This window comes from Balaenoptera musculus, chromosome 6, assembly GCF_009873245.2.
Source record: "Balaenoptera musculus isolate JJ_BM4_2016_0621 chromosome 6, mBalMus1.pri.v3, whole genome shotgun sequence".
NCBI classification, from domain to species: Eukaryota; Metazoa; Chordata; class Mammalia; order Artiodactyla; family Balaenopteridae; genus Balaenoptera; species Balaenoptera musculus.
The window spans coordinates 34,610,232-34,670,562 of record NC_045790.1 but is presented as its reverse complement, the minus strand read 5'-3'; the positions used below and the strand labels follow the sequence as shown (position 1 = coordinate 34,670,562).

Below are 60,331 nucleotides of genomic sequence, written 5' to 3'. Positions count from 1 at the left end.
GACCTCTGGAACTCCATGGTTGGCTGACTTAATGGATGGATGAGTTGGTGGGGGGGTGGGTGGATGGATGTGTGGAGGTCTAATGGATGCAGAGACAGCTAGATGGATGGCTGTATGCATGCATGAATGGATAGGTAATTTCCCCCAGGTAGCGGAGCCAAATTTCCTGGCTATACCAGTTGTTCTTGCAAACTATCCCCATTCCACCCACTCCTGTGACTCCAAGACCTGATTTATCTGAGGTTTTGGACACCTCCTCCTAGGAGCAGAGGTGAGGAAGAAGCTGCCGTGCTCTCAGCTCAGTGAGGAGGGGCTGGCACAACCCCTCACTGCTGCTTCCCTTCCAAGTTTGCCCAAGCCTGCCCAGGCCTGCTTTTGTTACCAGATAAGGTATGTGGTGTAGTGGTGGCCCCTGTTCCCAGGTGGGGATGCTCAGTCTGGTGTACTAGCTGTCACCCCAACCCCAGGGGCACAGACTTGCTGCTCCCAGCTGGACAGGCCCTTAGGGGCCATAGTTGGGCAACCAGACAGCTTTCCCAGAGGACTTCCCGAGCACGAGGAGTTCATTCCTCCCACAGCAGTCTTGTGAGATGTCTCAAGAGTCGAGGGCTTTTGTCTCCCAGAGCTGAGACTCCTTCCCTGTGACTCCTCTGGTCTCAGTGTTGCCTTGGCCCTGGAGCCCATGTGGCTACGAGGTGGTGGGGGTCCCCCCATGCTGAATCTCCCCAGCTCCCTGGCTGTTCCTTTTTCCTTCCTCTCCCACTCTGACCTCTGGCTCCCAGGTCTGTCTGTCAGTATCCCTGAGAAGCATGGCCCCAGGATTGCCACGTGGACCCAGATGGGGCTGGACCTGGTCCAGAGTGACTGGGCGAGAGAAGAGGGCTGGCCTGGAGGTCAGATTCTATATGGACAGATGAGCCCTCACCTCTGGCTGCTGACCCTTTTCTTACATATTTATCTGCTCTCAAGACAAATATTTATTGAGTGACTACCTTGTGCCAAGCAGTGTACTTCATACCAGGGAGACAGTGGAAACCAAAATAGACAAGATCCCTGTTCGGGAAGGCTGACAAACTAGCAATTATAACTCAGCATCTTGAGTGCTGCAAGAGGAGAGGAGCAGAGGGCCCTGGGAGCTTGGGAGGGAGGGAGGCTGCCTAACCCAGCGTGGAGTCAGGGAAGGCTTCCTGGAGGAGGAGTCATCCAGACCCAGATGGGAAGCCAGGCAGGCAGAAGAGAGAGAAGAGTGTTCCAGACAGAGGGAATGGCTTGGGTGGATGGGTTCTTTCCCCCCAGGCAACAGAGTTGGGCCTCCTGGCCCTCCCCCAGCCATAAGAGCTGGTTCCCAAGAACTCCCTTCCCCGCCCCCAGTGACACCAGATCCCTGAGACACCTGGATGCTTGAACACCTGTCCTGGATGGCAAAAACTCAGAGGCCTGAGAGAGTTCGGGTCATTCAGGGGACGGGCACAGGTTTAGTGTTGCTGAGCCGTGGAGTGTGATAGGGCTGTGAGGAGGCATGAGGTGGGGCCCTGATCATGGGAGCTGATCCTGAGAACACAGCGTATTAGGTGGAGGTCGATGAGGACGTTGCTCGGGCTGCAGGGTGGAAACTAACCCGGCCATTCCACCTCCCCCTTCCTGTCCCAGTCCTCCTGGACAGACAGCAGACAGACAGCAGACAGACAGATTCGTGGGTACCAGCTGGGCTTTATTGGAAACATTGCAGTCTGGGCATGGAGAAGTTGTGCTTCCACCACACTCATCCACACTCACATTCACACTCACACAGTCACACTCCTACCCCGCCCCAGCTGGGTCAGGTCTGGTGCAGGGGAGCAGGAGGCCTGGTCCTCCCTTCTGGTCCTTGGTTCCCCAGGGCTTCAGTGATTCACATTCTTTCCCTCAGACACAGGGCTCCCTCTGGGGCTATCATGGGCTACCTGCTGTAGCGCTTTCCCTGGGGGAAGAAGGAGAGGCAAGGTCATGGGCTGGGGTCTTGGGCAGGGGCTTGGAGGGAGGAGGCGGGGCTGGGGAGGGCCAGGCTTGCCTTGGCTGAGTTCTTCTGCAGTCTCCGGATGATGCGGCCCACCCAGGGCTGGTCTGGGGGTGCACAGAGCTGGTGACCTCTCAGCGTGGTGAACCTGGAGACAGAGGTCAGAGGTCAGAGAAAATAGAGCCCTGGAACTCAGCTTCCTGGCAGGCCCTGGTGTGAGGGGCAGCGGCTGGGGACCACACCTGGGAACCTGTTTCAGGGGCTTCCTTGCAGAGGTTGGGCTTGGCAAGGAGAAGAGAGATAAGAAGGTGGGGTGGGTTTCCCCAGGGGCTGATGGGGGAGGTGAGGTTAGTCAGGCTCGTCCCGCAACTCACACAACGGCAGGCACCCTGCAGCCATTGCTGATGAGCAGGTAGCGATAGGCTCGCACCAGGAATCCAGGGATGGGGCGCTGGGCCACAGACAGGCAGCAGTCTTCAGCGTCGTTGGCATCTCCCAGAGCTGGGGTGGGATTAGTGTCAGGACACAGGGACACTGAGGAGCGGAGGCCACAGCCCTCACTGGTATTAAGGATACCTGTCTGTGTGTGGCAGCAGCTAGACCTGATTGATATTCGCTAAATATATTGAAGCACTTCTAAGCAGTTCGGCAAACGACCGCTGTCCTGAGCCCCACAAATGCCTTCCTGCTGCCCTGATCACCCCAACTTCTCTCCCAAGTCCTTTCAACTTCCCCACAAATGAAGAGTTCACACTGGTTACACTGTCAGTGGGGGGAAGGATGTGGGGTAGGGAACTGGATGGGGTGGGTAACAGGAGGATGGCATTAGTAGAACTTAGGAGTTGTTAAATTTTTTGACCCTTCTTAGACCAGTGTCTCCCATTCTCTCCACCTTATGAAAGTATATACTGTTCTCTCCTGCCTGGGAAACTGAGGCAGCAGGAAATAGAGCCTGAAGAGAGGTGGGTAGTCATAGGCCCTGGATACACCAAGAGACAGATACACATTGGAATTCAGGGGCCCAGGTACACCGCCACTCCCAGGCACACACACGGGGCGCAACCCAGGTTCACTGACACATGCAATCCTAACTCACAGAGTCCCTCACGTCCAGCGTCAAGCAGTCTGAGCCCTAGACACCCCTGCTACTTGCCCCCCACCCGAAGCCTCCCCTCAGCCTTACCAGGGGAGGTCCAGAGAATCAGCAGGCTGAGGGCTAGTAGTGCAGCTGCATGGGATGCCATGGAGGATGAGCGGAGACTGACTGCCAGCAAGCTGTGAGCGTGAGTGAATCTGGGCAGAGTCTGTGTGAAGCCGAGGGCTGGCTGGGAGCGGGTGAGAGTGCTGGAAAGTGCGGGGTGTGAAGGGGTCTGGGAACGTGAGAGTGGATGAAGCTGGAGGAAGCTGCCACTGCCACCCATTTATGGCCCGGAACTTTCACTTTCTCTGCTCAGAAATTCCCCTCCAAGTCCGTTCTGTGGATTCCCCTCTGCCCCCCTCTTTCTGACGGAAACTGACCCTGCCCTCCCTCTTTTCTTCTCTTCTGCTTTCCTTGGCTTCAGCTCTAAGAACCTAAGCAGCCTGCAGTCTGGCCACGAGAAGGGGACCTTGTGCTGTCAGCTCCAGAGAGAGAGTCTACACTGTCACCTCCCTGGTGGCATTTGTGTCATCAGCCACAGGGCTGGCCCCTAGAGGTGATGGTTAGGATGGAGGGGCCAGAGTGAGGAGCTGCGTGCCCTTCCCTAGGTTTATCCCTTATCCTCACTCTCTTCTCTGTGGTTCTTCTCTCTGGTGCTGGTGGTGATGAAGAAGGCTCCCTGGTGCCCTCAGAACAACCGTGGAGCCTGGGGTAGCCTCCCCAGGTCATTACGGTGCCTGCCCATCCATTGTCTGGGAACCAGTCTCTCCCTTGGGACATGCAGAGTTGAGAAGGAATGTTCCTTGGAAGGAGGCCCACCACCTCTTCCCACATCTCAGGCCTCTGGGATTCAACCTCCTGACTCAGCAGCACTGTCCCTTTCTCGAGTTACCATTTTCATCTGCCCAACACCTGGGTCAACAGAACAGCTGGAGGGAGCCTGGCCTGGCGTAACTCCCTTCATCTTTCCCTTCCTCTGGATCCTGGGAACCAAGAGGGGATTTCTAAGGAGAGGGGGCTGGCCAGCCCCCCTCACACAAATCCCACAAATTTCAAGGAATAGACAGATGGGGGAGGGAACAAGTGATTTCCCATCCCTATGAGAAAAACCAGAGATAGATCAGAAGAGAAGTCCTCAGAAGAGAAATTAATATGTGGGACACCCATTCACCCATCCCTACCCAAGCCCTGAACCCTCTTTTGGATGGGAGAGTGTTTCACTCATAAGTTTCTGACTTATTTTTCTTTCCATCCATTAATAATAATAGTAGTAATAGTATTTCTGATTGTTTACTAGGTGCTAGACTTCATACCAAGGACTTGACCACTGTTACCTTGCTTAACTTTCCCCAGAAAACTAGGAGGTAGTTTTTTTAAAATAAATTTATTTATTTATTTATTTTTGGCTGTGTTGGGTCTTTGTTGCTGCGTGCGGGCTTCTCATTGCGGTGCCTTCTCTTGTTGCGGAGCATAGGTGCACGGGCTTCAGTACTTGTGGCTCGCGGGCTCTAGAGTGCAGGTTCAGTAGTTGTGGCGCACGGGCTTAGTTGCTCCGCGGCATGTGGGATCTTCCCAGACCAGGGCTCAAACCCACGTCCCCTGCACTGGCAGGCAGATTCTTAACCACTGCGGCACCAGGGAAGCCCTAGGAAGTAGTTTTTATTATCATATTATTATCTCTTTTAACACATAAGGAATGAGGCTCAGAGCACAAGGTCACAAAGCAAATAAGTGTCTTGAACCCAGGCATCTTTAAGATTTACACTCTTTCCTACCATCCCACACTGCCTGTCTGCCATTGATCACAGAACAGCACAGGGGAGTGAGGCTCTACACACAGCATGCCTAGGTTGGGATTTAGATTACATTACTTGCTAGCTGTGTGACCATGTGCAAAGTATCTAGTTTCTGTGTCTTAGTGTCCTTATCTGTAAAACAAGAATGGTAATAGCTTTTAATTCTTAGGATTAAATGAGGTAATTTGAGCAAAACCCTTAGTTTAGAGGCTGGTACACAATAAACACTCAATATTAACCATTATTATTATTCTATCATTTTATTCAGATGTCTGTCAATGCATCTATCTCTCCACCTTTCCATGGATCCTTCTCTTTATGGTGGTTCTGATTTTTCTCTGTTGCCCCACCCGCCTCCATTCTCCACTCTTCTCTGCCCTGCTCTGTTCTCTAGAAGGGTGACCTCTACAGACAGTATTACTCAGGATCCCTTATCCTTTAGCTTCTGTTTGGGCTTGGCCCATGGGAGGCAGCAGCAGGAGATCAGTGGTAGGAGAGAGAGGTTGGAGTATTAATTCTCCAAATCCTTCATCTTGCTATAGTTCTGATAGTTAATAATTTACTCTGTGGCAGTTGTTCTTAAAGGATGGTCTTCGGGGGCTTCCCTGGTGATGCAGTGGTTAAGAATCCGCCTGCCAATGAAGGGGACACGGGTTCGAGCCCTGGTCCGGCAAGATCCCACATGCTGTGGAGCAACTAAGGCTGTGCGCCACAACTACTGAGCCTGTGCTCTAGAGCCCACGAGCCACAACTACTGAGCCCACGTGCCACAACTACTGAAGCCCACTCACCTAGAGCCCATGCTCCGCAACAAAGAAAAGCCACCTCAATGAGAAGCCCACGCGCTGCAACGAAGAGTAGCTCCTGCACACTGCAACTAGAGAAAAGCCCGTGCGCAGTAACGAAGACCCAACACAGCCAAAAAATAAAAAATAAAAATAAATAAATTAATTTAAAAAAAAGAGTGGTCTTTGGACAGCAGCATCAGCATCACCTGGGAGCTTGTGAGAAATGCAAATTCTCAGGTCCTACTCCAGACCTACTGGAGCAATCCATATTTTAACACACCCTTGATGACTCTGATACATGCTGAAGTTTGAGAACCACTGATCTACAGTTAGATTCTTTTGGGCTGCCTCCTCTCCATGGGTTTATCTCTGAGGCTCCCGAAACACTGTTCCTTCCTCTGGCCCCTTCAGGCCTTGGTATGGTAATGGTTTCCTGCTATTGCTGAACCCTGACTGCCCCACTCTTCCGTGTTGGTTCCTTAATCTTGACCCCCACCTCTTAAATAGCCCCTTTATTAAAATCTTTCTGGTTAGACTTTTTTTGAGTGTGCCATCTGTTTCCTGCCAGGATCCTAACTGATACAGTAAGTGGTACCAGAAGACATCCCAGGAAATAGATTTCCAAAATGGGATCCTGGGATTGGGTTGCTCATATGTTTGCTGAGTGCACAAACCTCCTTGCATGGGGAAAGAGGACACGAGTGATCCAGAACATGAAGAAGCAACACCATCACTTAAGACTATCACTAAGTGAGGTGCAGTGTGGGATGCTGATGGAGGGAAAGACATTAGGAGATAAAATGCCTCAGGTACTTAATTGCTATGGCCGCAAATGGTGATTTCACATGGTCATTACATACATTGTTGGGTGGGCTGCCTGTTTCTGATTGTGCTGGCACAATTACATAAGAACAAGAAAAGTTTAAGAACATGAAATTCTAATTCAAGTTATGGGTAGAGATTCAGACAACTTCTATGGAATTTTTTTTTAATTGAAGTACAGTTGATTTACAATGTTGTGTTAGTTTCTGGTGTACAGCAAAGTGATTCAGTTACATATATATCTATATATCTATTCTTTTTCAGATTCTTTTCCATTATAGGTTATTACAAGGTATTGAATATAGTTCCCTGTGCTCTACAGTAGGTTCTTGTTGTTTATTTATTCTATACATAGTAGTGTGTTTCTGTTAATCCCAAGCTCCTAATTTATCCCTCTCCTCCTAATTTATCCCCCTTCACTATGGAATTCTTAAGTCATCTTTAATTCATGTGATCCATAGCCATATGGCAGATATGGCTGTGGATCAAGCCCCAAAACTGATTGTATGTGTGGTAGAGTTGCAACACCAGGTAAATGCACAACCCCACCATATTCCTAATACTAGAATAAGCGCACTCTTGGGAAAGAGAAGGACTCTGAGACTTGGAATGGGGACGTTTAGGCAGAGATGAACAAAGCTGAGAATTTTGGACCTTTAAATTCCCTTAAACCTTCCTTGCTGGCAGAAGAACACTCCTCCCCCTGCAAACCATGAATGATCCAGCCTTCCCATCCATTAAAAAATGTTTTTAATAACTCCCTGGCAAAAGGCATGCAGGGGTCCTCTTCAGGACCCACCCTCACCACCCTTCATAGCCTCCAGGCCCATAATGAGAGTTTGATTCTAACATAGCCTGGATGGGAATGTACAAGATATGCTCCAAGAACAATAGCATGTACACTGAAGGAGTTGCAAGAACTTGTCAACTGTATTGGGAGAATCTCAGGGACCAGTGAGGACAAATTTATTGATATGTATGCCCTTATCCAGGATTTGGGTATTACTGTATTAGCTGAGCACCTGGGAATGGTGTTAATAATCTGTTGACTTGGTTACTGGAAGCCTGGACTCAACAGTGGCCTATGATCAATGAGGTTGAGGTGCTAGAACCTCACTGGCGTATTGTAGAACAGTCTTCCTCAGAATTTGAGGTGCATATGATTCACTGGGGGGATCTTATTAAACTGCAGATTCTGATTAAGTAAGTCTGGGTGAAGTCCAAGATGTTGTGTTTCTAACAAACTTCTAAGCGATGCTGATGCTGCTGGCCCTCAGAATATACCTTGAGTAGCAAAACGAGGACGGAGTGCAAAGGTTACAGAGATGGGAATGTTGGAGGCCCCTCTTATGTGTAACCACTAACTCTGAAGGGCCCAGGAAGATAATTCCTTCTCCAAGCCCATAAGAAAAGCACTGGTGATGGGAACACTAACTATGAAAAGCACTGTAGTGGTTTCTTTTTTTTTTTTTTAATAAATTTATTTATTTTTAAAAATTTATTTTTGGCTGTGTTGGGTCTTCATTGCTGCATGCGGGCTCTCTCTAGTTGCGGCGAGCGGGGGCTGCTCTTCGTTGCAGTGTGGGAGCTTCTCGTTGAGGTGGCTTCTCTTGCTGTGGAGCATGGGCTCTAGGCATGCGGGCTTCAGTAGTTGTGGCGCACGGACTTAGTTGCTCCGCGGCATGTGGGATCTTCCCGGACCAGGGCTCAAACCCGTGTCCCCTGCATTGGCAGGCGGATTCTTAACCACTGCGTCACCAGGGAAGCCCTGTAGTGGTTTCTTTAGTAGGCAGGAGGTGAGGATGGGAGATGTTCTCTTGGGACTGGGCAATCTCATTTCAAGGAGAATAATGGAATCTTTGAGTGATAGAGTCTAGATGCTCACCTTCTGAGCAATAAGATGAATGAAATTACTAAATAAGCTGCAGGGACAAGTGGTAATCATTGTGCTTTGCCCGTAAGGATCTGTGGTGGTAGCTAATTGATCATGGTGTTCCTAGGAATGAAATAGGTGGACACATATATATATATATTTTTTTTTCTATGTCATAATATTGACATTCAGTCCAGTAATCCTCCACTGTAACAGCTCCTTTACTTTGCAGACCTTCACTGTTTTACCTCAGGGATATTAACAGCTTTCCTGCTCTGATTATCATAAGATAATCTGGATATCTCACAGAGTATCAAAGTAGTCCTTTAAACTGATGACATTATGTTTACTGGTGCACAAGAAATAGCAGTTGCCCTAAATGCCTCAGTAAGACCTATGTATGTCAGAGGCAGAGAAAGAAATCTTCCAAAAATTCAGGATCCTGCAACATAGGTAAAATTTCTAGGCTATTAGAGGTAGGGAGAAGCTGAAAAACAGTGATCTGGGGAATGTTGCACATTTACCATGAAGAGGCACAATGCTTAAAGAGCTGTTTGGATTTTGGAGGCAACATACATCATAGTTAGGTGTAGTACAGCAAAATATTTATTGGATATGGCATACAGCTGACAGATTTGAATGAGGCCCAGAGCAAGGAAGGAGTCTGCAGCAGGTCTAGGCTCTGGGGAAAGTTGCCTGGCTACTTGGGCCTTATGACTCGTAAATCCAGGGAATTTCAGATTGTCTGTGGCAGAGAAGGGTGAGACAGGAGCCCCAGAAGGAGCATTACAGGAAAGACCCTTAGGGTGTTGGAGTAAGGACATACCTCTTCTGCTAACAATTACTTACTCTTTGAAAATCAGTCCTGATTTGCCACTGGGCCCTGGTTTAAAACTCAGACTATAGATCACCCAGTGACAACGCAACCTAGGGTGTTACCTATAGCAAGTCATATAGTTGGATGTGCATGGCCAGAGTTCCACTGTCAAAGGAACATTGTACATTTGAGACCAGGCCTTAGGAATTTCAGAAGGCATGAGTAAAAGCGTGGGCAGGTGACTCAGATTCCTACTTTTATTGTTTTCTGCTGCTTCTTCTGATCGTACTTTTGCCTTCATGGAGAAGTTTTCTATAAACAGTTAACAGAGAGAGGAAGTGTATGGTCTTGATTTTCAGATGGGTCTCTGGGGTATGCTGGCATCAGTCAAAAGTAGACAGTTGCTTACATTCAGGTGTGGCCCTGAAAGACAGTGGTGAAGGGAAGTCCTCTCAGTGGGCAGAATTTCAGGCAGTACATTGAATGTCCACTTTGTCCAGAAGGAGAGATGGCCTGAAGTTTGGAGCTATACAAATTCATGTGCAGTGGCCACCCACAACAACCCTGCCCTCACCTCTGTAAATTGACCCTTCACTAAATTCTTTTCTATTAAGACTTTTGGGTCATGCCATTTGTTTCCCTCCAAGATCTTATAGGATACAAGGGTATAGTGCAGAGCTGGCATAAAGGTTTCAAATCAATTTCAATACTGTCTTCCTGGAATGCCTGTTGGGAAAGATCCTGAGAATCAGCAGCAAAGGGTGAAATAATGAAATAATAATAAACAAGGGATTTACACCACATTCATTCAATAAATATTTATTGAGGGCGTCCTATGTTCCAGACACTGTTCTTGGCACTGGGACACAGCAGTAAACGAAACAGAAAGACATTCCTGCTCTTGCGGAGTTTTTATTCCTTTTTTTTTTTTTTAAATATTTATTCATTTAGGCTGCTCTGGGTCTTAGTTGTGGCTCGCGGGATCTTCGTTGCTGCATGCGGGATCTTTTAGTTGTGGCATGCGGGCTTCTTAGTTGCGGCATTTGGACTTCTTAGTTGAGGCATGCACGCGGGATCTAGTTCCCGGACCAGGGATCGAACCCGGGCCCCCTGCTTTGGGAGTGTGGAGTCTTACCCACTGGACCACCAGGGAAGTCCCTGGAGTTTTTATTCTTATGAAGGAGACAGGCAGTAAGCAAACAAGAAAAAAAAATAGTATGTCAGATGGCAGTAGGTGCTATGAAGAAAAATAAAGAAGGCTAGAGGGATAGGGAGTATTGGGGAGGGTGGTCATGGAAGTCTTGTCTGATTACATTTGAGCAGAGAGCTGATCTGAAGAACGTGAGGGAGAGAGCCATGTGGAGATCTGGGGAAGATGCTTTAGACGAGAAAATAGCAAATATGAAGGTCTTGAGGCAAAAGTGTATTTGAGGAATAGAAAGGAGGCCAATGTTATGGGAGGGAAGTAGCAAAGAGTAGAGTGGTAGGAGATACAGTCAGATAACAACATGGGCCACATAGTGTAGGGCTTTGTAGGCCATTGCAGGGTTTATGTTCTACTCTGAATGAGTTGGGGAACCTTTGGAGGGTTTTGAACAGTGACATGATCTGGTATGTGTTAAAGGCTCCCTGTAGCTGTCGAATGGAAGATAGACCAAAGTGGTGCAAAAATGGAAGCCTGGAGACCAGCTTGGAGGCAATTGCAATAATTCAGGGAGGACATGAGGTTGCTGAGAGTTGGTGAGAAGTGGTCAGATTCTGGAAATATTTTGAATGTAGAACCAGTGGGCTCTGCTGAGGGGTTCAGCATAAGATATGAGAGAAAGAAGAGAAAGAGAGACAGAGAAAATACTTCAATGTTTTTGGCTTGAGCAACGTGATTGTTAGAGTTATATTTACCAAGATGTGGACGACTGTAGAGGAGTGGGTTTGTGAGAAGGTCGGGAGCCTTGTTTTTTAAAAATTTTTATTGAAATATAGTTGATTTAGAATGCTGTGTTAGTCTCAGGTATACAGCAAAGTGATTCAGTTGTATATATACAGGGGACCGCTGGTCCCGCTGGTCTTTTTAAGATTCTTTTCCATTATAGGTTATTACAAGATATTGAGTATAGTTCCCTGTGCTATACAGGTCCTTGTTAGTTATCTATTTTGTATATAGTAGCATGTATATTTTAATCCCAAACTCCTAATTTATCTCTCCCTCCAGGAGCCTTGTTTTGACTTTTTAAGATGAAGCTGCATTCTGGACATATAAGTGGAGATGTTAAGTAGGTAGTTGGTAGTATGAGTCTAGAGTTCAGGGGAGAGATTCTAGCTGAAGATAAAAATTTGGGAGCATATGGATGGTATTTAAAACCATAAGACAATGAGGTCATCAAGGGAGTGAGTGTAGATAGAAGGGGTCAAGTTCCAAGGCCTGGAGCTCCCTAACACTGACAGATCAGGGAGAAGAAGAGGAATCAGGGAAGGTGACAGCCGTCAGGTGTTCTGATGGTAGCTTCTATCATGGCAAAAAGGGGGAGGGCATAGGGCCTATGGGTGGAAGGTTTAAGGCACCAACTCCCCAGCCATTGGTTTAAATGATCCAGTGGTGGGGTGGTGGAGACCAGGGAGGTGGGTTTGAAACAGTTTCTGACCACACCCATAGAGCCCTCAGTGTGCTACCTGCTTTACATAGTTCACCCTCTTCTCAGCCACGTGGCCTTCGTGGGGTTCCTGGTTCAGTGTGAGCTTTGGACAAATCTCCCAGCTCAGGGCAGTTCAGCTCATCTTGGCACCACACTCTCCCAAGGAGCCCGCTCAGCCTTCATGCTCCCTGGTCTGACCAAATCCATGCCCCAGGGGTCGGAGATCTTGGGTGGAGGGCACTTTAGCCATTGAGGCAGGTAAGGCAGCAGCGAAGCCAGGGAAGTCAACCAAGGCCATGGTAGGAGTGGGAGTACCGGGGAGTAAACGATTGTGGAGAGCATCTCGATTAGATGCTTAATAAATGTTTGTTGAATGGATGAATGTGCGTATCAGGAGCTGTGTCTGTGGGGCTGAGCGTGACTGGTGTGCCCGTCATCCACGTGTGTGTGTGTGTGTGTGTGTGAGAGAGAGAGCTGTGGCTCTGTGTCCGCGTCTGTGCCTGATGTGTCTCCCCTCCCAGGCCTGCAGAGGGCGCACCAGTCTGGGAAGGGAGGCTCTGGAGTGGGCGCCGCTCTGGCTGAGGGGTGGGTGGGCGCTGGCGGGTGGGGGGTGCTCTAGCAAGGGCGGGGTGCGGCCCCGACCCGGCGGGCTGCTCAGAGAGACTGAGAAGGGCGTTGGGCCCAAAGTCCGTGGGCCTGGCAAGGCCTCTGGTGCTGTCCCCGCTCCAGGCCCCCGCTGGTCCCGAGGCCGAGGGTCCGGCCCCGGGTCCCAGCGCGCGGGTCCCGGCACACGGGCGGAACGTGCAGAGGGGAGACTCGGGCTGCGGGTGGGACCCGCAGCCCCAGGACCTGGGGTCGGCGTGGGACCGGGAAGCCCCAGGGCGGCGATTACCCCGGGCCGAGCACAGCGGCTGTCCCGCCAAATCTCTGCCACTCGGGCCCCTGAATCCGCGGGTACTCGGCTGGGCAGGCTGGGACGCATGGGCGGCCGGAGGCCGGTGTTTTTCCGTGAGTATTTGTCTTCCCCACCCCAAGTATTCCCAACTTATCCTGAGTCCAGGGCGCCCAACGTGGAAGACAGGAAGCAGTGTTTGTCTTAAAGGCTGAAGGAAGTTCACATTACCTCCGGAACTTCCTTCGCAGCATAAATAACCCGCACCCGATTGATTCCTTAAACCACGTAATTACGGTGCCAACTCTAAGAAAGGTTTCTTTCAACCTTTAGGTTGAAACCATAGGCTCTCAAGGTTTATTGAAAGGCTAACTGGTGTGCCTGGCGCGATGCTCGGTGCCGGAGGATGAAGTGCTTTCACCTGGACAGGGGCGGAAAACGAGTTTGTCCTGCTCATCAGTGGACATAGGAAAATTCTAGACCCCTGGTCTAGCATGAGACACATTTGAGGACAAATAATAAAGGGGGAAAAAAAAAAAAAACCCCAGAAAGATGAAGGAAATGAGAACAGTAGTATTCAACCCACAAGCCTGTTTGCCTTTGGAGGACCGAGGACCGCGACGACGATGCTGCCTCCTAGTGGCGGAGCCGGGCAATGAGGCCAAGTGGAGTTTAATACCCGTCCGCTGTGGGTATTCTGAACCGAAATTGGCGCCGGCTGCTCAGGTAATCACAGGTGGAGTTCGGTTATTCATTTAATATTAGATTGAAATTTATTATTAGCACAATCCATGACTCTAAGCAAAAGTCTTCAAGAACATGGGAGCAGAGCTTCCCTGGGGTGTTTTTGTTTGCCACCAACTGGGAAATGGATTTCTTGAAAAATGAAGTTTTCAGCTTCCTGACATAGGTAACACAATCTCTGTAGGGGAACTGCAGAATAGCCACCGCTAGAAGAATACCAAGTATAGGCATTAGAAAAAGGCTTGGCAATTTCAACATCCATAAAAGAGGTAATTCATCGGTCAAGATTGATGGCAAAGGAAAGAAACATTGATGATTTTTAACAAAATAGCATCACTTTGTCCCCAAATACAAGGATAAGTAACACCTGGACGTGCAAAGAAAAAGAACTTCACAAAAGAGGTCAGTTGAAGCTGAAGACATTTTCACAGGTAAATGATTAAAGCTAGGAAACAAATTAGTTTTGAGCTTTCATAAATAGCAAGTATAGACCCAGTCCCTCTGACCTTCCTGTGCCAGAAAGCTGGGCAGAAGATGCCAAATATGTCAGTGGCGCTGTGCTGGTAGCCCCATAGTACCCCATTTTTGAAGATGTCAAAAGAAAGATCCTGTCATTGGTGATCATGTCCCTCTAATGATTGATGAGTAAAGAACGAAACAGTGGCTAGCGAAAGTGTGGCCCAGGTACCATGGAGGGAGAGGAGTGTTAAGAAATCTGGTTGCTTAGTTTGAAATTAGTTTCCAGTTCATATGACTGAGGTTGTTAAGACATTTCTATTAGCTGTAATTCTGGGAGCTCTTACTAGCCCCATCCATCCTTTACATTTGTGTCAAAGAGGCCCTTAAAGGATTTACAAAGAAGGAGTGGGGCTTCCCTGGTGGCGCAGTGGTTGGGAGTCTGCCTGCCAGTGCAGGGGACACGGGTTCGAGCCCTGGTCTGGGAAGATCCCACATGCCGCGGAGCAACTGGGCCCGTGAGCCACAATCACTGAGCCTGCGCGTCTGGAGCCTGTGCTCCGCAGCAAGAGAGGCCACGACAGTGAGAGGCCTGCGCACCGCGATGAAGAGTGGCCCCCGCTTGCCACAACTAGAGAAAGCCCTCGCACAGAAACGAAGACCCAACACAGCCATAAATAAAATAAATAAATAAAATTTAAAAAAAAAAGAAGGAGTGAACCAGGGGAAGCAGAAGGCTTCAGACTTTGAGGCAACACTGACAAGAAGGAGCTGGCCCACCACTTTGTAAGTGTGTGTGGGTGTGTTATCATTTCATGGAAGAGATAGTGCTAAAATCATTTGAAAACATGGTAGTAGTAATCGTAATTTTCTGAGTGGCACTGAGGGTGACATTGTTAGAAGATAGTAATTACTGTTAAAGGAAATTCCAGGGATTACAATGAGTTTTCATGTTTGTGGGATGATGGTTTTGTACATTTGGGGGATGACTGATCTTTGGAATTTTTTTCTTTTCACTTTTCTAGTAAAAGCCATTAATTGTCTTACTGTTGAACACTGGCAGACTAGTATTCAGTAAAACATTTCTTTTTACTGTGTGTAAATTTGGAAGTCCTCCAACTTTATAATTTCATTTTATGCTTTGTACTTATTTTTACTGAAATATTTACTTATCTAAACAGCAATCTTCTGGAAAGTTACTTTTATCTCCCCTCCCATTTGGGTCTTTGTGATTTGATGCCTTTACAAATGTATACACACACCAGCAACATTTACTTTATTTATTTTATTTTTATTATTATTATTTTTTTGGCTGCGCTGGGTCTTTGTTGTGGAGCGCGGCCTCTCTAGTTGTGGAGCGCGGGCTTAGTTGCCCCGCGGCATTTGGGATCTCAGTTCCCTGACCAGGGCTCGAACCCACGTACCCTGCATTGGCAAGCGGATTCTTAACCACTGGACCACCAAGGAAGTCCTTAGAAACACTTAACTTTAGTTTTAGTTGGGGCTCAAGAAGGAGTGAAAATAAATACATGTGTTTAATTTGCCATCTTTACCCTGAACTCCTACTTGTCTTTGAATTTGGTGGTGTTGATCTTTCCCCCTATGGTTTGTGTTTTATGGTTTTATGTTTAAGAAGTTCTTTTTCTACCTCAAGATTATAACCATCCTCACCTATATTGTCTTCTATAACATATATTTTAAACATTAGGTCTTTAATCCTATGATGAAGTGTTTGAAAAATACTGAGGCTATGACAATGGGAAGGTAGATGTATTTTAAAAAAAGGAAGAACAATTTGAATCTTTAAGAAAAACAAAAAGCTGAGTGACAAAAGGAAAGTAAGCACAGTACGCTACTTTGCTCTGCAGTGAACAACATTTACATGGTCATCATAATGTAAATTCTGATCATTGTCTAAATATAGTGGTATAGCTGTATTTAGAGGATAGGGTGACAGGAGAAGAGGGTTAATAAGAGAGCTAAATCTCCACTTTTTATAATAGGAAGTCAATAGGTAACTTTTTAAAAAAAAATTTATTTATTTGGTTGCGCCGGGTCTTAGTTGCGGCAGGTGGGCTCCTTAGTTGTGGCTCGCCAGCTCCTTAGTTGTGGCCTACGAACTCTTAGTTGCGGCATGCATGTGGGATCTAGTTCCCTAACCAGGGATCAAACCTGGGCCCCCTGCATTGGGAGCGTGGAGTCTTAACCGTTGCACTGCCAGGGAAGTCCCTCAGTTGATAACTTTAAAAATAGGTAAATGAAGAAACAGAGGTATGAACAAAGTATTTACACATATGGCACTAAGTCCTAGAGGAAGTAGCTTAAGAGTTAAAAGTTGCAGGAAATGGTTGTTCAGAATAAGCCTTTTGGTACTTTTTGATTTTTTTAAACCATGAGTATGTATTATTTGATTTTTTTGAATTATGGATCTTACAGAAAGAAGAAAGAACAGGACAATATTGTCAAAGATGAAGGCAGAAAAGGAGAGTAGGGACTCATTCTCTGATAAGATAGATATTATATTGCATGCTACTCAGGGCGGGGCTTGAGGCAAATACCAGCTATGCAGTGTGGCAGGATAATTTAGTGAAATACGAAGTTTTGCTTTGTTTTGCCTATGTTTTCCTTTTTTTCTCTTTTTGCTGATGATTTTCTTTTCTCTTTAGAGCAAGCGAGGGTTTTGGTAGGGCTGAGAGTAGTAGCACCCTGATATTAGAGTGCCTTCTGCCTTTGTAAATGTCTAAAGCAAACCTGGGAAGCGGTTATACCTAGGAGGGACTGGGAAGAGGGAGGGTTTTGGAGAGAGTTTTTTAAGACTGTGGAGGGGATTGGTGTGTACGTCCAGCCAGTATGGGCAGTGGGCTTTAATCCTTGACTGGGATGAAGCAAGCAAGCCACCTGAGTAGATGGCTCTGGGGAGATGTCTGGGGAAGCTAGGTCCAAGCCGGGAGGCTCTCATAGCTGAGCTCCCATGGCTCAAATGTGGCACAGAGCTAAGAGTTTGAGAGTCTAGGACCTGGGGAGTCATACCTGCTGGGAACACAGGGGCCACAGCATTCACTGGTGAGACTGATGTCCAATGAAGGGATGGTGTCGAGGGCACGTAGGAAGCCTCTCCTGTGCCTTGCTGTTTCTTTGACCTTTGCACAGCCCTTGGCAGATGGGATCCCAAGAGTGCCAGCGCTCTGGTGCAGGGGCTTGGAGTAGGTTCATTGAAAGAACATTTTATTTTATTTTTTTTGGCCATACCACGCGGCTTGCAGGATTTTAGTTCCCTGATCAGGGATTGAACTCGGGCCCTGGCAGTGAAAGTGCCAAGTCTTAATCCCTGGACTGCCAGGGAACTCCTGAAAGAGCATTTTAAAGTGCAGTAAATCTTGAACATCAGAGTTTGTAGACTAAGATCACACCTGCTGCATGATGATAGGTAGGGAGCAACCCCTATCTTCACTGGACTCAGAAGGAGCAGAGAGCAAATATTTTAATGACTATAATAAGCGGTAAGTGCTGTGGCATGCTCAGGCCCCGGTGGAAGGAGAAGGTGGTGGCAGCCACCTCTAGTTCCTTGCCCCTCTCCCAGGATCTGTTCCCTTCTTTCCCACGTGGCCTGGCCCCATTTAATGGTCCTCTCTCTCCTAGCCTAAGGGCGAAGCGGGGAATTGGAGGATCTCTGCTCTGGGGAGGGAGAGGTACAGGAGAGTCAGACTGGAGTCTTCTTGGAGAGGAGACTAATTTACATCTGAGTTCTGGGGTTCCAAATTCCTGCCATTGGAGACTTATTCCTTGGCCTCAAGAGGTTAAAGGGGCTAAAGTGCCCCAGGCCCCACCTAGGGGAGAAAGGAGAAAAGGGAAGGGGAGGATGCTTTCCCGACTGGAAGGAAGCTGAGGGACGAATAGAGAACTCAGGAATAAAGAGCACATAGCCCCATCAAACAATAAGGAGAGGCCGTAGACCCTGCTTCACTGGTCAGGGCGGAAGGGAGTCCTCTGGGGTCTTTGGGAGGAGATGGGGGCTCTCGAGGGCTCCCAGGGCTGGAACTCTGCGTAGGGCAGGTTTCAGTAGAACTTGTGTTCACCTGTGTTACAGGCAGGCCCAGGCTCCCGCCTCCCTCCAGTAGACCCCAAGGAAAGGGGAGGCAGTCCCCGGTGAAGCTGGGAGTGAGAGAATGCTGGGCGGAATCAGGGAAGGGATCTCTTCAGGGTCTCAGAGGCCCGCGGAGCTGTTGGGGACGTGTGCCTGGGATCCGCTGTCTCTTCATTGGCAGGGATTTCTCAGAGACCAGGGGCAGCCCAGGTCCCACCCTGCCTGTCAGCCTCCCTTTTACTGCCCACAGGTCTGGGCACCTGGGAAGCAAGGAAACTCTTGGGGTGGGTGAGGATATAGAATTTGCCAGCCCGAGCTCTTGGCCGGGACCCCAGAGTGTGTGACTCCACCCTGTGGTGACAGTGGCTTCTCTGTGGACACAAACACACAGGAACAGATACTTGGGAAGAAGGCCAGAATGGCTGTTTATTCAGTTAGGTATAAATCATATTTACAAAGAAGAGGTGGGTGCAGTGTGGAGCACGGTCAGGTCCAGGGCCCTGGGTGACCTTTCCTCAGAGGGGACAGTCCTGCTGCCACCTCTCCCATTTCCTTTGGGACTTTCCCTTCTCTGCCTCTCTAGGCCTGGCCTGGTGTGGGCAGCTCAGCCATGCAGGGTAGGGTGGGTATGCAGAGGGGTGGTTGAAGCTGGAGAAGGGGCGAGGCAAGGCCAGCATGGGGTGGCTGCTCTGGGGCCCCTGAGTCCTCCCTCTCTCCTAGCCCGCTTCTTGTCCCTTGGGCTGGGGCTCCAAGCCCTGATGAGACTGGTGGGGACCTCCTGGGCTCCGGGCTCGTCACTGGGCTATGGCCGTTTTGGGGTCTCAGTCCTGGGAGGGCAGAAGAGGGGTTTGAGGGGATGATCAAGGCTCCCCTTCACTTCCCACCCCCCGTCCCTTTAGCTTCCTTACCTCTTACAGCCTTTGGAGCTCTTTCCCTTCTTGCCAGACTTGGGGGCCCCCTTGTCCTTCTTACAGTCCTGGGCTGGTTTCCATGGGGCTGATGGCTTGTCCAGACGCTGCATCAGCTGCTGCACCCAGGCCTTTCTAGGGTCTGCACATAGCTCTGGCTGAGAGCGTTTCCGAGGCGAGAACCTAGGGTTCGGGGGTCAGCAAGCCTGTCTTAGTCTTGCCCATCATGCCCTCCCACTCAGCTGCCAGCCTGCACCCACCCCCTTGTACCCACTTACAGGATAGCTGGGATGGGGCAACCCAGGCTTGGTTCCTGCTTCCGGTAGCTGCGGACAACGTGGGTGGGAATCTTCCTTAGGCTGTACTTGAGGCAACAGTCCTGTGCTCCTCCATCACTGCCTGCAGGTGGGGTTCACAGGGAGTGAGGGGCTGCTTGGAGGCTCCTACCCAGGCCTCTCCAGCCCCTTGCCCCCATCCTAGGCAACTCCCTCCTTGATACCTTGGGTCTGGGGGATGCAGAAGGCCAGGACTAGGACAAGGATGCTCAGAATCAGCGACTGAGCCATGGCCACGGTAGAGCTCAGGAGAGGTGGACAGCTCCAAACTGGGGGGCCGTGTGTGGGCTGGGACTGGTGTGCCGCCTATTTATGCAGGCGGACACTTTCACTTCCCCCATCCCCAGCTACTCTGTCCAGGCAAGTATAGGGATCTCCCTCCTTTTCCTTCCTGAAAGACAGATCCTGTCCTGGCAACCAGCCTCACTAGTATGCGGAAATGAAAACTTCACACAGCCATTCAGTCCCCCAAGCAGCCTGAGTCTACCTCCTCAATATTAGTCGAAACTGAGAGGCTCTCCTTGTCTTTTTTAAAAATTTAAAAAATTTTTTAATTTTAATTTTTTTTGGCTGTGCCAGGTGGCGTGCGGGATCTTAGTTCCCTGACCAGGGATCGAACCTGCGCCCGCTGAAGTGGAAGCGTGGAGTCTTATTAACCACTGCACCACCAGGGAACTCCCTGAAAGGCCCTCCTTCTATCCCCAGCCGCTGTCTTGGTGCAGGCCTTACCACCTCTCCTCTGGAACACTGTGATTGCCTCCTTGTTTCACTCCAGGCTCCACACTCTCCTGTTCCTTCAGTCAGGCTGAGGACTGTTCCTAAAATACAAATCTGACTAATGAATTGTAAGAGTTCTTTGTACATTCTGGATAATAGACCCTTATCAAATATATGATTTACAAATATTTCCTCCCCTTCTGTGGGTTGTATTTTCACTCTCTTTTTTAATTTTCATTGGAGTACAGTTGCTTTACAATGTTGTATTATTTTCTACTGTACAGCAAAATGAATCAGCTATACATATACATATATCCCCTCTTTTTTGGATTTCCTTCCCATTTAGGTCACCACAGTGCATTAAGTAGAGTTCCCTGTGCTATACAGTACATTCTCATTAGTTGTCTATTTTGTACATAGTATCAGTTTTGTATATGTGTCAATCCCAATCTCCCAATTCCTCCCACCCACCTCCCTTTGCACCTTGGTATCCATATGTTTGTTCTCTACGTTTCTGTCTCTATTTCTGCTTTGCAAATAAGATCGTCTATACCATTTTTCTAGATTCCACATATATGCGTTAATATATGATATTTGTTTTTCTCTTTCTGACTTACTTCACTCTGTATGACACTCTCTGGGTCCATCCACGTCTCTGCAAATGACCCAATTTTGTTCCTTTTTAGGGCTGAGTAATATTCCACTGTATATATGTACCACATCTTCTTTATTCATTCCTCTGTCGATGGACATTTAGGTTGCTTCCATATCCTGGCTATTGTAAATAGTGCAGTGAACATTTGGGTGCATGTATCTTTTTGAATTATGGTTTTCTCAGGGTATATGCCCAGTAGTGGGATTGCTGGGTCATATGGTAGTTCTATTTTTAGTTTTTTAAGGAACCTCCATACTGTTTTCCATAGTGGTTGTATCAGTTTACATTCCCACCAACAGTACATGAGGATTCCCTTTCCTCCACACCCTCTCCAGCATTTATCGTTTGTAGATTTTTTGATGATGGCCATTCTGACTCGTGTGAGGTGATACCTCATTGTAGTTTTGATTTGCATTTCCCTAATAATTAGTGATGTTGAGCATCTTTTCATGTGTTTGTTGGCCATCTGTATGTCTTCTTTGGAGAAATGTCTATTTAGGTCTTCTGCCCATTGTTGGATTGGGTTGCTTGTTTTTTTGATATTGAGCTGCATGAGCTGCTTGTATGTTTTGGAGATTAATCCTTTGTCAGTTGCTTCATTTGCAAATATTTTCTCCCATTCTGAGGGTTGTCTTTTCGTCTTGTTTATGGTTCCCTTTGCTGTGCAAAAGCTTTTAAGTTTCATTAGATCCCATTTGTTTATTTTTGTTCTTATTTTCATTACTCTGAGGTGGGTCAAAAAAGATCTTGCTGGGATTTATGTCAAAGAGTGTTCTGCCTATGTTTTCCTCTAAGAGTTTTATAGTGTCTGGCCTTACATTTAGGTCTCTAATCCATTTTGAGTTTATTTTTGTGTATGGTGTTAGGGAGTGTTCTAATTTCATTCTTTTACATGTAGCTGTCCAATTTTCCCAGCACCACTTAATTGAAGAGTCTGTCTTTTCTACATTGCATATTTTTGCCTCCCTTGTCATAGACTAGGTGACTATAGGTGTGTGGGTTTATCTCTGGGCTTTCTATCCTGCTCCATTGATCTGTATTTCTGTTTTTGTGCCAGTACCATACTATCTTGATTACTATAGCTTTGTAGTATAGTCTGAAGTCAGGGAGCCTGATTCCTCCAGCTCCATCTTTTTACTCTCTTGATAGTGTCCTGTGATGCACAAAATTTTAAAATTCAGTTTATCCATTTTTCTTTGGTTGCCTGTGTTTTTAGTGTCATATTTAAGAAACCATTGCCAAATCCAAGGCCATGAAGATTTCCTCTTATGTTTTTTCCCCCAGCTTTACTGAGGTATAATTGACAAAATCGTATGTATTTAAAATATACAACGTGATGATTTGATATATGTATACATTGTGAAATAATTACCACAATCAAGTTAATTAACACCTCCATCACTTCACATAGTTATACCTTTTCCTTTTTTTTTGTAGTGAGAATGCTTGAGATCTACTTTCTTAGCAAATTTCAAGTACACAATACAGTATTATTAACTACAATCACTGTGCTGTACATTCGATCCTCAGAACTTACTCATTTTATAACTGAAAGTTTGTACCCTTTGACAGACATCTCCCCATTTTTCCCACCCCCACCCCCTGGCAACCACCATTCTACTCTCTATTTGTATGTGTTTGGACCTTTTTTTTTATTCCACATGTAAGTGATACCATACTGTATTTGTATTTCTCTGACTTATTTCACTTAGCATAATGCCCTCCAGGTTCATCCATGTTGTCACAAATGGCAGGGTTTCCTTCTTTTTCTTATGGCTGTATAATATTCTATTGTATGTATATATATATCTCACATCTTCTTTATCCATTCATCTATTATATTAACAGACACTTAGGCTGTTTCCATATCTTGGCTCTTGTGAATAATGATGCAAGGAACAAGGGAGTATAGATATCACTTTGAGGTAGTGATTTCATTTCCTTTGGATATATGCCCAGAAGTGGGATTGCTGGATCATATGGTATTTCTTTTTCAATTTTTTGAGGAACTTCCATACTGTTTTCCATTATGGCTGTACCAATATACATTCTCACCAACAATGCAAAAGTGTTCCCATTTTCTCCACACCCTCTCCAGCATTTCTTATCCCTTATCTTTTTGATAATAGCTATCCTAACAGGTGTGATGTGATATCTCTGTGGTTTTGATTTGCATTTCCCTGATGATTATTGATGTTGAGCATCTTTTCATATACCCATTTGCTGTTTGTATGTCTTCTTTGGAAAACTATTCAGGTCAGTTTCCCAGTTGTTTTTTTTTTTTTAACTAATTGGTATAACTCTATCTATTTGGTTTTCCCCTTTGACATTATTTGGTTCTTATTTTTTATTTTTATTCTTTTTAAAAGTTCTTAATTACTTAACCTTTTGGGGTTTATATATTTATTTATTTATTTATTTATAGCTGTGTTGGGTCTTCATTTCTGTGCGAGGGCTTTCTCTAGTTGTGGCAAGTGGGGGCCACTCTTCATCGCGGTGCGCGGGCCTCTCACCATCGCGGCCTCTCTTGCTGCGGAGCACAGACTCCAGACGTGCAGGCTCAGCAATTGTGGCTCACGAGCTTAGCTGCTCCGCGGCATGTGGGATCTTCCCAGACCAGGGCTCGAACCCGCGTCCCCTGCATTGGCAGGCAGACTCTCAACCACTGCGCCACCAGGGAAGCCCATTTTCCCAGTTTTTAGTCAGAGTTTTTGTTTGTTTGTTTTGCTATTGAGTTGTAGGAGTTCCTTATATATTTTAGGTGCTAACCCCTTATCAGATATATGGTTTGTAAATATTTTCTCCTATGTCCTATGCCCCTAGGTTGCCTTTTCTTTTTGTTGATTGTTTCTTTTGCTGTGTAGAAACTTGCTTATTTATTTATTTTAAAGAGCCAAGTCTTTAATTTGTTCATTTCTTGCATTTGAAGTACTTCTTGATGACATCCTTGACCTGAGAATCTTTGCCATAGTCCTTAACCACCACACAACTGCAACCAGCCACTTTACAGGGTTTTCCCTCTCTGTCAGTTTTACAGAGTCCTACCCACGCCCCTAGTTTCTTGCTGTCATCAACCTTAATTAGGTTTATTTGATGTTTAGCACGGAGGACCTCCACCAACTTGACTTACATAGGCTCATCACAGTTGGATGCAGGCACCCAAAGATGGGCTTGGCACTGGTCTAACACTTTGCAGCTTTGCAAATTCCATGTGCTAGGCCATTGTGGATGAGGGTGGTCTTCAGCACCTCTTGCAAAACAGTATTAACGTCCATTGCACCTCCAGCACCAGTGCCTTCCTCGGCCATGGTGGTAGGTAATGGGTGGAACTGAATCTTGAATGTACCCCAACCTCCACCTCTGAGCTACTCAGCAGAGGCAGGGAAAGAGTGTACAGAAGCTTTTTAGTTTGATGTACTCCTACTTGTTTATTTCTGCCTTTGTTGTCATATCCAAAAATATCATTGCCAAGACTGATGCCAAGGAGATTTTCTTCTGTGTTTTCTTCTAGGAGTTTTATGGTTTCAGGTCTTACATTTAAGTTTTTAATTTGAATTTTTGTGAGTGGTGTACAGTAGGGGTCCAGTATCATTCTTGTACATGTGGCTATCCATTTTTTTTCAACACCATTTTTTTTCTTTATTTATTTTATTTATTTTATTTTTGGCTGAGTTGGGTCTTCATTGCTGTGCATGGGCTTTGTCTAGTTGCAGTGAGTGGGGGCTACTCTTTGTTGAGGTGCACAGGCTTCTCACTGCAGTGGCTTCTCTTGTTGCAGAGCATGGGCTCTAGGCACGTGGGCTTCAGTAGGTGTGGCACGCAGGCTCAGTAGTTGTGGCGCACGGGCTTAGTTGCTCCGCAGCATGTGGGATCTTCCCAGACCAGGGATCGAACCCGTGTCCCCTGCATTAGCAGGCAGATTCCTAACCACTGCGCCACCAGGGAAGCCCCAACACCATTTTTTGAAAAGACTATCCTTTCCCCATTTTGTGCTCTTGATCCCCTTTCAAAGATTGGTTGACCGTATATGCATGGGTTTATTTCTGGGCTCTGTAATCTATTCCACTGGTCTGTGTGTCTGTTTTCATGCCAGTACCATACTGTTTTGATTACTATAGCTTAGTAATATAGTTTGAAATCAGGAAGCATGATGCCTCCAGCTTGGTTTTTCTTTTTCTTTTTTTAAAAATTAATTAATTAATTAATGTTTATTTTTGGCTGCATTGGGTCTTTGTTGCTGTGTGTGGGCTTTCTCTGGTTGTGGCGAGCGGGGGCTACTCTTCGTTGCGGTGTGTGGGCTTCTCATTGCAGTGGCTTCTCTTGTTGCGGAGCATGGGCTCTAGGCACCTGGGCTTCAGTAGTGTGGCATGCGGGCTCAGTAGTTGTGGCACGCGAGCTCTAGAGCACAGGCTCAGTAGTTTTGATGCATGGGCTTAGTTTCTCCGCGGCATGTGGGATATTCCCAGGCCAGGGCTCGAACCCATGTCCCCTGCATTGGCCGGCAGATTCTTAACCACTGCGCCACCAGGGAAGCCCCTTCGTTTTTCTTTCTCAAAATTACTCTGGCTATTTGGGATCTTTTGTGGCTTTACATGAATTTTAGGATTTTTTCTATTTCTGTGAAAAAATGCAATTGGAATTTTGATAGTGATTGCATTAAATTTGTAGATCACTTTGGGTAGTTATGGACATTTTAGCAATATTACTATGCCAATCCAAGAGCACAGGATATCCTTCCATTTATTTGTGTCTTCAATTTCTTTCATCAGTGTCTTATAGTTTTCAGTGTATAGGTCTTTCACCTCCTTGGTTAAATTTATTCCTAAGTATTTTATTGTTATTGATGCTGTTGTAAATGGGATTGTTTCTTAATTTTTTTCCAGATAGTTTGCTGTTAGTGTATAGAAATGCAGCTGGTTTTTGTATGTTGATTTTGTATTCTGCAAATTTACTGAATTTGTTTCTTAGTTCTAAGAGTTTTTTGGTGAAGTCTTTGGGATTTTATGTACATATATAAGTTTTCTTGCCTAATTGCTCTGGCTAAGACTTCTAGTCCTAAGTTGAATAGAAGTGGTGATAATAAACACTCATCTTTTGTTCTTAATCATATGGGAAAAGCTTTCAGCTTTTCACATTTGAGTATGATGTTAGCTGAAGGCTTGTCATACATGGTTTTTATTATGTTGAAGTACGTTCCTTCTATACCCACTTTATTGAGAGTTTTTATCATAAATGGGTGTTAAAACTTGTCAAATGCTTTTTCTTCATCTATTGAGATGATCATATGATTTTTATTCTTCAATTTGTTAATGTGGTGTATCACATTGATTGATTTGTGGATGTTGAACCATCCTCATATCCCTGGAATAAATCCCACTTGATCGCCATGTATGACTCTTTTAATCTGCTGTTGACTTTGGTTTGCTAGTATTTTGTTGAGACTTTTTACATCTATGTTCATCAGGGATATTGACCTGTACTTTTATTTTCTTGTAGTGTCCTTGTCTGGCTTTGGTATCAGGGTAATGCTGCCCTCATAAAATGAGTTAGGGAATGTTTCCTCCTCTTCAATTTTTTGGAAGAGTTTGAGAAGGATTGATGCTAATTCTTTAAATGTTTGGAAGAAAAAAAATATTTGGTAGAATTCACTAGTGAAGTCATCTGGTCCTGGGTTTTTCTTTGTTGGGATGTTTTCATTACTGATTGAATCTCCTTACTTGTTATAGATCTATTTAGATTTTCTATTTATTCTTGAGTAAGTTTTGATAATTTTTGTGTTTCTGGACTTTATCCATTTCATCTAGATTACCCAATTTGTTGATGTACAGTTGTTCATAGTATCCTCTAATAACACTTTTCATGTCTATGAAATTGTAGTAATGCCCCCAGTTTCATTTCTGATTTTACTAATTTGAATCTTCTTTCTTTTTCCTTAGTCAGTCTAACCTCAAGTGTGTCAGTTTTGTCAATCTTTTCAAAGAACCATCTTTTTGTTTTGTTGATTTTTCTCTATTTTTTATATTCTCTATTTCATTTGTCTCTGCTTTAATCTGTATTAGTTCCTTCTTTCTGCTGTTTTTGGGTTTGGTTTTATTGACTTTTTCTAGTCTCTTAAAGTGTACAGTTAGGTTATTGATTTGAAATCTTTTTATTTATTTATTTATTTATTTATTTGGCTGCGTTGGGTCTTAGTTGTGGCACACAGGGTCTTCGCTGAGGCGTGCGGGATCTTTTTGTTGCGGCTTGGGCTCTTCATTGCAGTGCACAGGCTTCTCTCTAGTTGTGGCGTGCGGGTTTTATCTCTCTGGTTGTGATGTGCAGGCTCCAGGGCACGTGGGCTCTGTAGTTGTGGCACTCGGGGTCCAGAGCACATGGGCTCTGTGGTTTGTGGCACACGGACTCTCTCGTTGAGGCGCACGAGCTCAGTAGTTGTGGTGCATGGGCTTAGTTGCCCTGCGGCATGTGGGATCTTAGTTCCCTGACCAGGGAATTGAACCCATGTCCCCTGCATTGGAAGGTGGATTCTTTACCACTGGACCACCAGGGAAGTACCTGAAATCTTCTTTTTAAATGTAGACATTTACAGCTGTAAATTTTCCTCGTAGCACTGCTTCCACTGAATCTCAAAAGTTTTGGTATATTATGTTTTTGTTTTCATTTGTCTCAAAGTATTTTCTTTCTTTTTTTTAAAGATTTATTTTTTATTTATTTATTTAATTAATTTATTTTTTGGCTGCATTGGGTCTTAGTTGTGGCATTCAGGATCTTAATTGTGGTGTGCAGGCTTCTCTCTAATTGTGGTGTGTGGTTTTTTCTCTCTCTAGTTGTGGCTCACAGGCTCCAGGGTGAGTGGGCTCTGTAGTTGTGGTGCGCGGGCTCTAGTTGAGGTGTGCAAGCTCAGTAGCCCTGCGGCATGTGGGATCTTAGTTCCCTGACCAGGGATTGAACCTGTGTCCCCTGCATTGTAAGGTGGATTCTTTACCCCTGGACCACCAGGGAAGTCCCTGAAATCTTTTTTAAATGTAGACATTTACAGCTATAAATTTTCCTGTTAGCACTGCTTTCACTGGATCTCAACAGTTTTGGTATATTATGTTTTTGTTTTCATTTGTCTCCGAGTATTTTCTAATTTGCCTTGTGATTTCTTCTTTGATGCATCGTTTGAATGTGTTGTTCAATTTCCATATATTTGTGAATTTTTACTTTTCCTTTTGTTACTGATATCTAGTTTTATTCTATTGTGATCAGAAAAGATACTCTGTATGATTTCAGTCTTAAAATTTTATTTAGACTTGTTTTGTGGCCTATCATATCATCTATCCTAGAGAACATTCCATGTGAACTTCAGAAGAATATGTATTTTCCTGTTGTTGGTGTGTTTTTGGTGTGTATATCTATTAGGTCTAATTCATTTATAGTGTTGCTCAAGTTCTCTATTTCCTTCTTGATCTTCTGTCTGGTTATTCTATCCATTATTGAAAGTGAGATATTAAATTCTAAAACTATTATTGTAGAACTGTCAACTCTCCTCTTTGATTATGTCAATTTTTGCTTTATATATTATGAGGCTTGGCTGTCAGTTGTTTATAATTGTTGTATCTTGCTGTATCAAACATTTTATCAATATATAATGTCCTTTTTGTCTCTTATAACCTTTTTTGACAAAAAGTGTATTTTGTCTGACAGTAATATAGCTACCATAGCTCTCTTTTGGTCACTAGTTGCATGGGATATTTTTTTCCATCCTTTTACTTTAAAGCTCTGTATTTGTATCTCAAGTTAGTCTCTTGTAGATAGCATATAGATGGATTATGCTTTTTTTTTATCCATTCTGATAATCTCTGCCTTTTAATTAGAGAGTTGAACTCATTTACTTTATTTTTTCATGTTGTTTATTTTTTTCTTCCAGTTTCATTGAGATATAATTGACATACAGCACTGTATAAGTTTAAGGTGTACAGCATAACTATTTGACTTACATACATCACGAAATGATTACCACAAATAGTTTAGTGGATACCCATCATCTCATATAGATACAAAATTAAGAAATAGAAAAAAACTTTTTTCTTTGTGATGAGAACTCTTAGGATTTACTCTTAACAACTTTCATATACAACATATAGTAGCGTTATGCAGTTATGTGATGTACAACATAATTAATATAATTATAATTAATATAATTATGTTGTACATCACATCCCTAGTACTTATAACTGAAATTTTGTACCTTTTGAATACCCTCATCCAATCCCCCCTTCCCACACCCCCACCTCTGGTAACCACAAATCCAGTCTCTTTTTCTATGAGTTTGTTTTTGAATTACAACTGACCTACAACACTATGTTAGTTCCTGGTGCAGGAACTATTTCTATACATTTCAAAATGATCACCACAATAAGTCTAGTTACCATCTGTCACCATACAAAATATTACATAATTATTGATTATATTGACACTGTACATTTCATACTCGTGACTCATTTATTTAAATCACTTATAAGGAAGGATTTATTTCTGTCATTTAGCTATTTGTTTTCTGTATGTCTTATATGATTTTGTTCCTCATTTCCTCCATTACTGCCTTTCTTTGTATTCAGTTGATTTTTTTAGTGTACCATTTTGATTCCCTTCTTTTTCCTTTTCTGTATATTTTTAAGTTATTTTCTTAGTAGTTACCTTGGAGATTACAATTAACATCTTAAACTTATAATAATCTAGTTTGAATAATACCAACTTTGTTCCAGTAGTACAAACAAATAGTACTCTGCTCCTATACATCTTAGTTCTACCTCCTTTATATTGTTATTGTCACAGATTACATCTTTATATATTGTGTACCCATTAACATCAATTTATAATTATTATTTATGCCTTTTAATCCTCATAGGAAAAAAAGAGGAGTTATAAACCAAAAATAGAATATACTATCTTTTATATTTACCTATGTGGTTATCTTTGCCAGAGGTCTTTATTTTTTTGTATTGCTTCAAGTTACCATTTACTGTCCTGTCCTTTCATCCTGAAGGATTCCCTTTAGCATTTCTCATAGGCAAGTCTACTGGTAATGAACTTCCTGTACTTTTGTTTATCTGGAAATGTCTTAATTTTTCCTTAATTCTTGAAGGATGGTTTTTCCAGATACAGAATTCTTGTTTGATAGTTTTTTCTTTCAAGATTTTAAATATATCATCCCACTGCTTTCTGGCCTCCATAGTTTCAGAGAAGAAATCAACTGTTAATATTACTGAGAATACCTTGTTCGTAGTGAGTCACTTCTCTCTTGCTGCTTTCAAAATTTCAAGATTATCTTTGGATTTCCACAAATTGACTATAATGTGTTTTGGTATGGATCTCTTTGAGTTTATTCTGCTTAGAATTTTTTGAACTTCTTGGATATGTATATTCATGCCTTCATCAGATTTGGGATGTTTTCCGCCATTATTTCTTCAAAAACTTTTTTTCTGCTCTGTTCTCTCTCTCATGGGACTCCTGTGGTGAGGTATGTTAGATGATATCCCATAGGTCTCTCAGACTTTGTTCATATTTCTTTATCTTTTTATCCTGCTCCTCAGACTCAATAACTTTAATTGCCTTATCTTCAAGTACGCTGATTCTTTCTTCTGCCTTCTCAAATTTGTTGTTGAACTCCCTCAGTGAATTTTTTCACTTTGGTTATTGTATTTTTGGCTCTAGAATTTAGTTGTTTGCCCGTGGTTTCCTTCAGCTCTTTGAGCATATTTAAGACAGTTAATTTAAAGTCTTCATCTAATATGTCCAATGTGTGGGCTTCCTTAGGGTTGGTTTTTGTCAACTTCTTTTTTTTCCTGTGAATGGTTCATACTTCCCTGTTTCTTTGTATGCTCTGTTAATTTTTTGTTGAGAACTATACATTCTGAGTATTAAAATGTGGTGTCTTTGGAAATCTGATTCTTCCACTCCTTAGGGGTTTCAGATATTTACTTGTTAAGGGCTGTAGCTGTCCATTTTGACTTTTCCAAATAAGTTTTGCCAAGTGTATTCTTTGTTGTGTGTGGTCCCTGAGGTTTCTGTTCTCTTACTTCTGTGGTCAGCCAATGACCTGATAAAGATTTCTCTCCCCCTCTCCCACAAAAGAGTTATGTCCCCTTAAATATTCTGATATATGCCACTGTGGAAGCTACTGCAGCCCAAGAGGGCTAAAACCAAGGCAAGCATCTGCACCTATCTCTCAGGGAACCCCCAGACCAACCAAAATGTAAAACCCCCAATATTTGGAGGACAAGGTTCTCTGCCACCAGCCAGCCACTCTGGGAATGTGGGCTGCCGTCCCCACAGCATTGACTAGTAGCTAGTTCATGCATGATGTTCTCTTACGAAAGATCAACATCCTCTGCCTTCATCAAGCACTCCCCTGATTGTTATGTGCCCAGTTAGGCTCCAGAATTCTGAAATAGGTGATTCCAATTGCTCTTTTCAGCTCAGTGGTTGCTTCGGTGGAGGGACTGACCCTAGAGCTTTCTCGTCTGACATTTTGCATGCTGTCATTCCTGTATTTAATTTCTAACATTTTCAATCTTTTATCCATTTGGAATTTTAAAATTTTTATTTATTTATTTATTTTTGGCTTCACTGGGTCTTCGTTGCTGCGCAGGCTTTCTTTAGTTGCAGCAAGTGGGGGCTACTCTTTGTTGTGGTGCATGGGCTTCTCATTGTGGTGGCTTCCTTTGTTGCGGAGCATGGGCTCTAGGCACGCAGGCTTCAATAGTTGTGGCGCGCGGGCTCAGTAGTTGTGGCTCGTGGGCTTTAGAGCGCAGGCTCAGTAGTTGTGGCGCACAGGCTTAGTTGCTCTGCGGCATGTGGGATCTTCCTGGACCAGGGCTTGAACCTGTGTCCCCTGCATTGGCAGGCAGATTCTTAACCACTGTGCCACCAGGGAAGCCCTCCATTTGGAATTTATGCTGGAGTGTAGTGTGTGAGGATTATCAGGTCCTGACTTAGAATCTATGTTTAAAGCCAGTGTAGAACCTCAGAGTTGTGATCACCAGGTTAGGACTGGAAAATCCATCTGGTTCCCAGAGTGCTAAACCCAGCGTGCCCCTCACCCCCAGGCTCACCCCAGCTTTATGGAAATGGGAGACCATAGGGAGATATAGAGAGGACAGATTGGGAGGGATGCAGTCAGGACAGCATGGTCCAGGTACAAGATAGTGATATAAAGATTGTGCTCATAATAGGGGTGTTGCTGTTGGGGAAGGATGGGTTGCAGAGGGGATGGGGGTTGGAGATGGGGATATTGTTGGGATGGGGATGAGGATGTGGTATGGGCCTTCCCAAGGCCCACAGAACAGAGGGGCTGGAATCTGAGTGAATTAGAAGAGAGATAATTGAGATCTTGAGTCTGCGGTTTTACAACAGGCTGAGACCTTAAGCAGGGCAGGGAGTGCCCCGGTTGGCAAGAGGCTGGCATTCCTGGAACAGGACTGGGAAAAAACAAGGAGATAAGATTTCTTGCATCTTTTACCTGGTCTTATGGCAAATCCTGGCATGAGAAAGCTTTTAATTCCCATCTCTAAAATCTCCCCTTCCACACCTGCCCTACCTTTTGTGGAAGTGGCTAAATAAGTAGTGAGCAGCCTATCTCTGAAGAGTTCCCAGAGAGGTGGGATAGCATGGGATTGGGGGGACATGTATATGATTCCAGAGTCATATCATATTACATTGTTTACACTGTTTCCAAACTCGGCTGCACTTCAGAATCACTCAAGGAGCTTATTAAAAATACAGAATTAGTGGCACCACCCCAGACCATCTTAAACAGAATCTCAGAATAGGGCCAAAGGATCTGTATTTTTACCAAGCTGTATATATTTATCTGTATTTTTACCAAGCTGTCCAGGTACTTCCAAGAATTTGGTAGGGTGGGGCTGGGAGAGCCACCTGGGCCTATTTGGCTCCCCATCCCAAATTCCAGATGGGCACAGAGCCAGTGGAAGGGAACAAAGGAGGTCTGGGGGAAGAGGAAGCTGGGATGATGTACCCCTAGTCTTCCTGAGGGGAGGACTTTCTGCCCTGGCACAGCTTGTGGAAAGAGGGAGAACATGACGGGGAAGAGCTGGGGACTGTGAAGTTTCCTCTTCTAAAATCTTAGGTTCCCTCTCTCTCCCAGGACACACTGCCCCATTCCCCTTGTTTATGCCATCACGAGGGCCTCTTGTTTGTTAGATGGTGTCCACAGCCCCTTTAGGTCCCATCCTCAACTGCCTTTCCTCAATTTGGGAAGCTCTTCCTAGGATCTACCCTAAGTTCCTACCTCTGAACTTGAGCCTGTAGTGGTAGACCGGCCTCAGGGAGATGTTCCATACTGGAGGTATTGGGACCTCCTTACCTGCTCCTGGGGCTTAGAACCTAAGTTAGGGGCCCTAAAGGAAGGGAAGGAAAGAGTGGGGACTTTGCCGGAGGTAGACACCTGGCTGGACATAAAGTCAGGGCTGGAAATAGCTACTCTCAGAGCAGGAAGATGACAGGAAATCCCTGCCATACACTAGGGTGCAAGTGTCTGAGCCTGTGGGGTGGAGGTGGGGGGATGAGAGGGAGGCACCAAGAGAACCTGGAAGGAAGTGGAGCTTAGATGTAGATGCAGTCCCCAGGAAAGGACCTGAGATGGTGAGAGGAGTTGTTATCCTCATCCTTCTCTGGGGCCCCAGGTCTGTCATCCAGCCATTCCTCTGCCCTCGGTTGCTGGCTTGGGCTCATCTCACCTCACAGTCCCACCTGAACCCTAAGTTTGGTGTAGGGGTCTGGAGCTTGCAGCCCTGAACCAAGCCCCTCTCTTGGTCCTCAGGCCAGCCTGGATGTAGACGGTAAGGAAGGGGACGCAGAGACTCGGATGGCTGCACATCTGACATGTGAGTATCCACCTAAGTGTTCCAGTCTGTTGGGTGAAGGCTTTGGCTTGGTGTGAACTCTCGAGAGAGCCTAGGTAGTGTTTGACAGTCTCTGCGGTGGCCGAGGTACAGAGGAATGCTACACCGGAGGTCCTGGTGCCGAGGGTGAGAGGTGAGGGAGGTGCACGTGACTCACTTCAGCTTTACCTCTGCTGATGAGCACAGAGTGAACACACCCTAACGCCAGATTGAGACCCTGGAGCCGGGGAGAGGAGGTGTGCTAATCCACCCCTACTCACCCCCAGTGTCGGCAGACCCACTACCTCTTTAGGACGGGCACCTGGGCCAGGCTCTGGGGTAGAGGTCCTAGGTGCGGGTGTTGCAGGAGTCTGGAATTGCCCACATTGGGAAGAGGCCACATGCCCTTCAGCTCCAGGCCCCAGGGCCATTTGTTCCTGCCAGGTGGGGCTTTCAGGGCAACAGATGCTCCCAGCTTGGCAGGCAGGAGCCGGGGAGGGGTATGGCAGGAATTTCCGCTCAGAAGCTGGGCTAGAACAGGGCTTGGGGTGAGCTGGGCTCCTGTACGCTTGTATGTCTAACAAGGGTCAAAGGGCCTGGGTGCCTTAGCGCTCCTGGGTTCCCAGCTGAGCACTGAGCCCGCCAGGGACAAGCTGCCCTGATGTCTGTGCAGCTGTTACTGAGGGAGCTACTGCTTCCTGGACTGCAGATGACCTGTTACCTTCATAAGTGTGTGATATTTGTGTGCCCAGCGTAGATGCAGACATTACTCAATGTGTGGCTACCTAGGGACAGGGTTAGAGTTAGGACTATGCTTGGAACAGCACTGACATAGTGGTTACGGATTGGAGGTAGGTAGTGGTAAGCATAGGGCTGGAATCACGGTGATGTTAAAGTAGGATTTGGAATTGCGTTTATGGTTCCTGTTGATAAGAGCTAGTGCATCTTGTAGATCTCACCAGTAGCTGGAGAATCTGTTTATCTACATGGTGAGAATTGAAAGGTTCCATGAAAATCTGCTTTCTTCTCCAGCACTCTGAAGTGTGGGTGGAGTAGGGGTGTCCATCTGGCACCATTTCCCTGTTAAAAAAGAAATGACAGGCCCAAAATGGAGTCACTTGTGCTAAAAGGAAGACTTAATACCTGACCTTATTGCAGTTACAACCTTCTCCAAGAATGTAATCCAAACTGATCAGTGTGGAAATTTCTGGTCCGCACCAGTGACGTAATCCTTTCCATCCCCCAAAGGAAGATGAGGTAACCTGGCACGTAGATCTCCTTCATCCCCTATAGATAGATTACCTAACCCTGAAATAATCTTTTTTTGTTTTTGACTTCCTTGTCATACTCTTAAAAACCTCTCTTTTTCGATAGCCTGTTAGAGCTCCCCTCTACTTGCTAAACGGGATGCTGCCCAATTCATGAACTGTTCAAGAAAGCTAACTCGATCTTTAAAAAAAAAAAAAGAGCTAGTGCATCTTAGATTAGGATTGTGTTAGGGTTGGAGTAGGGTACTGTTTGAGTTTAAAATTGGGGTCAAAATGGGTCAAGGAGATACATTTTGTGTTGGGGGTCAGTTTTAATCTTCTAAGATAGTCTGGAGAGGGACTTAACCTTATGCATATTGTGTGCTATTGATCTGGCTTAGATGAGAGGTTTTGGACATTTTCTGGCCCTCTGCACTTGAGAGTTATAAACGGCTGTATGATCCCTGAAGCTGCGATCCGACTAGAGGGAAGTAGGCATCTAGCTCCTGGGGAGAGGGAACATCGCAGTTTTCTATCCTGAACTTACCTGGCCATGTAAACATTTTTTGGGTAATACCCACCAGCATTACCTTTATGAGGTACAGTTATTCTGAGGGTCTCACTTGAAGGACTGGTTTTAGAGCTGTTTGTGAATGGGGTTGGAGTTGAGGTTAGGGTTAGGGTTGAAAGGCATGGACTGTAGTTCAAGTTTGGGGTAGAGCGATACATGTGGCCATGCCCTGCATCAAGGGCTCCTTCCTGAGGAGTCAGGAGCTGGTTCTTCACAGTTTCCTGAGGGGGGTTTTGACAGAGTAGTTCTGTCTGGTTTACTCTTCCTTTAGATTCTGTTTCTGCTGCATCAGAGAGACCGAGGGTCAGGAGCCTGCAGTAAACTGGGGACGCTCCCGGAGGTAGGGATGGGAGTGTAGGTTAAGGATGGGGCTGCTGAAGAGGGCAGGGGACTCACTTGGTGACCGTGGCATTCCTTTAAAAGCACACAGCCAACTTGTTGAGATCAGGGGTGTGCAAGTGGATCCAAGACTGTCCTGATTAAAGGACAGGCAGTGGGACAGAAATAACAAACCAGAGTTTAGAGGTGGATAAACAGGCCTGGCCTGAGGTGGCCTGGAGTTTTATCGGAGAGAAAGGCTGGGAAGGATGGATTGGGAATGCATTTGTGTTTGTGGGCCTGCAAGATGGGCTGTGTCTGTCGGCATGTGTGTGGTGCCAGAGTCTGCTGGGGCATGTCTGACTCAGGGTGTTCATGAGTCTATGTAGGTGTGTTTCCTGAACGTCTCTGAGTTAGCTTCTGAGTGGCACTGTTGACTTTATGTCCCCCTGTGTCTGTGTCTGTGTGGCTAGGTGTCTGTACGCATGTGTCTCTGAGTGTGTGTGAGACTCTGCTCTGGCCTCTCACTTTCCCTGACCCCTCTCCCCTGATGCGCCCCAGCTGCCAGCACAATTTACTGCAAGAGATTGGCTTCCTTTCCCTTCCCACTGTCTGGATTCCCATGTGTCCGGCTGCCTGCCCAGGGCCCTGCCCCTGAGGCCTCTGTGTGGGGCTTGACCTTGGGAATGATACACTCTGGAAAGCCCCCAATATGCTCTTTGCCTGGCTGTGGACCCAGAGAAGTTACAGTGGAGGAGGGGGACAAGGCGGGAAAGGGGGGGCAGTTGGCAGCATGTACCCCTCCTTCTGGAAACAGAGATCTCCTTCAGGCCCCCTCTTTCCTCCCCATGCTCTCGTCCAGATCAAGTATTCAGGGTCCTGGCCTCACTGTCTCTGCGCATGGGAATGGACAGTCCTCTACAAGCCCCGTTAGGCATCTGGTCCTCTGCGTCCCCCAGCACCTCACATGCCTGCCTTGTGCTCGTTCCTCACATCCCCACCCGCACTCAAGGCTGTCCTCCCTTATTTCCTGTCCCTGCCATAGACACAGGAGCCATTCTTGTCCTTCATTGTGTGAGAGCCCAGGCCTGTGCCGTGGGGCAGCTGGAGCAGCGGGCTTTGGATGAATGGTGAAGAGCAGAGGCTCAGTCCCCTCTCACAGGTGCAGGAAGCAGCTTCTCCTTGGGGTTTATTCCTGTGCCCATCCTGTGTTTTTTGCACTCCCTGCCTGGGCTGCAGTGAGGAGGTGCAAAAACAAAGCAGCCACGGTCCCTATTTGCTGGGACTTAGTGTTCAACAAGAGAAGTGATTTTGTGGAGAAGCCATTCTCTCGCACTGCAGGTACTCAGTTGCCTGAAATGCTCTCTGTAGAATTCTGAAATGCTCTCTGCAGAGACCAAAGAAGGGTTCCAGAAGGTCAGAGCCATTCGCCACGCCAGTATGGTATCTCAGAGGGCAGAAGCGAACTCCAAAGTTCCCAAGCAAGCATTGCTGTATCCCTAGCATCTACCAGCAATTCTGGAGTAGTGAATATTTGATTTTGTGCCCTGCCGTGAGAGTTTTCATTCTGATTTTACTTCTTGAGCCGAGGGGGAGCTGGAAGGTGGGGCTTGTGCTAGGGTTATAGGATGGGATGAGCAAGGCTTCATCCCTCTACAGCATCCTGCATGAATCATAGGCTCTGACCCTGTCTTCTCTCAGCTCTTGATTTTGCTGAGAACTGAGAATCCTGAAGGTCTTGGTTCCAGCTCATCTCTCTGCCCCTAACCCTTTGTTGCAAAACTTGGTCAGCAGCAAAAGCCAATGCTGGCACGTGGCAGGTAGGATACACGGGAAGGACCCGTCCCACCTAAGCCAGGATGTGTGCACATTAACCTCAGCTTCCCACGTGATGCTGCTGTGACCCTTCTGAGTCAATTCCCTTCATTCCGGGCCTCCCTCTCCTCTCCTTGCTCTGTGGCTCTCTGCCCAGCTCCCAGCAGGCACGGAGGATGTGCCTGCCACAAGACCTCCTATGATCTTTGGGGATGCTTTAGGAAAACACTGGAGGGTGTGGCTCAGCAGGCCTGGGCCTTGTGCCTCCTCACCTTGGGGGCCACCGCAGGGCCTGAACTCCCATCTGTTAGGCACAGAATCACCCTTCAGAGGAGCGACACAGTCATGCTTCTTCCCATCCTGGCTTTTCTGCATCCTGCTAGCAGGACACATTGTGCTAAGTGCTGGGTCCTATCAGAGGAAGAGTCCTGCCCCCACCTCCTGGTTTGATGGTATGTTGAGCCACCCTGGATTTCCTGAGGAATCAGTGAGGCAGGGGCATCCCACAGTCCCCCATCCCACACCATGAGGAAGCCACAGCACTTCCTGTCCTTACTGCAGCTTTTGGCTCCTCTGTGGTAGGTCAGAAGGTGGAAATGCAGACGTGCCACCTTCTGAGAGAAATGAGGTGTCCAAAACAGAGGTCCCTTCCATCCACTCAGGGCAGCCTCTTTGTCTTTCTGCTTCCCAGTTCTCTCCTCCTACCCTCAGACATCCCCAGTCTCTGGATGGACACTAGGATGCTACATCTGCCCTCTTTCTCAGTCTCAAGCCCCATCCTCTTCATGCTCTGTGCATCTAGAGCTTTTTCTGACATCTCTCCCCCTATATTCCAAGAACACCTTCTTCACACAAGTGATCACCAACTTCAACTATTTTTTTTTTCCCACCTGGGCTCACATGCTGCTACTGACTTCTTAGGCCCTAAAAAAACCTCTTGCCATGGTAACTTCCAGCATTCCTCTTCATCTCTGGCTTCGGCTCTCTGTATCAGCCCCTCCCCCCTGCCACGATCCTTCCCAGTTCCTCATTCACCCCTTTAGGTATTTGCCCTGTTCTCTTAATTGTAAGGAAACCTTTTTTTTCACGATACACAAAGTCCCTCCTCATTACTGTCACCTTCTCTGTACTTAGCACCAGCAAAGAGTCTGCGATTTTAGCCAAGGCCAACCCCTGAACCTGGGGACTCACTCCTATTCTGTTACTTCTGCACCATGACATTGCGCTAGCAGTTCCCCCTTTCTCTCCTGCATCATCCATTTATTCCTCTTGACTGGATCTTTTCCATCAACATCCAACATGCTATATCTCCTACCTTTAAAAAGCCCTCTTGATGCTATCTCCTCATTTTTCTGCACCTCTGTGAACAAAACTCCCTAAAGCAGTTGATTACACTTGCTATCACCAGTTGCTCTTCCTCTCTGTCTTGGATCCACTCCAGTTATGCCTTTACCTCCATCTCTGATCTTAGTCTATTCTTCTCAAGGCTATGAATGATCTTTGTGTTGTTAAATCTAATGATCAACTCTGAGTCCTCATCTTACTTGGCGGATTGGCAACTTCTCACGCAGTTGATCACTTTCTTCTTGAAACACCTTCCTCTCTTGGCTTCCAGTATGCCACACTCTCCTGGTTTTCCTCCTACCTCACTGGCTACTACTTCTCAGTCTCTGCTTATTGGTTCCCACTTTTTTCTCCAATTTCTTAATGTTGGGGTGTCCCAAAGCCTGGTCCTAGATCTGTTCTTCATTTGCAGTCATTGCCTTGGTGATCTTATCCAGTCTCATGGTTTTACATCTCCATTTATCTATCTATCTATCTATCTATCTATCTATCTATCTATCTATCTATCTATCTATCTCTTATTCTTATTCTCCTAATTCTTCTCCTCCCCCTCCCCTCCCCCTCATTTTTCCCCTCCCCTCCCTCACCCCTTCCTCCATTTCTTCATCATTTTCATCATCATCATCGTTATGTAATCTATCTTTCTATCTAATCATCTACAGCCAGGACCTTCCCTGAGGACCATCAAGTTTCCTTGTTGAGAAAAGACTGTTGGAAGTATGGTCTCAGGCAGAAGCTGGGAGATTAGTCATGATACTACTGCAGTAATCATAGCAGCAGAGAGAGTGAGAAGTGGTCATGTTCTGAATTCATTTCATAAGGTAGAGACAACAGGATGGATTGGATGTGGATGGTTAGGAAAAAAATGTGAAGGATGACACCAGTGTTTTTGTTCAGAACAACTGGAAAGATGGAGTTGCTGTTAACTGATGTTGTGAATACTGTGACCGGAGCATGTATGTGTAATTAGATGATGGTTGCAAGCAGGGAATCAGGAGTTCACTGTTCTATAGAGGTGAATTTTGGACATTCAAGTATTTATGTTGATTAGACAATTTGGGCAGGTGAGACTGTCTATCACATCAAATCATGAACTCTATGGTGTAAGTCCTGTGTCTTTGTTGTGTTTACTATAGTACCTTGCATATAGTAAGTAAGCAAATATTTTAATTGAATATAAGACACTTCTCAAGGTTTTTTTTTTTTTAAGTTTTTTTCTTCCAGTTTTTTTTGGCCACGCCGAGCGGCTTGTGGGATCTTAGTTCCCTGACCAAGGATTGAACCTGGGCCCTCTGCAGTGCAAGTGCGGAGTTCTAACCACTGGACCGCCAGGGAATTCCCCTTTCTTCCAGTTTTGAGATATAATTGACATTCGGCACTGTATAAGTTTAAGGTGTACAGCATAATCAAGGTTCTTTTTATTGTGACCCTTCTGGGGTCCTCATCAGCTGAGTACCCCAGTAATCCTGTGGCAGTATTCCCTATTCCATAGCACTCATCATACGAATGTAATGATTTGTCTGCCTCCCCAGCCCCGACTTTGGATTCAAGTACTATTAAGGTATTATTATGCACCAGCTGCTATCCTAAGCCCTGGGGATATAACACACTATTGTATTACTCAGGCAAGAATGAGATACCTATGGATGAGAAACCTAACAAGCAGAGGCAGTAAACACAGGAAGAAGGGGGCAAAATTGAGATATATCGAGATTAGAACACAGTGACTGACTTCATGTTTGGGCTGAGCAAAAACATGGATTTATAGTTACAACAATTCCTGACATTGGGAATCAGATTTGTTGGGTGGAGGGTGAGTGTTCAGAAATTTTGAATTAATTTGCATTGCCTTTGGACAATAAGGCTTAACTCACTGCTTTTCATCACACGATGGACAACAGACTAAAACTCAGTTTATTCCTCTCCATCCTCTAAAAGCACTTGGGTATCGGGTTGGCTTCCTGGCTAAACTTCTTTTGAATACATAGCAAACCAGCCTTTTCTCTTATCATGCCTTCTTCAGGAACATGTCAGCTTCTTTTTAAAAAAAATTTATTTATTTATTTGGCTGTGCTGGATCTTAGTCGCGGCACATGGGATCTTCGTGGCAGCATGCGGGTTTCTTAGTTGTGGCATGCGGACTTCTTAGTTGCGGCATGCAAACTCTTACTTGCAGCATGCGGGATCTACTTCCCCGACCAGGGATTGAACCTGGGCCCCCTGCATTGGAAGCGCGGAGTCTTACCCACTGGACCACCAGGGAAGTCCCAGGAACATGTCAGCTTCTATCTCAGGGACTCAGACCCCCATCTACATGGTCTTCCTCTCTGCTTCTGTCCCTGCCTACCCTTGGCGGTGGGGGACAAGCCCCTCTCCATGTCCTACTGTGATCTTCATTCCAGGTGTCATTCATTCCATGCAGCTGTTAGGCAGTGGAAGTGGGATATAGGCAAGAGAGCTACAGCAGCCTCCTAGGTGAGTTCTCCAGAAAGATCTAACCAATAACCAACAGGGAGCAGAAAGGGGAGATTCTACCATTTGCTTTTGACGTTAGTCTTATTAGCTATATGCTGTTGGTATACACAGAGCACCTCCTCAAGGTTGGAAAACTGGCACTCCCCTCCAGACTGTGGGCATATATAGAAGTCATCAGTGAATTTTGCCTGTGGGATTCCTGGCCACTCCTTCTTGACAGTACTATCCTCATGTCCACATTGCTCCTCTGGGCCCAAGGACGCCACAATAGAAGTCAAGCCTGACCTTTACCTTCAGTGTACCTTAGACAGGGGCCTTCCTTCTCTGCTCCAGTTCCTTTATCCACAGTCCAGTGAGGGGGGGATTGTTGTGTGGAGTGCTACCCAGCTTAAGTGTGAGTTAAAACTCCTTCCCTAGATAAGAAGGACATTTACCTCCCTTATGCCTTCCCTGAACACACCACAGTAGAGAGGAGGAGCAGACAGACACCTCTCTGCTTAGAGATATAGAGTATATGTGGGTGGCACTCTGCCCACCTGTACATTAATGAAAATGACAGTAGCAGTCCTCTTCAAGGGATGCAGACGTTGAGGAGACTATAGAGTCTTTTGAATGCGCTGGGTCTTCTTGAGCAGACCAGTGTTTCCCTCCGAGGTGAGAGGTGAGAGTGAAGGTGGGTTCCCTGGTTGGATGGCACAAGCCACTCGAGGACTGTGCTGAGGGCAGCGGCAGGGGATGCCCAGGACTGAGGCAGGGTGGAGTTGCTGGGAGTGGGAGCGGTGCCAGAGCTTACTGTCTGGGGAATGGGGCCCATCCAAGAAGGCCAGGCCCACCTGCTTCTCAGTAGGCAGAAATTGGGCCTTTGGGTCCCCTCTTGTCTTCTCTGTCTTAGTTCGCCCCTTGGGACTTTTGGCTGGAGCCAGGCTCTTTGCTACATGTTCTTTTCTTGTGTTAGCCACTTTCTCACATGTGGAGGACATGGATTCCTCATGCCCTTTGCCTTTTGTTTTGGGGTTAATACAGTGTAGAAAAGATTTCATCTTATTTCTCAAGCCAGATTCTGGAAGGCTGGGCCTCTTGTGAGTATAGCCTGGCATCATCTGCCCCTACAAAACCTGACCTTGTAAAGTTTGGCCCTGCAATGGCTTACCTGGAATGAGTTGGCCCAGGAAAGGCTGGCGCTATGACGCCTGGGGCACCACAGGCTGGACATTCTCAGGAACCCTTGCTGGTTTGAGGATGACATTGAGCTTGGCTTGGCTGTCTTGCAGGTCATTCTTCTCAGAGTCTTTCCCCCCAGGGACTCCAGGAGGTAGCTCTGGGAGTTTAAGCTGAGGGCGATGCTGGGGACTGTGCTCACAGGGAGCATGAGGGTGAAAGCGACGTCTCCGTCGCCAGGGGCTGCAGGGTGTCCTGTTCAGAAGCATCCCTTCTGGCCTCTGGGCTTCAGCAGGGTGGCTCTTTTCTCTTGTGGAGGAGACTGCAAACCCGGCATCCTCTTCTCCGTGGTCCCCTGCCATTTTGGGTTTGCCTGGCTCCTCTCTCTTTTCTGCCAGTGTGGGGTCTTGGGCTGAGTCCTTGCTCTTGTCAGGGCTTTGGGGCTCCTCTAGGCTGGGGTTGTTCACACTGGCCTCCAGCTGAACACAGAGCACCTGGGTCTCTGTCGTGTCCCCACTGGGTTGTGAGATCTTGGAGGCCCAGTGGACAGAATCATGGGGTACTGCCCTGGAACTGGGTTGCTTCTGTTTCTGATGCACTGCCTTTAACTCAGTGGCCAGCTGTTGTTTGAGGTGGAGCCATTCTGGATCCAGGGCACGTGGCATATCTGGTGGGATGGGGAGTTCCTGGAGCAGTGTTTTTCCGTGGTTGTTTAGACTCCCAAGAGACTCCTGTGTCCATATGTTCTCTGGCATTGCTACAGTTTGTTCCCTGGACTCCCTTGCCTTTAGGGGAATTCCCAATCGTATCTCTAGGATCTTCTTTCTCAGATGGAAATTTAGTTTGGCCAAGATGGGTTTCCCGAGTGAGTAGGGCTTCGCAGGCTCTGTCTGGCTTTCTAGAGGCACCATCTTGATTATTCCTTCCATCTGCACTTCAGCCTGGAATTCACCTGCAATGTCTGCACAAGTCTCGTTGGCATCTTGAAAGCCTGGCCCAGGACTTAGACCCTGCTCTTCAGGTAAGGTCATCTGAGTCAGAGGTTCTACTGGAAATTCGACAGGCCAGGCACCATCTCTGTTTTCATAGCTTGGGAAGTTATTGCTGGGGCCATGGCCCTGGAGAGAGCCACGTAATAAAGAGCAGGCATCCCTGACAAGAAGGCCAGATACTTGTGCCGTAAAGTTGTCTCCAGTTTTTCAATGGCTCCCTCGGACAGGGCTTGGGGCAGCTTAGGATGTTCAGTGATAGCATCTGATGAGGCTTGCTGCTGCTGGTCAAGAGCCGTTGGCATCCAGGGTGTAATTTTCTGTTGTTTGTCTGGATCATTTGCTGCCTGTAGTTCTAGGGGCTTGCTTTCTGGGGTGCAGGTAAAGGGAGCCACTTCCAGGCCCCCAGGAATTCTGCACTCCCAGGAGCCACGTACGTAGACAGGAACCTTGCCCTGGTGAATCTGCCCACACTTGGAGTCGATGTGGCTCTGCAGTATTGCCTTGGCCTGGTCAAACAAGTGCGGCATAGGGACTGACACTGGGTCCTTGACGGCTGGGAGTGGGTTGCCAGCGCCAGTGCCCTCTAGAGCTGTAGGTTGGGGGACGTTCACATTGTCTAGGGCTGTGCTGCTCCAGGAGAGAGTCTGCTCGTCAGCAGGGGACAGGAGCAAATGGATGGACTGCTGGATCTTCTGGGGCAGGCCCCAGCGATGGTGAATCAACTGTCTCTGGAGGTGGAATTCCAGCAGCCTCCTGGCATGCTCTGGGAAGAAGAGTAGTTACCTTGTGAGGACTGAGATGGGCTGCCCTGGCCAGGAAGTTTTCACAGTCTCAGAAGACTGGGCTTTGTCACAGGGCTTATACTGCATGGGGCTCTGGGTGTGCTGATTTCTCTGGAAAACATCTGGCAAGCCCCACTGAAGCTGGAGCTGCTTCTGCAGCAGGTGCCACTCCAAGGCTTCACACTCATCCAGGGTCAGAAACGGGATATTGATCTGAGCTTGTTGGTGCTCAGGTGGAGCAATCCAATTTGGGGAAGAGGGAGAAGAGGGTGGAGCTGACTGGGGTGCAGTTTTAGGCATCAGAGGGAGGAAGGAGAGCTTCTTGAAGAGAAAAGGATCCTTCAACGGGGGCTTGGACATGTTCCCATTCATGGAGAGGCCTTGAGAACCCAAGAAAGTGTCAACCCGGGACTCACTGTGCAGAGAAGGGAGGCCACAGAATAGCTGGCTATATTTCGGCTGCACATGGCCCACTATGTGCAGTGAGTCGTTAGCCTGTTGCCCAGGCATTAGATAAAGGCCACTTAATTCTTTAAGGGCTGGAGAGGGCAAGGCTAGAGCCATATTGTCTGGGAGATGCTGGTAGTAGTGTCTTTGTTCTGGGTCCATAATGGACCATTTAGAAACCCAGAAGGCCTGGCTGGGCTGGCCGGCCATACATGAACCCCAGTTCTGGTATGAAACGGTCCCAAATTTCTCAATAGAGAACTGAGAAGTATCATTCTGGATGAAAGAAACTGGTTGGTTATGTACAGGGTGGTAAAATAATGGCGGATCTGGTATAAGCTGCCTCAGGGACTCTTCCACACATCTGGGGAGTCCCCACCTCTGGAAGTGCATCAGTCCTTTTACATGTACCTCAAGAAGGCTCTGGACTTCAGTGCTGAGGAATAACAGGTGGGCAGGGAGGACAGTGACCATACGTAAGGCCGTAGCATGTGTCAGGGTTGTGATTTCTCGGTTCAGGGTCAGCAGAGAGACCTGAGAATTCAAGGGCTGCTGGCCTTGGTTCCCATAGACAAGGTTGGGGTTGCTCTGCATCATGTCCTGCAGGTTCACTGAAACCTTAGGTTCCTCAAACCTTGAAGAAAATACAGTTTCTGGGCCTCTGGGCACCTCTGGTACTTGAAATCCCTGCCTTAGCTTGAGGTGTTCAGCCCAGTAATCACAGATGCTAGCTGCACCAGTTGACTGGGCAGATGACTGGGTTAAGGATTTCGCTGACACTGTGAGGGTTGCAGATGGAAGTGAAAGGTCTTTGGAGTGTGGGGAACGATGCTCCAGACTCTGCTCAGAAGACACTTTAGACGTGAACAAAATCTCTAGGTAAGAGGAGCCCTGCGACGGCCTCCTTGAAGTGGGGGAGATCAGGGTGTTCTCACCCACCACAACCTGCTGAATCTCCAGAGCCATGGCATCGCAGGTTTGGCAGCAGGAATCTGCACACAGGAGCTGCCGCACGCTCCCCTCCTGAGGAAGCCAGCCCTGGCTGGGAGGGAAACATGGCCACTGTTTGTTACTGATGGAGTGACATCTGCCTCTTTGCAAGTGTGTGGCCTGGAGATTGTGCCTGCCCTCCCCTGGTCCTGTAAACCCTGAGGCCTGCATCCACTGGGTGTTTACTCATGTACTTTTTTTTTTTTTTTTTTTCCTAGGGAAATGCCATTTGGCAAGTTATGGTGGGCTGGGCTGAGGGCCTGGGGCTTATTGGGCGAGGTCTCAGACAGCAGCTGGGAGCACAGGGCCTTGAGAGACTGGGAGGGGGGTGAGTTCCCTGCTGACCTGTGTTGAGAAGCTGAACTAGGAGAAGGAACCAGGTAGATGGGGGAGCCAATGGTTAGCTGATGGGGCAGCACCAGGAACATCACCAGGTAGAACCTGGAGTCATTCTCTTTTGGGGCTTAGGCCGCAGCCTGGTATTCAGTATTTCTAAACTGTAGAAAAGGAGATCCTTTTGGGAATTCTGTGTTCTGGGGATTAAAGGGTGTACACAACATCTCTTGAGAGTCCATCCCCATTCTCTAGAGATCTAGAGAAGAAGGGTATAATATATGACAAGCTCCTGTCTGAGGGCTGTCCCAGGAACTGGCCCCCCTGAAGACAGAACCAGAGGAGGTAATGTCAGCAGGGTCCAGGGGGCTGCCCTTGAAAGGGTGTAGCTGTAAAGAGAATATGAAAATGATGACAATTATTCACTTAATTATCCATCCTCCTGACTGTAAAACTTGTCTTGTGGCTGAGTGCAAACCCATGTAGAGTCTTTTCTGAACTATGCACTAGTGAAATTCTGAATTCCAGGGCCACTATGAGCCTAGCACAGAGCAGAACTAGGAAAGTCCTCTCTCCTGAAATATCTCATCCCCCTCTGCCCTGGCAACGCTCTCAACCAGTGCTCCAGGCTCCACTGTCTGGCTCCCTGTCAGCCACTATCCTTCTCCCCAGCCCTGCCCCAGGCCAAGCAGAGAAATGATCACAGGCCAGGCTGGGAGTTGGGAGACTGCAAAGAGCGAGAGATCACCTTCTTATGACAGAGAGCAGCTCCCACGGCTTCTCAGCTTCTTCCCGGGAAAGTCTCCTAGCTGAGAAACCAGGAGACAGTGTTACATGGAGCAGGAGTGGATCCAGGGACATCCTGTAGGAAGCTGAAGGCCTTTGAATGAGAGGAGACCGCAAACTCCAACAGTTAGTGCTGTAAGGCACGTCTGTGTACCGCTTAACCAGGTATGATGTGCTTTCCTGGACCTGCTCTCATTTGATCTTCACAACTACACTGTGAGTGAGGCAGGATCATCAGATGCCCATTTCATGGTAACAAGACTGAAAGATGAAGTGACTTCCACAGGGAAGTGGAAACTAGTAAACATAAAACTAGTAAATGACACAATTAAGGACTTCTTCCCTGCTTCCTCACTCTTCATTCCCAGGGGTAAGGTAGAGAATTTTGGAACATTCCCAGACTCTGATTTCCCACCCAAAACAGTTTTCTGGCAGATTTTGTCAGCTTGGAGAACTGAAGCCTTCAGTGGTTAGAGCACCTGGCTCCTGGCACCAGGGGTCATCGAGGGACAGGGTTCATGGGAATCTCGCCCACAGTGGAGGGGAGTCAGAGCAGAGACTGGGACTTTACCTCTTGATGCTGCATCTCCAGCCCTTTGTCTGACTTTTCGGTGACGCTTGAAGATCAAAGAGAGTGTGAAGCTGGGACACGATTTTCTTTTTCATGTCTAAAGTGAAACAAAGGAAATATACATTTCCCAGACCCTTTTTATATATCTGTCTGTATGTTATACACTCTCCTATATTGCCTTCCTGTACTCCACCCTTTCACCTGAATATTTCATTTTTCTATTTATTGTGTGCTTACTTCAGGGCTCTCCACATTCCATACCTCCCGTCCCCTTTCCCAGGACAATATTTTCAGGGGGTTTAGTGTGACACAGGAGGAATAATGGAAATGATTAAATGGTTAGTGGTTCTCAGCCAAGGACTTTGGCTTACTAAGTCCACCAATCAGAAAAATCCCCCATTTTGGGAGGTCAGAAGAGATCCAGTGAGGTAGATTCCATTTTATCTAGGACTCAACCCAAGTCAGATAGATAGATTCTTGATTTTTCAATTAGAATACACTGCAGGGATGGCCTGGCAAAGAATTATTTCTAGGCTCTGAGAAAGAGAATTACTATAAAGAGTAATTGAATGTATCTTATCTGAGGCTTGATTAGTTCAGCCATGGTCATAGTGTTTCCCTACCCGGCAGCAGCTCCTTTTAGGTTCCAGTGTTAATCCATGGTAACTCTTTTTCATTTGCCAGATAATTAGGATAATTCTGAAGATGGAGCCATAGGTATATAAGGGATACCCCTAATCCCACAGAACAGAAGTCAGGCTCAGCATGGTCTAAACCTCATTAGCATGAGGAAACCAACCATCCCTATATGTAGGCATTCAGGGTCCTGGTGCCTAATGACTCCCAATGCTATGCCTTGTGGCCTCTGCCTCACAGATGACAGAACCAGGCCACCAGACTGCATCACAAAGCCCTCCTGTTTCACAAGGCAGGTGTGGTGTCAAAGACCTTTACCTGTCTAGGGAAGCTCACTGGTGATTCACTCTGTAGATGAGGGTGTCTGGTTGTCTGTAAGGACTGAAGGTGCCGCTCACAGGCAGTGTCTATGCTCCCACTTTGTCTTCATTCTCCACACCCTCCACCAGCCTGACAGCTCGGCTCTTCCTTCGCAACAGTTGTCTGGTCACCCATTCCCTGAAAATTGAGGAAGAGTGGCTGGGACAGAGGAACCTCTATAAACTCCTCCACCTGTACTGGAAATATATGTGCAAAGCACACATGAGTTTAGGGACGGCAGAGTCTGGTATGGCTTGGGAATGGAGAACTTTGATGTTACAGGCAGTGGGTGATGGGAAACCAGAGGTGCATGAAGGGGACCATAGCTGATGTGGCAGGGAAAGGCCAAGGTGGGAACATCTTTAAATTTAAATATGTGGCGGAAGGGAAGCCTCTATTCTGTGTGGTGGGAAGAGAATGTAAACACTGCCTTCAATGGAGGCACATGAATCTGGTTCACTTCTGGAGGACTATCCAAAGTTTTGTGTTCCAAAGCACCTCTACCCATGTGACAGCCTTCCGCTTTCTCAGGAAGATGACTTCCTACAGAGATGAGTGGCCACTTCCATCTAAGGATCACATGTATCTACTCTGGATATATGCTGTTTACCTGAGGAGTTTGGTTTTTTTTTAACCTAGATTTTGCTAACTTTTAGGAATGACAGGTGTTTTCCAACCAGCCCCAGGATACATCACTCCTACACCTTGACTACTGATTTAGACATTATGTTACCTGCTTGGCTGTCTGTGGATATCGTGATATGACTCAAATATCTCAAAATTTCTGAATTTCCTTGAGAGTCTTTCCCTGGTAAAAGTGGTCTCCCAGCCAAAAAATTCTTGGCCTCAACATCTCTGAAGTTACTACTTGGTCCTTCCTCCAGCATCCAGTCCTCCACCCATCTGGCGTGGTGAGCCATCAATCTGTGCTCAGTCCTAAGCTGGGCAGTGTCAAGGGTACAAAGATATTTTAGTCATGTTGCCTTCCTACTTTCAAGACACTTCACTATCTGGTTTCCAAAAGAAGACTAATCCACACAAAGTAAGAGCCAGCAATGTAGAACAAATGGAATCATTTATTCAGTTGTGAGGCCCAGGTCACAAACATCCCATTCTTGAGGGGAAAAAGCATCCATGGATGGTCAGAGAAGGCTCCTGGGTAGAGTGACATTGGAGTGGAATGTTTAAGTGCAGGCTGTGGGTGAAAGGAGTGTGTGTAGGAGAGAAACTTACCAGCAGATGCATGGGCCATGGAGTTCATTTGGCAGTAAGAAATGCAATCTACCTCTAGCAGAGGTGCAGGTGGGTGGACTGGATTGGATTGAGGGGAAAGGTTGGAGGAGCAGGGATGAGGTCTTTTGACGGAGGCATTTATTTTATTTCAATAACTAAAAGTAATTGTTTTTTTTAAAGTAGGCACACATATGCATGGTACAAAATTCCAAAGGCAGAAGAAGGTATGTAGTATGTCTCTTTCTTACCCTTGTCTGCCCTTTTCCTTCCCTGTGTATCTTTCAGAATTGATTTGGCATAGGAGGCATAAATAAAGTGATATATTTTTCTTCACAAATGGAAACATATTACAGACACTTCTTATCCTGTTTTATTTAATAATATGAATATATCTTGTGTATATAATTTTCTTTGATGGCTGTACAGTCTTCTTTGATAGAGCTACAATACAATTTATCTTCAATGTCACATTCAGTTATTTAGTTATATGTAAATTTAGTTAATTACAGTTTTTTTGCTCTGAATAATAATGCTGACACGAACCTCATATATATGTCATTGTACACAAGTATGAATATATATGTAGGAGAAATTCCTAAGACTTGAACTGATGGATAAAGAGGTTTGAGTATTTTAAATGTTGATATTGCCTAATTGCCCCACCAGTTGTATGGATTTGTACCCTCACCAAAACTGCCTAAGGGTGCCTCTCTTCCCATACATGTCACATTTTTTATCCTTGTCAACCTGAGAAGTGATAAATGTATCTTGTATATTTACAAATTTATTTTAAGGTAGGCTAGGCACCTTTTTGTATGTTTATTATCTGTTCCTATTTTTGCCAATAGGTTATTGATCTTTACTTATTGATTTACAACTACTTTTTAATATTATGAAAATTAGCTCTTTGCATATGCATTGCAAATATTTTTTTAGTTGAAGTATAGTTGATTTACAGTGTGTCGTAGTTTCTGGTATACAGCAAAGTGATTCAATTTTACATATATATATTTTCAGATTCTTTTCTATTATAGTTTATTACAAGATATTGAATGTAGTTCCCTGTGCTATACAGTAGGACCTTGTTGTCTATTTTATATATAGTAGTTTGTATCTGCTAATCCCAAACTCCTAGTTTATTCCTGCCTCCCTTTTCCCCTTTGGTAACCACAAGTTTATTTTCTATGTCTGTGAGTCTGTTTCTGTTTTGTAAATACGTTCATTTGTATCATTTTTTTTTTAGATTTCACATATAAGTCAGGGGTCCCCAACCCCCAGCCTGTTAGGAACCAGGCTGCACAGAAGGAGGTGAGTGGCAGGCGAGTGAGCGAAGCTTCACTTGTCACGCCCCATCACTCCCCATCGCTCGCATTACCACCTGAACCCTCCCCCCCACCCCCACCCCCGGGCTGTGGAAACACTGTCTGCCACAAAACCGGTCCCTGGTGCCAAAAAGGCTGGGGGCTGCTGATATAAGTGATATCATATGGTATGTGTCATTCTCTGTCTGACATACTTCGTATGATAATGTCTAGGTGCAACCATGTTGCTGCAAATGGCATTATTTCACTCTTTTTTAATGGCTGAGTAATATTCCATTTTGTGTGTGTGTGTGTGTGTGTGTGTGTGTGTGTGCGTGTGTGCGTGTGTGTGTGTGTATACCACATCTTCTTTTCTTGTTTTTGAATTTTTGAATTTTATTTTATTTATTTTTTTATACAACAGGCTCTTATTAGTCATAAATTTTACACACATCAGTGTATACATGTCAATTACAATCACCCAATTCATCACACCACCACCCCCACCCCCCACAGCTTTCCCTGCTTGGTGTCCATACGTTTGTTCTCTACATCTGTGTCTCAATTTCTGCCCTGCAAACTGGTTCATCTGTACCATTTTTCTAGGTTCCACATATATGTGTTAATATACGATATTTGTTTTTCTCTTTCTGACTTACTTCACTCTGTATGACAGTCTCTAGATCCATCCACATCTCAACAAATGACCCAATTTCGTTCCTTTTTATGGCTGAGTAATATTCCATTGTATATATGTACCACATCTTCTTTATCCATTCGTCTGTCGATGGGCATTTAGGTTGCTTCCATGTCCTGGCTACTGTAAATAGTGCTGCAATGAACATTGGGGTGCATGTGTCTTTTTGAATTATGGGTTTCTCTGGGTATGTGCCCAGTAGTGGGATTGCTGGATCATATGGTAATTCTATTTTTAGTTTTTTAAGGAACCTCCATACTGTTTTCCATAGTGGCTATATCAATTTACATTCCCACCAACAGTGCAAGAGGGTTCCCTTTTCTCCACAACCTCTCCAGCATTTGTTGTTTGTAGATTTTCTGATGATGCCCATTCTAACTGGTGTGAGGTGATACCTCATTGTAGTTTTGATTTGCATTTCTCTAATAATTAGTGATGTTGAGCAGCTTTTCATGTGCTTCTTGGCCATCTGTGTGTCTTCTTTGGAGAAATGTCTATTTAGGTCTTCTGCCCAATTTTGGATTGGGTTTGTTTTTTTAATATTGAGCTGCATGAGCTGTTTATATATTTTGGAGATTAATCCTTTGTCTGTTGATTCGTTTGCAAATACTTTCTCCCATTCTGAGGGTTGTCTTTTCGTTTATGGTTTCCTTTGCTGTGCAAAAGCTTTGAAGTTTCATTAGGTCCCATTTGTTTATTTTTGTTTTTATTTCCATTACTCTAGGAGGTGGATCAAAAAAGATCTTGCTGTGATTTATGTCAAAGAGGGTTTTTCCTATGTTTTCCTCTAAGAGTTATATAGTGTCCAGTCTTACATTTAGGTCTCGAATCCATTTTGAGTTTATTTTTGTGTATGGTGTTAGGGAGTGTTCTAATTTCATTCTTCTACATGTAGCTGTCCAGTTTTCCCAGCACCACTTATTGAAGAGGCTGTCTTTTCTCCATTGTATATCCTTGCCTCCTTTGTCATAGATTAGTTGACCATAGGTGCGTGGGTTTATCTCTGGGTTTTCTATCTTGTTCCATTGATCTATGTTTCTGTTTTTGTGCCAGTATCATATTGTCTTGATTACTGTAGCTTTATAGTATAGTCTGAAGTCAGGGAGTCTGATTCCTCCAGCTCTGTTTTTTTCTGTCAGGACTGCTTTGGCTATTTGGGGTCTTTTGTGTCTCCATACAAATTTTAAGATTTTTTGTTTTAGTTCCGTAAAAAATGCCATTGGTAATTTGATAGGGATTGCATTGAATCTGTAGATTGCTTTGGGTAGTATAGTCATTTTCACAGTATTGATTCTTCCAATCCAAGAACGTGGTATATCTCTCCATCTGTTGGTATCATCTTTAATTTCTTTCATCAGTGTCTTATAATTTTCTGCATACAGGTCTTTTGTCTCCCTAGGTAGGTTTATTCCTAGGTATTTTATTCGTTTTGTTGCAGTGGTAAATGGGAGTGTTTCCTTAATTTCTCTTTCAGATTTTTCATCATTAGTGTATAAGAATGCAAGAGATTTCTGTGCATTAATTTTGTATCCTGCAACTTTACCAAATTCACTGATTAGCTCTAGTAGTTTTCTGGTGGCATCTTGAGGATTCTCTATGTATGGTATCATGTCATCTGCAAACAGTGACAGTTTTACTTCTTCTTTTCCAATTTGTATTCCTTTTATTTCTTTTTCTTCTCTGATTGCCATGGCTAGGACTTCTAAAACTTGAATACGAGTGGTGAGAGTGGACATCCTTGTCTTGTTCCTCATCTTGGAGGAAATGCTTTCAGTTTTTCACCATTGAGAATGATGTTTGCTGTGGGTTTGTCGTATATGGCCTTTATTACGTTGAGGTAGGTTCCCTCTATGCCCACTTTCTGGAGAGTTTTTATCATAAATAGGTGTTGAAATTTGTCAAAAGCTTTTCCTGCATCTATTGAGATGATCATATTGTTTTTATTCTTCAATTTGTTAATATGGTGTATCACATTGATTGATTTGCATATATTGAAGAATCCTTGCATCCTTGGGATAAATCCCACTTGATCATGGTGTATGATCCTTTTAATGTGTTGTTGGATTCTGTTTGCTAGTATTTTGTTGAGTATTTTTGCATCTATTTTCATCAGTGATATTGGTCTGTAATTTTCTTTTTTTGTAGTACCTTTGTCTGGTTTTGGTATCAGGGTGATGGTGGCCTCATAGAATGAGTTTGGGAGTGTTCCTTCCTCCGCAATCTTTTGGAAGAGTTTGAGAAGGATGGGTGTTAGCTCTTTTCTAAATGTTTGATAGAATTCACCTGTGAAGCCATCTGGTCCTGGACTTTTGTTTGTTGGAAGATTTTTAATCACAGTTTCAATTTCATTACTTGTGATTGGTCTGTTCATATTTTCTATTTCTTCCTGGTTCAGTCTTGGAAGGTTATACCTTTCTAAGAATTTGTCCATTTCCTCCAGGTTGTCCATTTTATTGGCATAGAGTTGCTTGTAGTAGTCTCTTAGGATGCTTTGTATTTCTGCGGTGTTTGTTGTAACTTCTCCTTTTTCATTTCTAATTTTATTGATTTGAGTCCTCTCCTCTTTTCTTGATGAGTCTGGCTAATGGTTTATCAATTTTGTTTATCTTCTCAAAGAACCAGCTTTTAGTTTTATTGTCTTTGCTATTGTTTTCTTTGTTTCTATTTCATTTATTTCTGCTCTGCTCTTTATGATTTCTTTCCTTCTGCTAACTTTGGGTTTTGTTTGTTCTTCCTTCTCTAGTTCCTTCAGGTGTAAGTTTAGATTGTTTATTTGAGATTTTTCTTGTTTCTTGAGGTAGGCTTGTATAGCTATAAACTTCCCTCTTAGAACTGCTTTTGCTGCATCCCATAGGTTTTGGATCGTTGTGTTTTCATTGTCATTTGTCTCTAGGTATTTTTTGATTTCCTCTGATTTCTTCAGTGATCTCTTGGTTATTTAGTAACGTATTGTTTAGCCTCCATGTGTTTGTGTTTTTTACGTTTTTTTCCCTGTAATTGATTTCTAATCTCATAGCATTGTGGTCAGAAAAGATGCTTGATATGATTTGAATTTTCTTAAATTTACTGAGGCTTGATTTGTGACCCAAGATGTGATCTATCCTGGAGAATGTTCCGTGCACACTTGAGAAGAACGTGTAATCTGCTGTTTCTGGATGGAATGTCCTATAAATATCAATTAAATCTATGTGCTATTGTGTCATTTAAAGCTTCTGTTTCCTTATTTATTTTCATTTTGGATGATCTGTCCATTGGCATAAGTGAGGTGTTAAAGTCCCCCACTACTATTGTGTTACTGTCAATTTCCTCTTTTATAGCTGTTAGCAGTTGCCTTATGTATTGAGGTGCTCCTATGTTGGGTGCATATATATTTATAATTGTTATAGCTTCTTCTTGGATTGATCCCTTGATCATTATGTAGTGTCCTTCTTTGTCTCTTGTAACATTCTTTATTTTAAAGTCTATTTTATGTGATATGAGTATTGCTACTCCAGCTTTCTTTTGATTTCCATTTGCATGGAATATCTTTTTCCATCCCCTCACTTTCAGTCTGAATGTGTCCCTAGGTCTGAAGTGGGTCTCTTGTAGACAGCATATATATGGTCTTGTTTTGTATCCATTCAGTGAGCCTGTGTCTTTTGGTTGGAGCATTTAATCCATTCACGTTTAAGGTAAGTATCGATATGTATGTTCCTATTACCATTTTTTAATAGTTTTGGGTTTTTTTTGTAGGTCCTTTTCTTCTCTTGTGTTTCCCACTTAGAGAAGTTCCTTTAGCGTTTGTTGTAGAGCTGGTTTGGTGGTGCTGAGTTCTCTTAGCTTTTGCTTGTCTGTAAGGCTTTTGATTTCTCCATCGAATCTGAATGAGATCCTTGCTGGGTAGAGTAATCTTTGTTGTAGGTTCTTCCCTTTCATCACTTTAAGTATATCATGCCACTCCCTTCTGGCTTGCAGAGTTTCTGCTGAGAAATCAGCTGTTAACCCTATGGGAGTTCCCTTGTATGTTATTTGCCGTTTTTCCCTTGCTGCTTTCAATAATTTTTCTTTGTCTTTAATTTTTGCCAATTTGATTACTGTGTGTCTCGGCGTGCTTCTCCTTGGGTTTATCCTGTATGGGACTCTCTGCTCTTCCTGGACTTGGGTGGCTATTTCCTTTCCCATGTTAGGGAAGTTTTCGACTGTAATCTCTTCAATATTTTCTCAGGTCCTTTCTCTCTCTCTTCTCCTTCTGGGACCCCTATAATGCGAATGTTGTTGCATTTAATGTTGTCCCAGAAGTCTCTTAGGCTGTCTTCATTTCTTTTCATTCTGTTTTCTTTATTCTGTTCCACAGCAGTGAATTCCACATTCTGTCTTCCAGGTCACGTATCCGTTCTTCTGTCTCAGTTATTCTGCTATTGATTCCTTCTAGTGTATTTTTCATTTCAGTTATTGTGTTGTTCATCTCTGTTTGTTTGTTCTTTAATTCTTCTAAGTCTTTGTTAAACATTAAACATTTCTTGCATCTTCTCGATCTTTGCCTCCATTCTTTTTCTGAGGTCCTGGATCATCTTCACTATCATTATTCTGAAGGCTTTTTCTGGAAGGTTGCCTCTCTTCACTTCATTTAGTTGTTTTTCTGGGGTTTTATCTTGTTCCTTCATCTGGTACATAGCCCTCTGCCATTTCATCTTGTCTATCTTTCTGTGAATGTGGTTTTTGTTCCACAGGCTGCAGTATTGTAGTTCTTCTTGCTTCTGCTGTCTGCCCTCTGGTGGATGAGGCTATCTACAAGGCGTGTGCAAGTTTCCTGATGGGAGGGACTGGTGGTGGGTAGAGCTGACTGTTGCTCTGGTGGGCGGAGAGTAAAACTTTAATCCGCTTGACTTCTGATGGGTGGGGCTGGGTTACCTCCCTGTTGGTTGTTTGGCCTGAGGCAGCCCAACACTGGAGCCTACCTGGGCTCTTTGGTGGGGCTAATGGCGGACTCTGGGAGGGCTCACGCCAAGGAGTACTTCCCAGAACTTCTGCTGCCAGTGTCCTTGTCCCCACGGTGAGCCACAGCCACCCCCTGCCTCTGCAGGAGACCCTCCAACACTAGCAGGTAGGTCTGGTTCAGTCTCCCCTGGGGTCACTGCTCCTTCCCCTGGGTCCTGATGCGCACACTACTTTGTGTGTGCCCTCCAAGAGTGGAGTCTCTGTTTCCCCCAGTTCTGTCAAAGTCCTGCAATCAAATCCCAGTAGGCTTCAAAGTCTGATTCTCTAGGAATTCCTCCTCCCGTTGCAGGACCCCCAGGTTGGGAAGCCTGACATGGGGCTCAGAACCTTCACTCCAGTGGGTGAACTTCTGTGGTATAAATGTTCTCTAGTCTTGTGAGTCACCCACCCAGCAGTTATGGGATTTGATTTTACTGTGATTGCACCCCTCCTACCATCTCATTGTAGCTTCTCCTTTGTCTTTGGATGTGGGGTATCTTTTTTGGTGAGTTCCAGTGTCTTCCTGTTGATGACTATCCAGCAGCTAGTTGTGATTCTGGTGTTCTCACAAGAGGGAGTGAGAGCATGTCCTTCTACTCCGCATCTTGGTTCCAAAACTACCACATCTTCTTTATCCATTCATGTGTTGAAGGACATTTAGGTTGCTTCCATGTCTTGGCTATTGTAAACGGTACTGCTATGAACATTGGGGTGCATGCATCTTTTTGAATAAGAGATTTTCGGATATATGCCCAGGAGTGGGATTGCTAGATCATATGGTATCTCTACTTTTAGTTTTCTAAGGAACCTCCATAATGTTCTCCATAGTGGCTGCACCAATTTACATTCCCACCAACAGTGTGAAAGGGTTCTCTCTTACACACCCTCTCCAGCATTTATTATTTGTAGACTTTTTGATGATGGCCAATTCTGACTGGTGTGAGATGATACCTTATTGTAGTTTTGATTTGCATTTCTCTAATAATTAGCGATGTTGAGCATGTGCCTGCTGGCCATCTGTATGTCCTCTTTGGAGAAATGTCTATTTAGGTCTTCTGCCCATTTTTTGATAGGTTGTTTGTTTTTTTGGTATTCAGCTGTATGGGCTGTTTGTATATTTTGGAGATTAAGCCCTTGGCAGTTGCATTGTTAGCAAACATATCCTCCCAGTCTGTAGGTTGTCTTTTTGTTTTGTTTATGGTTTCCTTGCTGTGCAAAAGCTTATAAGTTTGATTAGGTCCCATTTGTTTATTTTTGGTTTTATTCTTTTGTCTTGGGAGACTGCTTAAGAAAACATTCCTTATGTCAGAGAATGTTTTGCCTATGTTCTCTTCTAGAAGTTTTATGGTGTCATGTCTTATATTTAAGTCTTTAAGCCATTTTGAGTTTATTTTTGTGTATGGTGTGAGGGAGTGTTCTAACTTCATTGATTTACATGCTGCTGTCCAGCTTTCCCAGTACCACTTGCTGAAGAGACTGTCTTTTCCCTATTGTATATTCTTGCCTCCTTTGTTGAAGATTAATTGACCATAGGTGTGTGGGTTTATTTCTGGGCTCTCTGTTCTGTTCCATTGATCCATATATCTGTTTTTGTGCCAATACCAAGCTGTTTTGATTACTCTAGCTTTGTAGTATTGTCTGAAGTCTGGGAGGGTTATGCCTCCAGATTTGTTCTTTTTGCTCAGAATTGCTTTGACAATTCTGGGTCTTTTGTGGTTCCATATAAATTTTAGGATTATTTGTTCTAATTCTGTGAAAAATGTCATGGGTAACTTGATAGGGATCACATTAAATCTGTAGATTGCTTTGGGTAGTATGGCCACTTTAACAATTTTAATTCTTCCAATCCAAGAGCATGGGCTATCTTTCCATTTCTTTGAATCATCTTCAGTTTCCTTTATCAGTGTTTAATAGTTCTCAGCATATAAGTCTTTCACCTCCTTGGTCAAGTTTATTCCTAAGTATTTTATTTTTCTGATGCAATTTTATTTTATTTTTATTATTTATTTATTTATTTATTTATTTGGTGGCTTGTGGGATCTCAGTTCTCTGACCAGGGATTGAACCTGGGCCATGGCAGTGAAAGCCTGGAATCCCAACCACTAGGCCATCAGGGAACTCCCTGATGAGATTTTAAAAAGGATTGTTTTTTATTTTCCCTTTCTGATATTTCATTGTTAGTGTAAAGAAATGCAACAGATTTCTGTATGTTAATCTTGTATCCTGCTACCTTGCTGAATTTATTTATCAGTTCTGGTAGTTTTTGTGTGGAGTCTTTAGGGTTTCCTATATATAGTATCATCGTTTTATTTTTTATTTATTTTTATTGGAGTATAGTTGCTTTCCAATATTGTGTTAGTTTATACTGTACAGCAAAGTGAATCAGCTATATGTATACATATATCCCCTCTTTTTTGTATTTCCTTCTCATTTAGGTCACCACAGAGCATCGAGTAGAGTTCCCTGTGCTATACAGTAGGTTCTCATTAGTTATCTATTTTATACATAGTATCAATAGTGTATCATCTGCATATAATGACAATTTTACCTCTTCCCTTCCAATTTGGATACCTTTTATTTCTTTTTCTTATCTGATTGCTGTGGCTAGGACTTCCAATACTATGTTGAACAAAAATGATGAGAGTGGGCATCCTCGTCTTGTTCCAGATTTCAGCGGGAAGGCTTTCAGCTTTCCACTGTTGAGTATTGTGTTGGCTGTGGGTTTGTCATCAATAGCTTTTATTATGTTGAGATATGTTCCCTCTATATCCACTTTGGTAAGAGTTTTTATCAGGAATGGATGTTAAATTTTATTAAATGCTTTTTCTGCATTTATTGAGATGATCATGTGGTTTTTGTCTTTTCTTCTGTTGGTATGGTGTATCACATTGATTGATTTGTATGTTGAACCATCCTTGTGACCCTGGGATGAATCCAAGTTCATCATGGTGTATGATCCTCTTTAAGTGTTGTTGGATTAGGTTTGCTAATATTTTGTTGAGGATTTTTGCATCTGTATTCATCAAAGATATTGGCCTGTAATTTTCTTTTTTGGTAGTTTCTTTGTTTGGCTTTCGTATCAGGGTGATGGTGGCTTCATAGAATGACTTTGGGAGTGTTCCCTCCTCTTCAGTCTTTTGGAAGAGTTTGAGAAGAACTGGTACAAGTTCTTGTAGAAAACTACATTTGCTTATGCCCCTCCCCAACATTTTATGATTTTGATGCTCTCTTTTACATCTTCATGCTGCTCATTATGGTTATAATCACTTCCACAAAAATTTTTTTTGATTAAAAAAAAATCTGTGCACTGGTTTATTTAAGTGATTTACTGTCTTTTTTTAAAATTAATTTTATTGGCATATAGTTGCTTTTCAATGTTGTGCTACTTTCAGGTGTACAGCATAGTGATTCAGCTATACATATACATATATTCATTCTTTTTCAGATTCTTTCCCCATATAGGTTATTATGGAATATTGAGTAGAGTTCCCTGTGCTATACAGTTAGGTCCTTGTTGGTTATCTATTTTATATATAGTAATGTGTATATGTTAATCTCAAGCTCCTAACTAACAACCCCCCACACACAGCATTTCCCCTTTGGTAATCATAAGTTTGTTTTCGAAATCTGTGAGTCTGTTTCTGTTTTGGAAATAATTTATATCATTTTTAAAAAATGAGACTCCATGTATGAGTGATATCGTATCATATTTGTCTTTCTCTGTCTTACTTCACTTAGTATGATTATCTCTAGGTCCATCCATGTTGATGCAAATGGCATTATT

At 44.9% G+C, this 60,331-nt stretch overlaps 3 protein-coding genes, 2 long non-coding RNA genes and 1 pseudogene across 5 annotated transcripts in view; 2 read left to right on the top strand and 4 right to left on the bottom strand.

Annotated features, from left to right (window-relative positions):
- Positions 1 to 1,759: 1,759 nt before the first annotated feature.
- On the bottom strand, positions 1,760 to 3,379 carry CCL19 (C-C motif chemokine ligand 19). Its single transcript, XM_036856511.1, has 4 exons — positions 3,180 to 3,379; positions 2,371 to 2,497; positions 2,051 to 2,144; positions 1,760 to 1,960 (listed from the first exon to the last, which is right to left on the bottom strand). Exons 1-4 carry the CDS (start codon positions 3,238 to 3,240, stop codon positions 1,940 to 1,942), a joined length of 303 nt encoding a protein of 100 aa, XP_036712406.1. The 5' UTR covers positions 3,241 to 3,379; the 3' UTR covers positions 1,760 to 1,939.
- Positions 3,380 to 12,490: 9,111 nt separating this feature from the next.
- LOC118897374 lies at positions 12,491 to 13,330 on the top strand. Its single transcript, XR_005020409.1, has 2 exons — positions 12,491 to 12,868; positions 13,086 to 13,330. It is a non-coding gene; the product is annotated as an uncharacterized LOC118897374 (long non-coding RNA).
- Positions 13,331 to 18,436: 5,106 nt separating this feature from the next.
- Positions 18,437 to 19,561, bottom strand: CCL21 (C-C motif chemokine ligand 21). Its single transcript, XM_036856513.1, has 4 exons — positions 19,444 to 19,561; positions 19,223 to 19,343; positions 18,945 to 19,127; positions 18,437 to 18,863 (listed from the first exon to the last, which is right to left on the bottom strand). Exons 1-4 carry the CDS (start codon positions 19,508 to 19,510, stop codon positions 18,839 to 18,841), a joined length of 396 nt encoding a protein of 131 aa, XP_036712408.1. The 5' UTR covers positions 19,511 to 19,561; the 3' UTR covers positions 18,437 to 18,838.
- A 4,000-nt stretch (positions 19,562 to 23,561) lies between these two features.
- On the bottom strand, positions 23,562 to 23,959 carry LOC118897369 (annotated as a pseudogene).
- A 17,942-nt stretch (positions 23,960 to 41,901) lies between these two features.
- On the bottom strand, positions 41,902 to 48,131 carry FAM205A (family with sequence similarity 205 member A). Its single transcript, XM_036854133.1, is given in 5 exon segments — positions 41,902 to 43,529; positions 43,532 to 45,726; positions 46,756 to 46,816; positions 47,365 to 47,410; positions 47,988 to 48,131. Coding segments are annotated over 5 exon segments (4,074 nt in total).
- Positions 48,132 to 58,982: 10,851 nt separating this feature from the next.
- LOC118897375 overlaps positions 58,983 to 60,331 on the top strand; it is a 12,050-nt gene continuing 10,701 nt past the window's right edge. The window contains exon 1 of the long non-coding RNA XR_005020410.1: positions 58,983 to 59,022. This is a non-coding gene — a long non-coding RNA (uncharacterized LOC118897375). The remainder of the gene's footprint in view (positions 59,023 to 60,331) is intronic.

Coding starts and splice junctions, on each gene's coding strand:
- CCL19 (XM_036856511.1), bottom strand. CDS start 3,240: ATGGCATCCCATGCAGCTGCACTACTAGCCCTCAGCCTGCTGATTCTC. Junction 2,498..3,179: donor GATTCTCTGGACCTCCCCTG/GTAAGGCTGAGG, acceptor ATCCCACCCCAG/CTCTGGGAGATGCCAACGAC. Junction 1,961..2,050: donor TGCAGAAGAACTCAGCCAAG/GCAAGCCTGGCC, acceptor TTCTTCCCCCAG/GGAAAGCGCTACAGCAGGTA.
- CCL21 (XM_036856513.1), bottom strand. CDS start 19,510: ATGGCTCAGTCGCTGATTCTGAGCATCCTTGTCCTAGTCCTGGCCTTC. Junction 19,344..19,443: donor CTGCATCCCCCAGACCCAAG/GTATCAAGGAGG, acceptor CCCCACCTGCAG/GCAGTGATGGAGGAGCACAG. Junction 19,128..19,222: donor TGCCCCATCCCAGCTATCCT/GTAAGTGGGTAC, acceptor CCCGAACCCTAG/GTTCTCGCCTCGGAAACGCT.